Source organism: Nicotiana tabacum, chromosome 10 (assembly GCF_000715075.1).
Source record: "Nicotiana tabacum cultivar K326 chromosome 10, ASM71507v2, whole genome shotgun sequence".
Classification (NCBI taxonomy): domain Eukaryota; kingdom Viridiplantae; phylum Streptophyta; class Magnoliopsida; order Solanales; family Solanaceae; genus Nicotiana; species Nicotiana tabacum.
In genome coordinates, this window is record NC_134089.1 from 72,569,119 (window position 1) to 72,641,207 (window position 72,089).

Below are 72,089 nucleotides of genomic sequence, written 5' to 3' on the forward strand. Positions count from 1 at the left end.
GTCCGCTCGGGTAAGCCAGGTCTAGAAAAAACACCCAGGTTCTGAACCTAGTATAACAAAGCCACTTGCCGGATCCCTAGTAGGAACGCTTATCTGCATCATGTGCATTTTTGACTTAGGGGACTCAACACAGGGGTTGGGTCCATCTAGGAATAGCAACCTGAAACAGAAAAGACCATCCTGATGCATCTTACTCAATGTTGTGCATTTACTTGTTTTGAATTTGCATGACGACCGGCTCCAAATACATAAAAAGAAAATAAAAAATAAAAAATAAAAGAAATTTTTTTTGAGTACTAGCAGTGTATAGGGTTAATCTTCTGTTTAAAAAGAAAATAACAATGTCCCAATAGCGTCAAAACTCTGATAAAATTTTGAGAAAAAATATTTTACTTTTAATGTAGTTTGTTTTATTCAAAAAAAAAAGAGTCTCTCCTTTTTAGTTTGTCTGGTCTGCAGAAATGGAAAATGAAAAGATAATTTGTGCTGTTATGAGGAAAGTGTCTTGATTTTTGTTTTAGCTTATTTGCCAACAAAATCAAAAATAGTTTTTTTATATAGTTGTTTAAATTGGGCGAACTACGCCTTTTTGATTCTCACCGGGTGTGAGATATGTAGACAACCCTCATCGGGTCCAACCTCCCCTTTTGCTAAAAATAACCAAAACATATCAAATGTTAATTTCATCAGATCAAGTCAGGCCGTTTTGCCATATATAGCCAAGTATTCCGGAAAGGGACGCCGGAAGGCTGAATTTGCACAAACGGCCATTTTTGTGATTTTTGAACGGTCTACTCGCGCAGCCTTAAAATCTTCGTCCCTGAAGTGTTGAAAGGCCGTATTTGAAAAACCGAGTCCTTCATCTTCAAAATTCAGAAAAATCAAATATAGATAGTTCTGTTTTGAGTCTAATAAAAGTTTTTCTTTAATTACCTTAATAAATGTGCAGGATGAGCACAAATCAAAATGAACCGTTCTCAGCCTTTAGCGAGGTCCCTCTACAACTCCACATGTGGTGGAATGATCTGGAAGCCGATAGTAAAGAGATAGTGGGAAGAGTATTGGGAGGTTTTGTCAATCTGCTGAGTATCAAGCCAAGGACAGATATCCTCGAAGCTCTAATACCATTCTGGGACCCAACCCGCAACGTATTCCGTTTTGTTGACTTTGAACTTTCACCTACACTAGAGGAAATCGCCGGATATGCAGGGTTGAATGGGAAACTAAGAGTGCAGTATTTACTCTCACCAAGACCAGTATCTCCGCACGCGTTTTTGGATTTACTAAGCATTAGTCGGAAGGTACAGAATGATGATTTGTCGAGAGGATGTTGTGCTCTCGAATTCTTGTATCAACGGTACAGAACTCCTCAGGGTTTTGAAGAACCAAACCTCGAATTAACTCATGGTAGGAACAGAAACAAGTGGGAAGCAAGACGTACTTTGGCGTTTATCACAACATTCCTGGGAGTCGTGGTCTGTCCCCGCAAAGATAAGAAAGTAGAGATAGGCCTTGTAGGGAAGTCCGATGTTGCAATCAAAAGAACCGACAGTACTGTGGTTCCTTTGATTTTGTCCAAAATCTACCGAGCTTTAACTATATGCCGAGAAGGAGGCAAGTTCTTCCAGGGATGCAATCTGTTACTTCAGCTATGGATGCAAGAACACCTCCATCACCGAGCAGGGTACATGAATCACGGGTTGACTGAGAGAAACTATATCAGCGGCTTTGAGAAACGAATGACAGGCGTCAGATTTCCCGAAGGTGTCGAAGCATGGTTTACACGATTAAGGTCAATAACAGCCGACCAAATTGAATGGGCATTCGGGTGGCTGACCGATACTGAGGTAATATACATGGCAGCTGAGGAATGTCATATTCTTTTGATGGGACTGCGCATCATCCAACCATATGCTCCTCATCTGGTATTGCGCCAGCTAGGAAGATTTCAAGTAATTCCCACTGATGAAGATCTAAGCAAGCACGCCATTGAGTTGAGACTGGGAGTCGTATTTCCTGAAGGAAAGATTAGAAAGCTGTGGCACGAATGTAGATTCTTGGAACCCAAGACTATGGTTCGAGAACTGGATAAGGGTGAGGTAGACCCAAAGTACGATGTTTGGTTCGAGAGAAGGTTCCAGATTTGTCAGAGACCTGCTAAAAGAGCTCACGTCCAGCAATTTACGGATGATTCACAGGAGCAGTGGGGCTGGTTAAGGAGGGAGGAAGGCTACTGGGCTGAAATCGCGAAGCTAAAGAGACAAATCGAAAGGCTTACATTTGAGAACAATGTGCAAGTCGCCTCTGAGCAGGGTGAAAAGAAAAAGTTAGCCAAAGAGAACCAGACACTGAAAGCCCGCATTCGCCAAGTCAGTAAGAGCAACAGCGACCGACAGAAACGTCGCTCCGACGAAAGATTGATATCAGAGTTGAGAAATCAGGTCAGCAAAAGCCGAGAAGAATTAGAGAGATCGGAAGCTTGCATAGCAAGAATAAAGGTCAGATGGGCAAAAGATACAATGGCCCGGAGGTAGCATCTGCAACAAGTCATAAGGGATTATGAAATGAGCATCGGGATATTAAGGAAAACAAACTCCACTCTTCAGGAGCGGATCTTCAAACAAGCACGAGATGCCCAAGCTGACAGAAGACGATGTTACAATGCAATGATCAGAATGTAAAGACAAATGGAGAAGTTCCAGGATCGACTCGCCGACAATGCTCAAGCACTAGGATTAAAGAACCGGCGCATAGAGCAATTGTTCATTGAAAGGGACAACATTCGAGGAAGGATTGATGAGATTGGGCACTACATCTATATGAGATGCCTAGCATGTGAGCAAATACCTCGGGATACCCTCCTTGCTTCCATCATGGGTTACGTCCACCGGATCATGAATGGGTTGAAGAGCTTGCAGAAAGTCCTTACGCCAAAGTCTGCGGAAAGGCCGAACGATGCCTCGCGGGCCCCTAAGTTGGAATTTTAATCCCTTGTTCGAGTCTTGTTTAATTGGCTTTGTTGTCTTCCCATATGTTGCTTTCTTTTTCTTTTCATCAAGTCAGGTTAAGAACTTTGGAATCTGTACTATTGTTATTCCCTGTTTGAAGTAATTTGTAATAGCAAATTTTGGTGATGAATTGAATGATTCCAAAAGAATTTTTGTGTGTCTTTACTTTGTGGCAGAACTACGCCCGGTCTGATTCATGCGGGGACGTGATACGTAGGCAATCCACATAAGATTTGACCGCCATTAAAAATATATAAAAATAAAAATACAGGGGCTCCCAAAGTACTTTAAAGGGGCAAATAAGCAAGCCGGGATGACGCATGTGTTTGAAGCAAAGCATGTTAGAAATGGTTTACTGCCTAGGAGCATTGCATCCCCAATGTGCTATTATCAAATCTGTTAAACTCTAACGCTAACAAGTTTGTTGTTTTCCACAAATCTCAGACAGTTAGTTTGTTAAAGCGTACTGGCACCGTACCATTATTAAACAAGATCAAAAGGGCCCATACCAGAAAGCATGACTGGTTCAGACAACAGTGTTGAGTCGGAAAAGACGGCAAATCAGCTAAAGGAAGCCATGGAAAAAATGGAAAAGATGAGGCTAGAAATGAATGAAATACAGACAGCCTTAGCTAGAGCCCAAAAGGGGCAAGAACTACCTATTACTCCTACTCTCCAACCAGGACACACGTCAGAATATCCCTTTCCCGGTCCTTCAACGAGTTTCCCGAGCCATCACTACTATCAGGGAAGAGAGGCCTGTGATTCCCAAGCTCCACCACCCAGTCAAAACCCTCCTCCACCAAATGTTCCCGTCTTTGGGGCGCCTCCCCCATCCCCATTGCATAGATCATCCAGTGAGCCGCTGTTTCAGGCTTAGGACACACAATATTACCCCTCTGAACTCACATTCAAAGCACCCAAACCACATACCTATAATCCCCATTTTGAGGTACCGGCAGAGATTGAAAAGCCGGTTAAGGTCCCGGAACAAGATGAGGTAATGAGGAAGTTCAAAAGCCTGGAGCAATACTTCAGGATTCTACACGAATTGGGCAACCAGGTCAGCGTGGCCTACAAGGATCTATGCCCTTTCCCGGACGTCCAACTCCTGGCTGGGTTCAAGATGCCTAAGTTTGATTTATATGAAGGGCACGGTGATCCCATGGCACATTTGCGGGGCTTTTGTAGTAAAATGAGGGGAGCAGGGGAAAGGATGAGCTACTGATAGCTTACTTTGGCCAGAGTTTGAGCGGGTCGGCATTGGAGTGGTATACAAGACAAGATCCAAGCAGGTGGTACACCTGGGATGACTTGGCACAGGCTTTCGCAGGACACTTCCATTACAACCTTGAGATAGTCCCAGACCGTCTCACATTGCTAAAGCTTGAGAAGAAACCCGAAGAGAGCTTCAGGGAATTTGGGTTCAGATGGAGAGAATAGGCAGCCCGAGTCGATCCTCCAATGAGAGAGGGAGAAATGGTAGATTACTTTCTACAAACTCTAGAGCCGACTTACTTCGGTCACTTGGTGACGTCAGTTGGCACGTCCTTCAATGAAGTGGTGAAAATGGGGGGTATGATAGAAGAGGGACTTAAGTCCAATAAGATCCTGAGTTACTCGGCAATTAAGGCAACAACTCAGGTCATTCAGAGTTGCACGGGAGGTGCGCTCGGAAAGAAAAGGAGAGAGGAGGTCACAACAATAGAGGCAGGCAATTGGTCCAGATCTAAAGGTCCTTCCCCTCATTACCAACCCAGACCCCATCATCTAAATTACCCACACAATCCATACAACCCTACTACCCACCACAAGAACAACATTTTTCCGTCCATCACGCCCAAACTTACACCCAGCCTCCGGTTCGTCCGCAATGGCGTGTACCGGCTCTCCAACATACATATCCACCTCCACAAAACACATATTCACCTTCACAAAACACATATCCGCCACCGAGGGCCTACAGGAATCCTTCAGGACCAAGCTTCCGCGGAAATCAGGCTTTCAGGAACGAAAGGATGCAGAAGCCAAGAACATTCACTCCGTTAGGAGAAGCCTATACTACTCTGTTCCACAAGTTGAAGCAGATAGGCCTACTAAGTTCCGTTGAAACCAAATTGTCAAATCCCCTTCCCAAAAATCTGGACCATTCAGTAAACTGTGAATATTGTTCGGGTGCTCCCGGGCACGATACTGAGAAATGTTGGAAGTTGAAGATTGCCATACAAGATCTTATTGACACAAATAGGATCGAGGTTCAGACACCAGGGGCACCCAACATCAATGAAAATCTATTACCGGTGCACCATGAAGCTCACATGATCGAATTAGTGCACGAGGGAGGGAAACCAAAAACACCCTCACAAACGGTAATGATGATTCGCGCCAGTACTAATAAAGAGTCGACCAATGGAAAGGTAATGGTACAGTCGGGAGAGGTATATGACAAGCCCTTTGTGATAGGAGAGAAAGGGTCATCTATTACTGCGAAGAGGCCAGAGTCAGTTAGAGCAATGTTGCAGGGAGTAGAAAACAAACCAAGGTTGGTAGTAAAAGGGGTCCATGTGGGACCAGTTGTTATCAAGCCAGTCACATAGTTGCCGATAACAAGTGAGAAGGCTGTGCCGTGGAACTACAGTCAACTGACGGTGACGCATAAGGGGAAGGAGGTTGTGGAAGACGTATGCGAAGCACAAGGGTTAACTCGATCGGGAAGGTGTTTTTCTCCCGCAGAGTTGAGAAGGGTCAATCCTGAAACAATAAAGAAACTTGTAACAGAGGAAGAAGCAGAGGAATTTTTGAAGAAGATGAAGGCACAGATTTACTCAATTATAGAGCAATTGAGAAAGACCCCAACCCAGATTTCGTTGTTATCCTTGTTAATCCATTCAAACGATCACTGTCAGGCCTTAATGAAGATTCTGAACGAGGCCTATGTCCCGGACAAGCTCTCAGTGAACCATTTGGAGAAAGTAGCGCACAAGATCTTTGAAGCAAACCGAGTGACATTCTCTGACGATGAGTTACCAGTAGAGGGTACTGAACACAACAGAGCACTCTATCTGACGGTAAAGTGCGAAGAATCGGTGGTCACTCGAGCATTAATTGATAACGGGTCAAGTGCCAATATCTGTCCTTTGGCCACTCTCAACAAGCTAAAGGTTGCTGATGACAGGATCCACCAGAACAGTGTCTGCGTCCGAGGTTTTGATGGGGGCGGTATTAACACAGTAGGTGATATCGTACTGGAACTAACCATTGGCCCAGTCGAGTTCACCATGGAATTTCAAGTAATAAATGTGGCAATGTCTTACAATCTTTTGTTGGGGAGACCATGATCCATGCAGCTAAGGAAGTGCCTTCTACGCTACATCAAGTGGTCAAATTTGAATGGGATAGACAAGAGATTGTGGTACACGGGGATGACGGCACACATGCCGCCAGTGATACTATTGTGCCCTTCATAGAAACAGACAATGATAAGGTCCCATGGGTTTATCAAGTTTTGGATGCAGTCTCGGTAGACAAAATTCCTGAGGGCGAGGGCCTTCCACTTCCCAAAATCACAGCGGCAACCATCATGATAGCATCAGAAATATTGAATAACGGGTTTGTACCAGGGAAATGTCTGGGGGTTGATCTGCAGGGAATGATCCAGCCAGTTTCGTTGCCCAAGAACCTAGAAACTTTTGGGTTGGGATTCAAGCCCACCGCAGCGGATGTGAAGCGAGCCCGCAAATTGAAGACAAGAGTTTGGGTCCTTCCTAAACCAGTTCCACGCCTGTCCAGATCATTTGTCAAAGAAGGGTGCAGAAAGCTGTTGGTCCCAGAAGTTCTTGGACCTCTGATGGGGCCAAATGGAGATTTGAATGAGAGCTTTGGAAGAGTATTTGCCGACGTCAACATGATAGAAGCTGGAGAGGACTCCAGTAAGGCAGACATACAATTTGTGGGTCCTAAGGTCAAGGTCAACAATTGGATAGCTACTCCTCTTCCTACTTGGAGGGAGTCTTGGTAGTTGACTCTGATTTTCCTTTTCTGTTTTCTGGAATATTCCAGGGTTGTAATCTAGATTTTTTTAATTATGTCGAATACAGTGTGAAACCTTGTTATCCCGTAATTCAATAAAATGAAGAGTTTCTTCTTTATTTCTTATCTTCTTTTTTTTATTATTATTATTTTAATTTTGTTTCTTTCGTTTCTTTCTCTGAACAGTTCTTTTCATACTGGTTCTAATGACATGGAATGCACAACGGATCTTCAACCTAGTCTAAAAGATCAATCTGATTCCGAGCTAAACATACAAGAGGTCGATTATGATAATGAATTGGAATACGATGAGGATGAAGCATTCGAGGAGATAAACAGGGAGTTGAGCCAGTTTGAAGAAAAATACAAACCCAACTTAAATGACACAGAAGCCATCAATTTAGGGGATGCCGGCGATATCAAAGAAACTAAAATAAGCATCCACATTGCACCAAATATCAGGGAGGAATTGATCAAAACACTTATTGAGTTCAAAGATGTTTTTGCATGGTCGTATGATGACATGCCGAGGTTAAGCACAGATTTAGTGGTTCATAAATTGCCCACTAACCCGGCATGCCCTCCCGTCAAGCAAAAATTGAGGAAATTCAAAACGGATATGAGTGTGAAGATTAAAGAAGAAGTAACCAAGCAGCTGCAAGCAAAGGTTATTCGTGTCACTCGATATCCTGATTGGTTGGTTAATGTGGTGCCGGTACCAAAGAAAGATGGAAAGATCAGGGTGTGCGTTGACTACCGCAATCTGAACAGGGCAAGCCCTAAAGACAACTTTCCTTTACCCAACATTCATATCTTGATCGACAATTGTGCCAGGCGTGAGATCGGATCTTTTGTGGATTGCTATGCTGGGTATCATCAGATTCTGATGGATGAGGAAGATGCGGAAAAGACAGCCTTCATTACATCGTGGGGAACTTATTGCTACTGGGTAATGCCATTTGGTTTGAAGAATGCTGGGGCAACGTACATGAGAGCAATAACCACTGTGTTTCATGACATAATACACAAAGAAATTGAAGTGTATGTAGACGATGTAATCATAAAGTCCAAGCATCAGGAAGACCATGTAGCAGACCTAAGGAAGTTCTTTCAAAGACTTCGAAGGTATGATATTAAGCTCAACCCGGCCAAATGCGCATTTGGTGTTCCATCTGGGAATCTTTTGGGATTCATTGTCAGTCGGCGAGGTATTGAACTGGATCCATCAAAAATCAAATCTACCAAGAGTTTCCACCGCCGAAGAACAAGACAGAAGTAATGAGTCTGTTGGGAAGGTTGAATTACATCAGCAGATTTATTGCTCAACTCACAGCAACCTGTGAACCCATTTTTCAGCTGTTGAAGAAGGATGCTGCAATAGGATGGACGGCGGAATGCCAGAGGGCATTCGACCAGATCAAAGAATATTTATCAAATCCACCTGTATTGGTTCCCCCTGAGCCGGGAAGACCGTTAATTCTTTATCTGACGGTCTTGGAGAATTCTTTTGGTTGCGTGTTGGGGCAACACGACATTATGGGAAGAAAAGAGCAAGCCATCTATTATCTCAGCAAGAAGTTTACAGTATATGAGGTTAAGTACACTCAACTCGAGAAGACATGTTGCACCCTAACCTGGGTGGCCCAGAAGTTGAAACATTATTTATCCTCATATACTACTTATCTCATTTCCCGTTTGGATCCGTTAAAGTATATTTTCCAAAAAACCTATGCCCACAGGAAGGTTAGCAAAATGGCAAATATTACTCACGAAGTTCGATATCGTCTATGTGACGAGGACAGCCATGAAGGCCCAAGCGTTGGCAGATCACTTGGCTGAGAATCCTGTTGACGAGGAATACGAGCCGTTGAGGACGTATTTTCCCGACGAGGAAGTAATGCAGATAGATGAGTTGGAGTTACCTGAGGAACCCGGTTGGAAGCTCTTCTTTGATGGAGCCACAAATGCAAAGGGAGTTGTAATAGGAGCAGTGCTTATTTCTGAAACAGGACATCATTACCTTGTTACAGCTCAACTGCGTTTCTATTGTACAAACAACATGGCTGAGTATGAGGCATGCATTTTGGGTTTGCGATTAGCGGCAGACATGGATATCTAGGACGTCTTGGTCTTGGGAGACTCGTACCTCCTGGTGCATCAAATTCAGGGTGAATGGGAAACACGGGATTTGAAGCTCATACCATATCGACAATGTTTGCACAATCTGAGCAAGCGATTTTGATCAGTAGAGTTCAGACACATCCCGAGAGTTCACAATGAGGTTGCCGATGCATTGGCCACTTTAGCATCCATGTTGCACCACCCAGACAAAATTCATGTTGACCATTGCACATCCAGGTTCACGATCAGCATGCCTATTGCAACATGATAGAGGAAGAAGTGGATGGCGAGCCATGGTTTTATGACGTCAAAGAGTATCTCAGGATGGGGATATACCCGGAGCAGGCCACCAGAGACCAAAAAAGAGCCATTCGGTGATTGTCTAGTGGTTTCTTCCTCAGTGGAGGAGTGTTATACAAGAGAACCCCAGATTTGGAATTGCTGAGATGTATAGACGCCAGTCAAGCCACGACGGTTATGACAGAGGTACATGCTGGAGTTTGTGGGCCCCATATGAGCGGATATGTATTGGCGAAGAAGATTCTTCGAGCAGGGTATTATTGGCTCACCATGGAGCATGATTGTATCAAATTCGTGCGGAAATGCCATCAGTGTCAGATACACGGCGATCTGATTCATTCTCCACCAACGGAATTGCACACAATGTCAGCACCGTGGCCATTTGTGGCATGGGGGATGTACATCATTGGGCCTATTGAGCCGGCAGCTTCAAACGGTCACAGGTTCATTCTGGTGGCCATCGATTATTTTACTAAGTGGGTTGAAGCCAAAACTTTCAAGTCAGTAACCAAGAAGGCAGTGGTGGATTTTGTCCATTCCCATATCATCTGTAGATTTGGGATCCCGAAAGTGATAATCACGGACAATGGTGCTAATCTTAACAGCAGTTTGATGAGAGAAGTATGCAAATAGTTTAAGATTATACACCGTAATTCCACACCATATCGTCCCAAGGCAAATGGAGCTGTTGAAGCAGCCAACAAGAACATCAAGAAGATACTGAGGAAGATGGTAGAAGGATCCAGACAATGGCATGAAAAATTACCATTTGCATTGTTGGGTTATCGCACTACCGTCCGGACTTCAGTAGGTGCAACCCCTTATTTGTTGGTGTATGGAACTGAAGCAGTGATACCGGCGGAAGTGGAAATTCCATCCCTTTGGATTGTCGCCGAGGCTGAGATTGATGATGATGAGTGGGTCAAAACCCGTTTGGAACAGTTGAGCTTGATTGATGAAAAGAGATTGGCAGTTGTGTGTCATGGCCAGTTATATCAAAGGAGAATGGCAAGAGCCTACAACAAGAGGGTGCGCCCCAGAAAATTTGAAGTGGGGCAACAAGTGTTGAAACGAATCCTGCCACACCAAACGGAAGCAAAGGGCAAGTTCGCCCCGAATTGGCAAGGACCATTCATTGTAACCAGAGTATTGTCCAATGGCGCTCTATGTTTAACGGATATCGAAGGAAAATGTGTCGACATGGCTATCAATTCCGACGCAGTAAGAGATATTATGTGTGATCCCTTTTGATTGTAATTGACATTTGTTTGTGGATTCGCATTTATCGGAGAATGAAATGACGGAGGCAATTCTTTCTTCTATCAAAACACTTTAACCTTGCTTACCCTTTTGAGCCTCATTTATTCTTTCATATCCCTCTTTTGGAATCAGTAATTAAAATAAACGATAAAAAGAGAGAAAAACAATGATAAAGACAAAAGAAAAATCACAAGGAAAAAAAACAAAGAACGTGAGAACTACGTTTGACCTGATTCCTCAAAGAAGGATACGTAGGCACCTCACGGCTCGGTCATAGTGTAACAAAAATAAGAATCCCCAAGCAAGAAAACTAGGGCAGAATTTGTGTTTATAATTTTGGGAAAGAAAGTTTGATTCCAAGAGCTGTAATGTTTTACCCGTCAAAATTATTTTGAGCCTTTTGATACCCCTTTTCCCTTTTTTTAGCCATACACAAAAAACCCATATTGATGTCCAAAAAAGATCTCCCGATCAGTATTCGAGAAGTGCCAAGTTCATGCACGTGGAAGTCGGGAACAACACTCTGATCCCCAGCAGAGAAGAGGATCATAAACTGGAAACGAATTGATAGCCGAAAGAATCCCCAACAAAGAGCGTCGTATTGACACGCTCCAATCCCCAACTGAAAAATAAAATAAAATGAGAGAGTCTTATTGGTGAAAACCTTCACAGGCACCATGAGGCGATGGGAGTTGAGAGAAATTAGAGAGTCTTATTAGTGAAAACCCCTCGAAGGGCACTATGAGGCGACACGGAGAAATTGGCGGAAAGGGTCCGCCTTTGGCAAAAGTTGAATATTCATTTATCCCCAACGAGATGAGGCCATCCGAAAGATTGATTGATACAAATAGACTGGGTTGATCGATCCGGAATGCACGACATGATCGTTGGGATTGGTTATATCATTCAGATAAGTTCTTTTCTTTTCTTTTTCCCCAGCGTTTGTTTAGAAAGGCTTCTTTTTCTATCTGTAAAATTATCACTCTTTCATTTCTTGGTTTAAAGGATTTTATTTCCCCCAACAGTTTATTTTTGAAAAGGATTTTCAGAGTTTACTACCAATTGCCAAAATGGTGCAAGACGAAATACGAAAAGGACAAGCCAAAGATAAGGCGACAAAACGAAAAGAAGTTTGTCGCAAGACCAAATGATGAATGGGTCTAGATCCTAAGAGGCCCAAATTTCCAAGGGAAGTTATGGATCAAATTCCAAGATGATCCGCAGTAGATTTGCGAGATACAGGGACAACTCTGACAGATTCTCGATTAAGCTCCACAATGGTCGGACGACACGGAGTGGGGAAGGAAGAGAAACGACAACCATCCCCAGCAGGAATATCAGCCCCAGCAATCAATATTCTCCCCAGCAAGTTTTATAGCAATGCAAGGAAAAGAAAAGGGAAAAACCATCCTCAGCAGAAGTGGCACGACTACTCGCCCCATGTTAAACTAACAAATTTTTCTTTGATTTGAAACAGGGAAAAGAAATATTATTGACCGCAGGAAGACAAAGTCACAAAGCAGATTATCAAACTGGGGCAGAAAATTTTCTCTCATTACGAAAATTTTCTCTCAATAAGATGTTGTTGAAATCAGGAGCCCGCCTGGAGAATGGAGGTGATTAAATTTAAGAAGTTGAAGAAGTCAGGAGCCCGCTTGGAGAATGGAGGTGATAAAATTTAAAGAAGTTGAAGAATTCAGGAGCCCGTATGGAGAATGGAGGTGATAAATATTTGGAAAAAAAAGTTGTTGAAGTCAGGAGCCCGCCTGGAGAATGGAGGCTGATTTATTTTAAGAAGTTTTCGAAGTCAGGAGCCCGCCTGGAGAACGGAGGCTAAATTATTTTTAGGAAAGTTGTAGAAGTCAGGAGCCCGCATGGAGAACGGAGGCTAAATTATTTTGAGAAAAGTTGCTGAAGTCAGGAACCCGCCTGGAGAATAGAGGCTGATTTATTTTAAGAAGTTGCTGAAGTCAGGAGCCCACCTGGAGAACGGAGGCTAAATTATTTTTAGGAAAGTTGTAGAAGTCAGGAGCCCACCTGGAGAACGGAGGCTGAATTAAATTTTAAGAAGTTGTTGAAGTCAGGAGCCCGCTTGGAGAATGGAGGCTGAATTAAATTTTAAGAAGTTGAAGAAGTCAGGAGCCCGCTTGTAGAACGGAGGTTCTTATATGTTCAAGATGAAGAAGTCAGGAGCCCGCCTGTAGAACGGAGGTTGTTGTATGTCGAAGATGAAGAAGTCAGGAGCCCGCCTGTAGAATGGAGGTTGTTATATGTTGAAAAATGAAGAAGTCAGGAGCCCGCCTGTAGAACGGAGGTTGTTATATGTTGAAGATTGATGAAATCAGGAGCCCGCCTGTAGAACGGAGGTTGTTGTATGTCGAAGATGAAGAAGTCAGGAGCCCGCCTGTAGAACGGAGGTTGTTGTATGTCGAAGATGAAGAAGTCAGGAGCCCGCCTGTAGAACGGAGGTTGTTATATGTTGAAAAATGAAGAAGTCAGGAGCCCGCCTGTAGAACGGAGGTGGTTATATGTTGAAGACTGATGAAGTCTGGAGCCCGCCTGTAGAACGGAGGTTGTTATATGTTCAAGATGATGAAGTTAGGAGCCCGCCTGTAGAACAGAGGGTGCTATATGTTGAAGATTGATGAAGTCCGGAGCCCGCCTGTAGAACGGAGGTTGTTATATGTCAAAAATTGATGAAGTCAGGAACCCGCCTGTAGAACGGAGGTTGTCATATGTTGAAGTTGAAGAAGTCAGGAGCCCGCCTGTAGAACGGAGGTTGTTATATGTTGAAGATTGATGAAGTCAGGAGCCCGCCTGTATAATGGAGGTTGTTATATGTTCAAGATGATGAAGTCAGGAGCCCGCCTGTAGAATGGAGGTTGTTATATGTCGAAGATTGATGAAGTCAGGAACCCGCCTGTAGAACGGAGGTTGTCATATGTTGAAGTTGAAGAAGTCAGGAGCCCGCCTATAGAACGGAGGTCGTCAAATTCAAGATAGAAGAAGTCGGGAGCCCGCCTGTAGAACGGAGGTTGTTAAATTCAAGATGATGAAGTCAGGAGCCCGCCTGTAGAACGGAAGTTGCTATGTGTTGAAGAATGAAGAAGTCAGGAGCCCGCCTGTAGAATAGAGGAATATCTTTTAAGATCAAGCAGTAACCCACCGGAAGGCAGAAGGTTACAACAAAAATCCCCAGCAGAATGAAGAAAGTCGCATCCTCAGCGGACAGAACAAAATGATGAATACTGGTATTCGGAAAAGCAAAGGGCCAGTGTCATCACCAGCAATTGTCAGAAAAGAGAAGCACCGGAAGAAACACCTGCCGACAAGAAAGCAAGACAACAAGAACAAGTTTGAAGATAGATAAGATCTTGTGATCCGTAGTCTAGTCTAGCATCTTGTTTTCTTTTTAGCACGATGTAATAAGGAGACCGGTAGAGCAGTAGTAACAACATACAACAGCAGTAACAGCAAACATTACAGTCACATGGTAGTCCCAGCTACCAAAACTTCCCGAAATACATTAACCTGATTCCCTTTTAGCCAGGGATATGTAGGAGACCTTTGAAGCAAAAACAAAACCTGATTCCCTTTTAACAGGGCAAAAATCACTCGTTTCTGCTCACTTCATCTTTGCGTGAAAGCTCTTTGTGCTTTCGGACAAAGAGGGGCAGCTGTGAGCACGTGATTTTTGCTTCACGGAAATTACTCCAAAAGAAATCAAAAAATAAAACAAAATCCATCTGTGTACGATTTTTAGAATTTACGTGACATTTTGGTAATTATTTGGTCCGTAAATGCTTGCCGTTGTTCGTGACATTTTGGTAATTATTTGGTCCGTAAATGCTTGCCGTTGTTGTGATTGATATATATATATATGTATAAATACATGTTGCATGCGCATTCAAGATTTAATTGTGCATTTTGGAGTCAATTAAACCATGTTTTATTTTAAAAGAAAGAAAATCACAAAAATAGGCATAGGCGTCTTTCATTGTATGATTTTATTTTTAATTTGAGGGTTAATTGTTATGGGTGTCAGAAATGTGTGTGTAATTTTATTTATGATTTTTATAATTTATTTAGGATTTTGTTTTACTTTTGGTAATCAAAGAAAAGGGAAAAGGGGATGAAATACCAGGAAATTCGGTTTGGGCCAAGCAAGAATTAAACAAACCAGGCCCAAACCCATTGCACTGACCCAGCCCAAGCCAGTCTCACAGAGACGCCTCCAAATGACGTCGTATTGGCGTCTCCAATCTGAGCCATTGATCGATTCAAATGAACGGCCCAGATCAGGCCATTCACTTACCCAAACGACGCCGTTTCAGGCATGTTGATCTGAGCCGTCCATCTCCATTTATCCAACGGCTCCAAGCTCTCCCCTAGACCCGTTGACCTGACCCGATCCATTCCCATACCCGGTCTCACCCACCACTACGCCCAAACGACGTCGTCCCTTTTCAGTGAATAGATCCTGGCCATCGATCTCACCTGATCCAACGGCCAGGATCTAACCCCTAAGTCGTATATAAGCCTAACCCTGTTACCCCGCCCCCTATCCAAACACCCCCCTGTTTCATCGTCTCTCTCAGAGACGATCCTAAAGCCCCCCCCCCAAAACCCTAACAGCCGCCATAGCTCCCCTTTAACGTAAACCCGGCGGCAACAACTCCACCGGCCACCATAGCTACATCACTGAACCTACAAACCACCCTGAACACGAATCCTTGGTTACTTAACTTCGAATCATCTCCAGGGTTCTCGAATCTTCGATCAAAGATTCGAGCCAAAACCCTAAATCACCTAATGAGTCCCAAATTCACACCAGCCACTCCCCTGACATCCCTCATACCCTAATCAACGTTGGTTTCGTTCGAATCTCCCTCATACCCTAATGAGTCCTGTTCAGGCCTAGGTCGTTTTTGATGCTTAAGATTACGAGGTAATTTTCTTTTCTTTCTCTTCTATTCAGTGTTAAGTGTATGTTATGAGATATCTATTCGCTTCGACTAATGTCGTCGAGTAGTTAAGTTTCGTAAGCTCCCTGCTAAGTGTCCCGAAAATTGAAATAATTTGGTGGCCTGTTTAGTCTATGTTGTTTGTCGATTGGTTGTTACATGTAATAGTTCGTATAGTCGATTTGAGTAACGTCGTCAAATAATTAAGTTTCATAAGTTCCATGTTTTGTCCGAAAACACATGAATCACCTGTGTGTTATGTTTTAGCCTGCTTTTGTTGTCGACTGATTAGTATACGTTATAACTCGCAAAGTCGATTCGATACATATTGTCGTTTGTTTTTACAGTCTTGAAAGGCAACAACTTGATTCATACTATCTGATTCTGATTAAATAGTTGTCTAAATCCAGTGGTAAACTAATTATAGGTTGTAGTTTGTTAGTTGGTGAGGTTCGAATTAGGATTAAAATGGTTATAGCTGACAGACTCAACGATGTGAAGGGGGTGGGGTAAGGCAGTAATGATCAGCGGCTTTAGGGTTAATTTGGGGTGTCAAATACTGACAAATGCTTAGGATTAGTGGACTGTCAGTTGATAAATGAAAAATACTATTAATCTAGTATTAGTGGGGTGCACAACACAAGAACATGGGTTTAAAATAAATAATCTAATAAAGCCTATGACTCTTGAATGAATCAATATGACAATCATGCTATAGTGGGGAACCAAATGACTTGCATCAAGAAGATACTTAGGCATGGGAAGTTGAAGGGTATGGGGAGGAGAGTCTGGATACGAGGCAGTCCTGTAAAGGTCTTTTGGGCCTATAAATGAGCTCTTTTTTTTTACTGATAAGGACGGGCAATTGAGAGAAAAAAGTTGATAGTCTTACAAGGCAAAAAGAGGGGGCTGGTCAGTTGTTTGGTTTGATATGGTTGGGTTTTTCAAGATGTTTTGCTAAGTCTGATTGTTTGATTGTCAAGCTATTTTCTGTCAGGTCTGTTATCTAGTTCGGTTGTTACTATTTCAGTGGGGTATTCTGGTTTCTCTATTGGGTTACTACTGTATTCTGGGTTTCTGTATGCTGCTGGACTGCTTCTGGTTTATTGCTATTAAAGTTGTTATTGGTTGTTCATTGAGCTACTGTTATTGTGGAACTGCTGTTGCTGTTTTGTTACTGCTGTGTTACTGCTGTCCGTTTGCTTGTTGCTGTTGTTATTATTGCCTTATTGCTGCCCAGCTGCTGTTGCTGATCTTCTTCCTCTTCTTGTTCTTGTTTCCAATCTCAGGTACACAACTGATACACTGTCAATGTAGGCTGAAAATTGAAACCTGAGTATAGAAATAAAGAGTTGAAGTGCCTCTTTCGAATTTGCTTTAGTTGTATATTGAATGTTAAGCTGTGTATAATAGTTCATGTATTCCATTAGAACCATGTCTGGGTTTGTTTGGATTTTGTTTCAATGGGTAATTGTCTGGCCATCGCTTTCAATATAATTAGAGTTTGTTTGACTCAACATTTTGTCTAAAAGGCAAAAATCCGAAATAATGTAGATCTCATGTTGATTTCAGTTTCAAGTTGAAAGTATGTCTCCATAGCTTTAGTATTGCAATAGTTAGTTGACAAAGTCATTGACGGTTTGCTTCGAGTGTCATATAATCAGATAGGAACATAGTATTAATTCACGCCCTTAAATTTATAGAATCCGTAGGCTTGACATACTTGTGGCGCGATTCAAGAAATGTAGAAAGGATAAGAACCTTAACCCAATAGGTTATTCAAGTTAACAAGCAAGTTAAGTAACTTTCGTAACCATTAGTAATTAAGGTTGGCTTAGCTTCAAGTAGTTGAAAACAATTAGTCCCAACGGTTCATTTCGTCTAACAATGTGGGTTTAAATTAGTTATAAGATACTTTGTCCCTTTTGAATGCGTATTGCCTGTCAATTCCGTATTTGGTTATAATTTCAGCTTTAGTAGTATCGGCTTATAGAATGAGGCATGAAACAACTTCCTTTCGCGCAAAGTTTGATTGCAATTTTCTGGCTGCATTTGCTTGAATCCGTGAAATAAATGATGGTCTTTTCAAGCATGTAAATAAAGTAGGACCTTTTCTTCTTCCATTTAGAGACGGAAGAAAAAAAATATAAAAAATATATATATAGCTGCTTTAGTATATCCTTCTAGAATAACGAATGAGATGAGCCTCGCTAAACAAAACACATAAATTGTGGGGCCCTCGTTAAATGTATATATTAAAGTAATTAGTTTTCGGGACGGGCCATTTAGCAAATTTCACGGCCTTCCCAGAATAATAACATGATAGTCTCTTTAGGCGCGTGTTTAATAATTTACTCTCTTAAACTTGGGTGTGCATTTCATGCGACCCAAATCCAAATCCCAAAACATTGAATAAAAATGTGTTCCGGATTGCGGGTGCATTTCATGTGACGTAATCCAAATACGTGTTTTAAACAATGTTCATATTCTTTTGAAATAATAATAATAAAGTGGTAAAAGTTAAAATTGGCACATAGGTTTATAGTCGTATAAAATCAGATAAACAAACTGAATATGACAGTTGAGCGACCATGCTAGAACCACGGAACTCGGGAATGCCTAACACCTTCTCCCGGGTTAACAGGATTCCTTATCCGAATTTCTGGTACGCAGACTGTAATAAAGAGTCATTCTTTTCCTCGATTTGGGATTAAATTGGTGGCTTGGGACACCCCAAATCTCCCAAGTGGCGACTCTGAAAATAAATAAACAAATCCCGTTCGATTGTCCTTTAATTGGAAAAACTCCCTCAGCACCCCGAAAGGGCGTGGGCCGAAAGGAGGTGTTACAATATCCAGAGGGAAGGAAAGGTAGAATCGGATGCACTGGCTAACCTTGGTTCATCAATGAAAATGGGGGGTCGGATTCTGGGACGGTAGTACAACTACTGCACTCGGTCCGTGACACAGATAGCTACTATGAAGTAAATACGACTAATTTGATGGGATTGGAGGAATAAGATCATTGATTATCTCTAGCACGGTAAGTTTCTCGAAGACTCCAAGGCTTCCCAGCCGTTGTGCGCTAAAGCAACACGATATAGCTTCAAAGGAGGCCAACTGTACAGGAAATCTTTTGTCACTACCCAAACCGATGGGCCGCGACGAGCACCCGGTACCTTACTCAACCGAGTACCAATATGATGTATCTTTTCGTATCATGCTATCATAGGTGAATGAGATGGAAAGGCTGCTATAGGATAACTAGAATAAAATGTGTAATACCATCTTATACATAAGACATACAGGCCTATTAGACCAAAATGACCACTCATACACTGAACATAGGCCGACAAGGCAATACAATCTTTTACGTACATGACATATGTCTACAAGCCTCAAAGAGTAGATAAATACCATAAAGGTCGGGACAGGGCCCCGCCGTACTAAACAATACATGTCAAAATCATACTAACCAAATAAGCAACTACAGAGCAAATAGAGCGCACCAACATCTTTCGTTGAGCTAATAGCCTACTTGGAGGACTCTCGACCTGTCTATCGAGACCTGTGGGCATAAAATGCAGCATCCCCAAGCAAAAAAGATATCAGTACAAATAATATACCGAGTATGTAAGGAATAAAAAATAGTAAATAATAGACAGGAGAGAAACATGGAGTAAAAGACTCGACAGGTAAGTCTGAATAGCCTTTGAATCATTTAATACTTATAATGTCATGCATATGCGTATAAATGTCAAACCATGCATGGGTATATGCGTTCATAACATCATCAAGCCTCTGAGGGTATCCCATCATATCATCTCGGCCATTGTGGGCAAATCATCAACGTATACTAGTTGATCATGTGGTGGCACGTATATAGCACCATAACCTTTTCCCATATCCCAGATACATACATACATATATACATATACATATATACATATACATATATACATATACATATATACATATACATATATACATATATATATATATATATATATATATATATATATATATATATATATGCACGTATATAACGTCGTCTGGTCATGGGTCAATGTACATGCATAAATGAATGCAATGCATGAGAAGTACGTCAATAAAATTTCTCGAAACGTCATAAGACCATTATACCTCTGATTAATATCATGAAACAAACTTTATCAACTTACGTATTTTCAGAGACCCAAGAACAGACGATAGAATAATAAGACATATGGGAGTTCAAAAACATAGGCATTTCTAATACTTCTATGAATAGAGTCATTTATGGAAGTTGTGCATTTGCTCATTTCGTTCGTGTCATATGGATCATGCCAAAAAGAAATAAGGGATAGCCTTAACATACCTGAACCGATTCTCTTTTGCAAAAACATGTAATGGCGGATCGAAATAGGGAAAAATCCGTATGATATTCTTGAGAAAGAATGTATCAGGCTTTCTTTGAATTAGCATTTCACGTTGGACCTTGTAGGGATTCATACGAATACCTTCATAGAATTCCATCATCCAGATATAGAAAGATGGTTTAATGATGTTTGACCTTGTAGCATTTCAGAGAATTTCACGTTGGACATTGTCATTTCTCTTTTAATGATGCATGAATGCTATTTTGCTTAATTTTAGAAAAGTCCTATACCTTATCAATAAAGAGACCAAGCATTCTTACGTGTAAATAAGGTATCATTATGTCTTATGACTCATTTTGTATATTTTGCCACTTTGGCTTAGCTTATGCAATGTGGCAGCCCCAAAAAGACCCTTATCCACTTAATACCATAATTATCTCCACAATTATTCAATTATCCATATAATTAAGAATTTTCTCAAATTACTTAAAATACTACTTACTTTTAACACACTTTATACATCCTACAATCACGGTCATGTGGTACCTTGTATGACACTAGTCCATAAATACGGGGTATTATAGCTTGGACCGTATTTTATCCCAAATTAACAAACTTCGACGAAACTTATTTTCTTCGATATGCTTACCCTCTCACCTTCACGAATTTACGTATCCCTTGTTTGAAATTGCATAATACTTATAATCCCAAAATAATCTCGTTCCGAGCTTGCGTCGATTAACTTACGACGAAACTTTAACATATAAAAATGCAGGATGTAACATCTCATTTCCGAGCACTCATTAATTTATTTATGGCGTACTTTCACGTACGAAAATATGGGGTGTAACATCTGCCCCCGCCTCTGGCTCGATGCTTGGAGCATTCGAAGCTAACTATGTTATGCGAGAGGTCCATGAAGGGATATATGGAAATCATTCTGACAAAGATTCCTTAGTATTGAAACTGGTAAGGGCAGGGTATTGCTGGCCCCGAATGGAACAAGACGCTAAAGCCTTCAAAATTGTGATAAGTTCCAACGTTACGCACCATGGTACATAAACCAGAAGAAACCATTACATTCATTTCTATCTCTGTGGTTGTTCACGAAGTGGGGAATGAATATCGTCGGACCACTGCTGCCTGCCCCTGGTAAGATAAGGTTCCTTTTGATTTTAACTGACTATTTTTCTAAATGGGTTAAAGTAGGTCCTTATCAGAAGCTCGGCGAGCGTGAAGTGGTTGATTTCTTGTGGGAAAATATAATTTACAGATTTGGAATACCAAAACAAATAGACTGCGATAACTGGCCATAATTTATAGGGGCAAAGATCACAAAGTTCCTTGAAGATTTTAAAATCAAGAGAATCAAATCTTTACCCTATTATCTGAGCACAAATGGCCAGGCGGAATCAACGAACAAAAGGATTATACAAAATCTGAAGAAAAAGTTGGAAGCGACTAAAGGTAAATGGCTTGAGGAGCTACCTATAGTGTTATGGGCCTACCAAACAATGGCCAAATCGAACATAGGAGAAACTCCTTTTTTCCTAGTGTCCGGAGTAGAAGCTCTAATTCCCGTGGAAGTAGGAGAACCTATCTTGAGATATTTTAAGGTGATTGAAGAGAAGAACAATGAAGCTATGTTAGTCAGCTTGGAGCTATTCGATGAGTGCAGGGACTTAGCACATATAAGAATGGCAGCCCAGAAGTAGAGAATGGAAATATATTATAATCGAAGAGCCAACCTCTATTATCTTAAAGTGGGAGACTTGGTTCAACCTGGGAAGTCCCCTACCGGTTTCAGCTGTAACTGGGAAAGGTTTATGCAAGTTGGTGAATCAGGATGGAGAAAAATTGCCAAGCAACTGGAATGTGGCACAACTCAAGAGATATTATTACTGACAAGCATCACATGTACTAAAAGTATGTGCTGCACTCCTTTTCCCTTCGTCCAGTTTTGTCCCAATTGGGTTTTTCTGGAAAGTTTTTTAATGAGGCAACAACAGAAAGCATACTACGAAGAAAGTTTCAACAATAGTAATAAGATCTTTAATAGCAAGGCACACAAGCGAAGAACCACTCCAGAGCGGTTAGATAATCTTTGGCTCGATAGAAAAATTCCCACTAGGAAAGTTAGTTTGCTATCGAGTAAAGGTTACCGGTCGTTCATGAGTGCAAACCACTAGAGGATTGTTAGATATCGACCTTTGCTCGATAGCATAAATTCCTAAGGGAAAGCAGAGTTTGTTACCGAGCTGAGAATTGTCTAGCAGTTCATTAGTGGGGTCCTCGAAGGTGCAAAACTTGTAGTTTTCCAATTCGCATTCTTCGCATTTGAAAACTGGGGGGGATGATATGAGGAAATGGAAACAATGACTGCCACGACGATCGGAGCACAAAAATCAAAAACATAATTGTATCATCGGGACAGGGACTATGCGGTTAGCCCCATAGAAATGAGTTGTACAAGTTAGCCACAAGAAAGGGCAATTTCATTTTAGCATAACGAATGCTCATGTACTTTTTGAAAAAGGAAGTAATAAAGTAAAGTCCTTTTATCTTTCATCTTGTTTCTTGTCTAACCGATAAATTGATTTTATCATTTGAAAGTTAAACAAGTACTTCATATGATAGTGACGTAATGAATAGGAGACGTCCTATTCAATAGCACCGTAAATATAAAAGGAACCTCTCTTATAGAAACCATTTAGATAAGGGGTTGGTTTTGGAAGAGATTGTGCCTGAAATCCAAATGCTTTTGGGAAAAAATACACCCAAGACTTTATATAATAAGATGAAAACAGTAAAACTTGCGCAAAACTTTTAAGCAAAAAGAAAAATGGAATGCAAAGATTAAAACTTGCATAAATGTTCGAATGAAAGAAAAACTCAAACAATACTTGAGCAAAAGGATGTCTTTATTTACAATAACGTGCCAATACGACACAGATACAAAAGTTGAAAAAAGAAAAGAAAAGCTAAATGGCTATATCTCCAGAGCCCAGAGGAAGAGAAGTGTTCGCGCCCCTAGGGGAATTAGGTAGATTCGCTGATGACTCAACATTTTCGCCCTCATCAATTTGGACTTCAACATCTTCGCCATCTGTTTCAGTTCCCGAAGTTTTAGAACTAGAACTGGAAGAACCGGAAGCATCAGGCTCTGCCATGAGACCACTTTTAGCAGCTAACTCAAGCTCACGGTCCTTAGCGATTTCGGCATCAATGTCAATAATACCTATTTTAGCCTCTTCCAAGATTTTTCTCCTTATGTTGTACATAGTGTAAGTTTTCTCAATAACGAGGGAAGCCGCTCGACGCTTAAGTTCTTATTTGAGTTGGATTACCTCAGCAGAATGGTTTTCCTGGGCTGGATCTAACGGATCTGAGGCTAACATCAAGGTCACAGACAGTTGAGCTAAAGTGCCTATTATGGTCGATAGTTTTCCTATACTTTTTCTCCAATAAGGTATGACCCCGCGGCAGCAAGCTTTTCAGTTTTGGAGTTCAAGACCACTTTTAAGCTAGTTAATCTTTCAGTGGAGGCACCCTAGCGATTGGTTGCAGCAAGAATGGTAGTATGGACTTCAGACCATTTGGCCTTGGCCTCTTCAAATTGAACCATCATTGGGTCAGTCTCCTAGCTAAGGGTTTCCACTTCTTACTCGCTTTGCTGCAAACGAGTATCCAACACAACGGCCTTAGCAGCTTTGGCTTCCCATTCTGAGAGGCGAGCAGCACTTTGCACCCGCTCGGCCAAAAGTTGATAACATTCAGAGGTAAGTTCTTCTTTTTCCCGAATAAACCTCTGGAGGCCCTCGAAAGCAAGGAAGTTGCCTACAAAATAAGAAGGACAAACTCAGGATATTTTCTGTCAAAAATAGAAGAAATGACAAAAGTATTGCATTGTGCATAGCATTATTCAACAACTACTCTCCCGAGAGAGCCTATATCTTTTCCAATGTTTTTTTCTAAGCCAAAGGCTTCAGATAGTTATCCAGTTCCACCGACTGGATAGCAAATTACATCCAGTAGAAACTGAGAGAGTAACTTTCCTCCTCCTTTGTAGATCTTCTAAGGAAAACATAGTTTTTCCCCAAATTCCCATGAATTGGGGACTCGGTGAGAGGAATACCCTCTTCTCCGGCAGATGCGGTTGGTGGAAATGATGTAGCAGTTGTTGGTGTAAGAGTTGGTGAAAGTGGAGATGATGTAGCAGTTGCTGGTGCTGGTGAAGATGGAGATGAAGATGATGGTGATGGAGGGTGAGTAGCAGTTGTGACAAACGCAGTGCTAGTTGTTGGTTGCTCGTCAACTGAAGACAGAAAGGACCCGGTACTCAGCCCCAAAATACCGGGAGTAGCGATTGGGATCCAAAAGCGGGAGTCGGCATTTTTTGCCATTTCATACTCCCCCTAGAGCACCGAGACATCATCCTCTGTTGGTATAACTAACTCAACAGATGGAGCGGTCTATTGAGTTGAGGAAGATCGTCGTTTTCTATGAAGAGAAGCTTCATCCTCGCTAGTTTCTTCATCATCGTCAATTATCACGGTATCAATGGTCGGCCCGGGCGGAGGGCTCATCACCACAACTTCTCGAGATGACTCAGGGGAAGCTTTCTTCGCCCTCTTATTCTTTCCCCCAATCACGAAAAAATGCCTTCTTTTTGGCTACTTATTCTCTGGCCGGGGACTCCGAGAAGAAGCACTTACACCAGAAGCAGGCCCGGAGACGCCTGTGTGAGAAAAGCTTTTTGGAGCAACCTCGCAGCATCAGCAGGATCAACTAAAATGTCCTCCTTGGGGAAGACAATCGAGCCTTCTCATAAGGAAAGGTAATGACATGATGAGTTAAACTTACAATGATTTTTCGCCTTCCACCCATACTTCAGGGACAGCTCTTTCCATGAGTGGGTTTCAGGCATAGTAAAGTCCAAAATTTTCTGAACCCATCGGTCCAAGTCCTTAACCCCAGAAGGAAACCACCGAGTCACTGAGGCACGTAAGAAAACAAAAGTTAATAATGACGAGGAAATAATATTTGACAAGGAAAGAAATAGATTGTATGCTTACGAATACAGTTCCACAGTTCCGAGAATGAAGGTACCGAGGTCAAGATGATGTCACTGGCGGCAATTGAAATAAACCATTACATCCACCCATGGTCATTATCATCATCCATGCTAGATAGAAATGCATGGTGTCCCTGCTTGCTAAAGTTGATCATCCCCCCACCCCCCCTTTCCCCCGAAGATATTGGGGGAATAAAAGTTCATCACATGAGCTAAAGTTAGCTCCTCTCCCATTTTCGGGCACAAACGTTGAAGACAAGCAATTGTCCTCTACACGGAGAGACTCGCCTGTGCTAAACACACTTGATAGTGGAGGAAAAACTCCGTAATAATGGATTCAAGCTCTCCACTCTGAGAAAAAGTCCCCAATGTGAAGGGATACATATAAAAGTACGTAAAACCCTTATTGGGTAAGGTTACTCGCTCCGCCAGATCAGGAGCAATAATGTCTAAATCCCGGCAATAACAATCTTTCTTCAGAGCAGGAATGCTAGAAGGGCGGATAGAAGAAGGATATCTGCTAACGGCCCTTGTATGAGAGCTAATAGAAGGAAATTTCTCTTCGAAGTCTTTGGACGTGACAAGACTTCTAGGGATGATGGTGCTCACGATTGGAGGTGTGGTGTTTTTGGATTTGTTTTTGTTCTTGGAAGAACTGGTATTTTTTTAAGAAGAAGCCATTGTATGTTATGGAAGAAGGAAAAGTTTTTTTTTCATTTGAAGAGAGTTAAAGAAAAGTTGAATGAAGGGAGTTTGAGAGAGTTTTGAGAATTATAGAGTATGAATGAAGGAGGTTGATACGTATAAGTAAAGGTTTAGGTGGCTAAGTTCGTGGCCACAATTATCTCGATAACCGGCAAATGTTATGCTGAATCGTGGGATGACGTATGTTCGGGGCATTAAATGCGGAGAGTGGTACATCTAATCAACCGTCCAAAGCTTTTCAGAGGTCATCAAAGTAATTCCCGCCAAAAAGAATGTTTATAACAATTCCTGGTGACACAAGTTATGTCACCAAAAAGCAGGGGGACTATCTGTATAGGGTAAAATATGCTATACCAAGTGGTCGTATAAGAGAGTTACACGTGAAGCTAAAAGCAGAGGATAGGTAGAACCGAAGGCAACAGTTTTGCTTGCCACCGGAATAAATAACACTCATGAAGATGCAATAAATATCCTCCGTCCGGTAGCATTCAATAGAGAATATTTCATAGCATTTAGTGCACTTTTCGTTACAGAGAATTTGTCATTTATGCTCACCGTTACACCTTCTTCAATGGCCCTCATAATTAACATTAAAGAAGGGCATGATCCTAGGACCTTGTTCCCTATGTGCAGCTATAAATAGTGAGTGATATTGTCATTGTAAGGACACGAATTTTCTGGTAAACTTATGCTATAATCAATCCAAAGCTTTATATATTTTTACCTTCTTATTCCTTGATTTCATCGTTGTTGTGTTCGGAAGACTTGCTCCTGGAATCATCGTTTATGCTATTTTATCATCATTTGAAGGCTAAGTATTGCATATTTTTTCAATTATTTTATTATTTCAGGATGAATTTAATTCACTTGTTTAGAAACCACTTATAAATTCAACTATACTATTTTATAGGTAAACATATACCTAGTATACTTTAATTTCGATAAAGCATTAGGGGAAACTAAATTTTTTTAAATGAAATTAAAATAAATCATCTTTATGTCTATTTCAATGGTTAATTTAAGAAGAAGACAAGTCCAACCTTTTATCTTTTTAATTCTCAGTCGTATAATTAAGAATTCTAAAAGAGATAATATATAATCACCCCCTTGGGATTTTTTCACTTTACCAGTTAAACCTTCATACTTTGCGAGGATATTATGATCCCTGGTATTGTTTGAGGTGGAATAAATAACCCATTTGAGCCCACATGGCATGCATTGTATTTGCACGAAAATTAGGCACGTCAGAAGTCCAAAATCAATATATTTGACCATTTTTCTTCATTATTGTTTTCAATGTTTTTATTTTCTTTTTCTTTTCTTTTTTATCTTTCTTCTTGTTTTCTTCTCTATGCCAGAGAACTCATCAGTCATTTTCCCATCTCCCCCGGTTCATCACACCTTCTCCCCACTTCTAGCACCTCTATTCGATTTTCTTTTCTTTCTCTTTCTTCCTTTTCTTTTTCTGTTCATTCTTTTCCACTCACATCCTCAACCACTTCTTATTACCTAAAATATTAAGATTTTAAATGTTTGTTGGTGACGATTTAGAGGAGACGTGATTGATTTAGATGTCTTTATCGTGGTAGTTTAAGGTTGTTTCTCTTATTTTTTTGGTCTGATTGTGTTTAACTAGTGGTGTTAATGAATGAAAAGGATGATTTTTTGGTTGAGGGTTCGCCGAAGATTTTAGGAGAGGGATAGTCAATGACTTTCTGCTCATTTTCGACGGTTTTCCTCTTTGCGCTATAGAAACCCCGCCAAATTTCATTTAAAGGTGGATTGTTTTGGAGTGGGTTGATTTTTGGTGGCTTTCTTTCTTGGAGATGATGGCTTTTCTTTTCTTAAGTGATATTGTCACAACCCTAAAACTGACCGTTCGTGATGGCGCCTATCGTGAAACTAGACCAGCCGACAAAATTTTCAAATCAAATCATTATTCTATAAAAGTTATGTTTAAGCCATTAATTAAGAAGAAATCTTATAATATGAGTCTAAATAACCAGTGCGGAAACATAACACAAGCCCAACATCAGGGTGTCACAAGTCATGAGCTGTGATGACCCAAAGGGTCATCTTATGAATTAAGACTCTATTCCGGGCTCGTTAGCCGTAAACATATTTTTTTATTTATCTCGATTTTTGTACGCAGTCCGGGCGTGAATCCCGAAATCCTTTATGTGAAAATATGTGAAATAATAATTTTTGAGAGTTAAAATTAATTTTTAGTTGACTTTGGTCGACGTTTTGAGTAAACGGACTCAGACCCGTGTTCCGTCGGTCTCGGGAGGTCCGTAGTAAAATTTGGACTAATTGGGAGTTTATTTTTGGATTTGAGTGGCCCAGCAAGACAAAGACTCATTCTTCTCAACACATTAGTCCACTCTCCACTTAAATGCAAGATTTAATCTTAGCCGTTGATTCCCCTCCAATCTAATGGCCCATGTCAATTCTTACACCCATATTTAAACCCAATTATAACCAAACCCTAACCTACCTTTTAACTCCTAATGACTAAAAGGCTAGAACGGCGCCCTCCCCCTTTCAGAGGATGAATGATCCATCTCTTTTCTCGGAAAAAAATGAAAAGACACACATAGAAATAGCCAGCTTCCGCCGCATCACCCCACCCTAAGAAGATTCATCATCGACCATTAATTTCCTCCACAAATAATATCCAAAAATCTTGGAAAGTTTTCGTTGATTCTGAGAATCTCTTCCTACTAGAGGCAAACCCACCAGCTGAAATCACAGAGCAAATAGTTTCTACAGCAGAAAAACACAGAAACCTTCAGACTGTCTTCCTCAAATAAGATCTCGTGTGCTACCATATTACGCGATTGAGTTTGCAGTGACTTTTTCGGATCCAAATTGAAGTACTTTTTTTCTTCGGGTCAGTGTTTGTTGTCGCATTAATTAGTATGGGTATAAGCACATTTTCTGAATAAAGTTCTTCATATTTCTTGTATGTTATTTCTGTGTTACATATGACTATGCCAAGCCATTAATTGAATTTATATTCGAGCATTAGTTTAAAAAGCTTCGCCACTCTTTGTACATTGTTGTTTAGTAGGTGCAAATAAGAATACATATGGTTTCTAGCATGAAGTTGATTGGAGTGATAGAAGGAAACATCCAAATCCATAACATCAGTATAACGGTGTAAGGTGCACACAAGATCATAGAATGGAATATACATTCTCATCTTTTAAATTTTTAGAAAAACGTAATTTTCTTTTACATTGACGATTACAGAACATGCATATTAGAAAAGTATGGACGACACTGCTTTTCCAGCTCGCTGTTCTTGTTAAATATAATTCAACTGTGAATGGGTAAACGGATTTTGGTTCAAACCCCGAGTTTGGACCAAGCGGGCCTGGGTCGATTTTGACTTTTTAAGGAAAATGATAGAAAATCTATAAATGAGCATTGGGTATGAATTCTTTAGCATTTATTGATGTTGTTAAATTAATTTGGACTAAATACAAGCAATTCAAAGACGAATTCTAAAGGAAAAGCGGTGTTTGAGGCTTGAGTTGGCTGTGGAAGTTCGAGGTAAGTGTTTAGCCTAACCTTAGCTTGAGGGAATAGGTATTGTGATTTAATTGCTATGTGCTAGAGTAGTGTATGATGTATAGGTGTGGTGACGAGTATCTATATGTCGTTGTCAAGCATGCCAGTGAGTCTTAAATTGTAATCGTTGTGTTCTTAATAAATACTACAAAATGCCTAAGTTGTTTTCGTGTTGGGCAAGAATTGTGATTATTCTCGTGGTAGTTGTTTATTGTTGAGTATTGGTTCTAGTTGAGGTTTCATTTGTGAAGTTAAATATTGGTACAAGTTTGGTTATAGTTGATTCCCTTGTCGGGATGTATTTAATTCTTGTTGTTGGTTCCCTTGCCGGGACGTATTTAATTCTTGATGTTGGTTCCCTTGCTGAGATATGTTTATTCTCATTGTTGATTCCCTTGTCGGGATATTGTTGTTTCCTTATTGATCCCTTACCGGGACTCTTTTGTGATTGGTGTTGAATTGTATATTTGGATCGGGTTGCACGCCGCAACAATATTATATGGGATCGGGTTGCACGCCGCAACATGGAGTAATAAGGGAGGACAAGAGGGGTCGGGTTGCACGTCGTAATAGTGATATATGATTGGATCGGGTTGCACGCTGCAACAGTATTTTATGATTTGGATCAGGTTGCGCGCCGCAACAGTATTTTATGATTTGGATCAGGTTGCGCGCCGCAACAATAAAGGATAAAAGTGGATATTGATTTGTTACTGTTTTCTTATTCTTTCTGCTGCAAATTTTAAATTGTTCTTTATGCTTTTCTCCTGAGTTACTGTTGGTAAATGATATTCCCCCACAGCATGTCCCCCTTCCCATCTTTAACTGCTAGTTTCCTTTATTATTACTTGTTATTTATATATATGCTTTAACTATACAAGTTTAGTTGGTAGTCTTATCCTAGCTTCGTCACCACTTTGCCGAGGTTAGGCTGTACACTTACTAGCACATGGGGTCGATTGTGCTGATACTACACTCTATACTGTGTGTAGATCACGGTACTGAAGCATACGGACCGTAGAGAGAGATTGCTACCTTCATTCCATCAGGAGACCCGAGGTAGTCCTGCAGGCGTCTATAGGCCCTTGCGTCCCCTTTTATCTTTATATTCTGTTTTCATTTATTTTAGAGACAGATTGTATCTTTCTTTCCAGAAAACTGTTTGCAGTATTCGTAGATTGTCCATGTTATTGTAACACCAGTTCTGAATAGATATGTACTTTGTATTTTTCGTACTTGTATTTGGCTAAGTTATCAGATTTCGTCTTCTGCATGTCTTTAATTATTATTAATATTCTATTATTGATCGCATGTTGTTTTAAACTGTTAAAAAGGCTAAGTAAAAGGGTTAGTGAATCTATAATACTCAGCTTGCCTAGCTTTCACGAGTAGGCGCCATCACAACTCCCGAGGGTGGGAAATCCGGGTCGTGACAAGTTGGTATCAGAGCTCTAGGTTGCTTAGGTCTCACAATTCACAGATAAGCTTGGTAGAGTCTGAGAGATTGGTATGAGACATATGTGCTTATCCCTAAAAGCTGCTAAGTTAGGAACATTTTCACTTCTATTCATCTCTGTCGTGCGATTTGGTTTCTCAATGCTAATTGTATTTCTACTCTGTTCTTTCGCACATGGCGAGAACACACACTTCTTCATCCACTGACCAGTAGCCCCGAGCCCCCAGCAGCAACTCCCATGAGGGGTAGAAGGCGAGGATGAGGCCGTGATAGAGGCCGAGGTAGGGGCAAAGCTCAGCCTAGAGCACCAGCAACAACGGTGGAGACTCAAGTTGAGTTTGATGATGAGGTTCAGGCCCAGACAGTTTTGGTGGGCCCAGCTCAGGTCCTAGAGGGGTTCATTGCTACCCTAGTACTTCAGGATGCTCTGGTCCGTCTAGTGGGTCTTATGGAGAGTGTCACCCGGGAAGGCTCACTTCCTGTAGCACCAGCCATCTCTCGGGCCGGGGGAGGAGCACAGACTCCCGCTACCCGCACTCCAGAGCAGATGGCTCCCCAGTTTTAGACTCCAGCAACTCAGCCAGTTGGAGCAGTCCAGTCAGGTGTGGTAGCTCAGACCGGTGATGGAGCAGTTATGTCTGCCGATGCTTTGTGGAGGTTGTACAGGTTCACCAAGCTATTCACTACTACTTATGGTGGTACATCTTCAGAGGATCCCTAGGATTACTTAGATAGATGTCATGAGGTTCTTCGGAACATGAGGATAGTGGAGACCAATGGGGTCAAATTTGTTGCTTTTCGCCTATCATGTTATGCCAAGACTTGGTGGAGGGATTATTGTTTGGCTAGGCCAGCTGGGTCGCCTGCCTTGACTTGGTATAAGTTCTCTCAGCTATTTCTGGAGAAGTTTCTTCCTATCACTCAGAGGGAGGACTATCAGAGACAGTTTGAGCATCCCCAGCAGGATTCTATGGACGTTACTCAGTACGAGACCAGATTCATTGATTTGGCCCGTCATGCTCTTATCATACTTCCCACCAAGAGAGAAAGGGTGAGGAGGTTCATTGAGGGACTTGCTCAGCCGATTCGATTGCAGATGGCTAAGGAGACTGGGAGCGAGATTTCTTTTCAGGATGTGACCAATGTGGCCAGAAGAGTTGAGATGGTTCTATCACAAGGTAGTGGTCAGGGTTCTGACAAGAGGCCCTATCATTCAGGCAAGTTCAGTGGTGCCTCATCTGGAGGCAGGGATTCTTTTGGTAGGGGCCATCCTCCCAGGACATTTCATTCAGCACTCCAGACTTCTTATGGTGCTTCAGGTGGCCGTGGTTCTCATATGCAGTACTCTGATCAGCAGTCCTATCGTGCACCATCAGCTCCTATCAGGGCATCTTCTATTCAGAGCTATTCTCATGGTCAGCTGGCCCCCCAGGATCAGTCTCAGTTCCCTCAGCCGCATTAGTCAGGTGGATGTTTTGAGTACGGTGAGTATGGTCATATCCGGAGGGCTTGTCCGAGATTAGTGGGTTTTCAGTCGCAACAGCAGGGTTCCCATGCTATGGTTCAGGCACCAGGTGTTCTACCGCCCACTCATCCAGCTAAGAGTAGGGGTAGAGGTGCTAAAGGTGGAGGTAGAGGTATTAGAGGTGGAGGTCAGGCCGCTAGAGGTAGAGGCCAGCCAGCAGGAGGCCGTCCTAGGGACGTAGCTTAGAGTGGTAGGGCCCAGCACCGATGTTATGCTCTTCCAGTTATGCCCGAGGTTGAGGCCTCCGATGCAGTTATCACAGATATTGTTCTGGCTTGTAGTAGAGATGTTTCAGTTCTATTTGATCCAGGATCTACATATTCCTATGTGTCATCTTATTTTGCCTCGTATCTGGTCATGCCTAGTGATTCTTTGAGTGCTCCTATATATGTACCTACACCGGTGGGTGATTCTATTGTGGTGGATCGTGTCATCGTTCATGTATAGTTGTGATTGGGGGTTTTGAGACCCGAGTAGATCTATTAATTCTGGATATGGTTGATTTTGATGTCATATTAGAGATGGACTGGTTATCACCTTACCACGCTATCTTGGACTATTATGCCAAGACTATGACCTTAGCCTTAACGAGTTTACCTTGTGTAGATTGGAGAGGAACTCCTGGTTATTCCACCCGTATGGTTATCTCATATATGAAGGCTCGGCGTATGGTTGAGAAGGGATATTTGGCCTAATTAGCGTATGTTCGTGATTCTAGTGCCAAGGTTCCTTCTATGGATTTGTGCCTATTATTCGTGAGTTTTCATAGGTATTTCCTACAAACCTGCCAGGCATGCCACCCGACTGGGATATTGACTTTTTCATTGATTTGACTCACGGCACTCAGCCCATTTCTATTCCGCCGTATCGCATGGCCCCGCCAGAGTTGAAAGAATTGAAAGAACAGTTGTAAGACTTGTTTGATAAGGGTTTTATTAGACCTAGTGTCTTACCTTGGGGTGCACCGGTGTTGTTTGTTAAGAAGAAGGACGGATCGATGAGGATGCGTATAGATTACTAACAGTTGAACAAGGTCACTATCAAGAATATGTATCCGTTCCGAGGATTGATGATATGTTTAATCAGCTTCAGGGTGGCAAGGTGTTTTCAAAGATTGACTTGAGATCTGGATACCATCAGTCGAGGATTAGGGCATCCAATGTCCCTAAGACAGCTTTCCGCACTCGGTACGTGCATTATGAGTTCTTGGTGATGTCATTTGGGTTGACAAATGCCCCAATAACTTTTATGGATTTGATAAATGTGAGCCTTACTTGTATTCATTCGTGATAGTCTTCATTGATGATATTTTGATCTATTTCTGCAGTTGGGAGGAGCACGAGCAACATCTTCGAGTCGTTCTTCAGACTCTGAGGGATAGTTAGTTGTATGCCAAGTTTTCAAAGTGTGAGTTTTGGTTGAGTTCGATTGCATTCTTGGGCCATGTTATATCAGCAGAGGGTATTTAGGTGGATCCTAAGAAGATTGTGGCAGTCAAGGACTGGCCTAGACCCACATCAGCTACAGAGATCAGGAGTTTCTTGGGTTTGGCGGGTTATTACTGTCGGTTTCTGGAGGGATTTTCTTCTATTGCAGCCCCGATGACAAGGTTGACCCAGAAGGGTGCCCAGTTCAGGTGATCGGATGAGTGTGAGGCGAGCTTTCAGAAGCTCAAGACAGCTTTGACTACGGCGCCAGTGTTGGTTTTGCCTACAGGTTTAGGGCCATATACAGTGTATTGTGATGCATCACGTATTGGACTTGGTGCGGTGTTGATGCAGAATGGCAAGGTTATTGCATATGCTTCGCGACAGTTGCAAATCCACGAGAAGAATTATCCAGTTCATGATTTGGAGTTAGTAGCCATTGTGCACGCGCTGAAGATTTGGAGGCATTATTTGTATGGCGTGTCATGTGAGATGTTCCCGGATCACAAGAGTTTGCAGTACTTGTTCAAACAAAAGGATTTAAATTTGAGACAGAGGAGGTGGTTGGAGCTGTTGAAAGACTATGATATAACCATCTTGTATCATTTGGGAAAGGTCAATGTGGTGGCCGATGCATTGAGTAAGAAGTCAACCAGTACGGGTAGCCTTGCGTATATTCCAGTCGATGAGAGACCACTTGCTTTGGATGTTCAGGCTTTGGCCAATCAGTTCGTAAGGTTGGATGTTTCTGAGCCCAGCCGTGTGCTAGCTTGCACAGTCGCTCGTTCTTTATATTGGAGCATATCCGAGATCGGCAGTATGATGATCCTCATTTGCTTGTCCTTAAAAACACAGTGTGGCAAGGAGGTGCCAAGTAGGTTACATTCAGAGATGATGGAGTTCAGAGGATGCAGGGTCGTATTTGTGTGCCTAATGTGGATGGACTTCGTGAGTTGATTCTAGAGGAGGCCCATAGTTCTCGGTATTCTATTCACCCGGGCGCCGCTAAGATGTATTAGGACTTGCGGCAACATTACTGGTGGAGGCGGATTAAGAATGATATTGTTGCATATGTGGCTCGGTGTTTGAATTGTCAGCAAGTAAAGTACGAGCATCAGAGACCTGGTGGTTTGTTTCACAGGATTGAGCTTCATGAGTGGAAGTGGGAGCGTATCACTATGGATTTCGTTGTTGGACTCCTGCGGACTCAGAAGAAGTTCGATGTAGTATAGGTTATTGTGGATAGGCTGACCAAGTCAGTGCATTTCACTCCTATGGCGGTTTTCTATTCTTCAGAGCGGTTGGTTGAGATCTATATCCGGGAGATTGTTCGTGTTCATGGTGTGCCCGTGTCCATCATTTCTGACCGAGGTACGCAATTTACCTCACATTTCTGGAGGGCAGTACAGCGTGAGTTGGGTACGCAGGTCGAGTAGAGCACAACATTTCATCCTCAAACGGACGGACAATCTGAGCGTACTATTTAGATTTTGGAGAATATGCTTCGCGCCTGTGTTATTGACTTTGGAGGTTCTTGGGATCAGTTTTTGCCGTTAGCAAAGTTTGCCTACAACAATAGCTACCAGTTGAGCATCCAGATGGCCCCCTATGAGGCATTATATGGTAGACAGTATCGATCGCCATTTGGATGGTTTGAGCCATGGGAGGCTCGGTTGTTGGGTACAGATTTAGTATAGGATGCCTTGGACAAGGTCAAGATTATACAGGATCGACTTCGTACATCTCATTCCAGGCAAAAGAGTTATGCCGACCGTAAAGTTCGTAATGTGGCATTCATGGTCGGAGAGAGGGTATTACTTCGGGTATCGCCCATGAAGGGTATTATGAGATTTGAAAATAAGGGCAAGTTGAACCCTAGGTATATCGGGCCATTTGAGATCCTCGAGAGAGTGGGGGAGGTATCTTATAGACTTGCATTGCCTCCAGGGTTATCCTCAGTTCATCCGGTGTTCCATGTGTTTATGCTCCGGAAATATCATGCTGACCCATCACACGTGTTAGATTTCAGCTCTATCTAATTGGACAAGGATTTGACTTATGAGGAGGAGCCGATAGCCATTCTAGACCGGCAGGTTCGTCAGTTGAGGTCAAAGAGTTACCCTTCAGTTAGAGTGCAGTGGAGAGGTCAGCCTGTTAAGGCAGCTACTTGGGAGTCCGAGTCGGATATGCGAAGTAGATATCCACACTTGTTTTCCAGTTCAGGTACTTTTCTATGTCTGTTCGAGGACGGACGTTTATTTTAGAGGTGGAGATTGTGAAGACTCAAAGGGTCATCTTATGAATTAAGACTCTATTCCAGGCTCGTTAGCCTCGATTTATATGCGCAGTCCGGGCGTGAATCCCGAAAGCCTTTATGTGAAAATATGTAAAATAATAATTTTTTAGAGTTAAAATTAATTTTTAGTTGACTTTGGTTGACGTTCTGAGTAAACGTACTCGGACCCGTGTTTCGACGGTCCCGGAAGGTCCGTAGTAAAATTTGGACTAATTGAGAGTTTATTTTCGGATTTTAGTGGCCCAGCAAGACAAAGACCCATTCTTCTCAACCCATTAGCCTGCTCTCCACTTAAATGCAAGATTTAATCTTAGTCATTAATTCCTCTCCAATCTAATGGCCCATATCAATTCTTACACCTATATTTAAACTCAGTTATAACCAAACCCTAACCTACCTTTTAACTCCTAATTACTGAAAGGCTAGAACGGCGCCCTCCCCCTTTTAGAGGATGAATGATCCATCTCTTTTCTCAAAAAAAAAAAATGAAAACACACACATAGAAATAGCCAGCTTCTGCCGCATCACCCCACCTTAAGAAGATTCATCATCGACCATTAATTTCCTCGACAAATGTTTCCGCTGATTTTGAGAATTTCTTCCTACTAGAGGCAAACCCACAAGCTGAAATCACAGAGGAAATAGTTTCTACAACTGAAAAACACAGAACCTTCAGACCGTCTTCCTCAAATAAGATCTCGTGTGCCACCATATTACTGCGCTTGAGTTTGTAGTGACTTTTTCGGATCCAAATTTAAGTACTTTTTTTCTTCGGGTTAGTGCTTGTTGTCGCATTAATTAGTATGGGTATAAGCACATGTTCTGAATAAAGTTCTTCATATTTCTTGTATGTTATTTCTGTGTTGCATATGACTATGCCAAACCATTAATTTTATTTATATTCGAGCATTAGTTTAAAAAGCTTTGTCACTCTTTGTACACTATTGTTTAGTAGGTGCAAATAAGAATACATATGGTTTCTAGCATGAAATTGATTGGAGTGATAGAAGGAAACATCCAAATCCATAACATTTGTATAATGGTGCAAGGTGCACATAAGATCATAGAATGGAATATACATTCTCATCTTTTAAATTTTTAGAAAAATGTAATTATTTTTGACATTGACGATTACAAAACATGCATATTAGAAAAGTATGGATGACACTGCTTTTCCAGCTCGCTATTCTTGTTAAATATAATTCAACTATGAATGGGTAAACGAATTTTGGTCAGAACCCCGAGTTTGGACCAAGTGGGCCCGGGGTCGATTTTGAGTTTTTGGGGAAAATGATAGAAAACCTATAATTAAGCATTGGGCATGAATTCTTTAGAATTTATTGATGTTGTTAAATTAATTTGGACTAGATACAAGTAATTTAGAGACGAATTCTAAAGGAAAAGTGGTGTTTGAGGCTTGAGTTGGCCGTGGAAGTTCGAGGTAAGTGTTTGGCCTAACCTTAGCTTGAGGGAATAGGTATTGCGCTTTAATTGCTATGTGCTAGTGTAGTGTACGACGTATAGGTGTGGTGACGAGTATCTATACATCGTTGTCAAGCATGCCCGTGAGTCTTAAATTGTAATCGTTGTGTTCTTGATAAATACTACAAAATGCCTAAGTTGTTTTCGTGTTGGGCAAGAATTGTGATTATTCTCGTGGTAATTGTTTATTGGTAAGTATTGGTTCCAGTTGAGGTTTCATTTGTGAAGTTAAATATTGGTACAAGTTTGGTTATAGCCGATTCCCTTGCCGGGACGTATTTAATTCTTGTTGTTGGTTCCCTTGCCGGGATATGTTTATTCTCATTGCTGATTCCCTTGTCGGGATATTGTTGTTTCCTTATTGATCCCTTACCGGGACTCTTTTGTGATTGGTGTTGAATTGTATATTTGGATCGGGTTGCACACCGCAATAATATTATATGGGATCGGGTTGCATGCCATAACATGGAGTAATAAGGGAGGACAAGAGGGGTCGGGTTGCACGCCGCAACAGTGATATATGATTGGATCGGGTTGCACGCCATAACAGTGATATATGATATGGATCGGGTTGCACGTCGCAGCAGCGTTTTATGATTTGGATCGGGTTACGCGCCACAACAATAAATGATAAAAGTGGATATTGATTTGTTACCGTTTTCTCATTCTTTCTGTTGCGAATTTTAAATTGTTCTTTATGCTTTTCTACTGAGTTACTATTGATAAATGATATTCCCCCACAGCATGTCCCTCTTCCCATCTTTAACTGCTAGTTTCCTTTATGATTACTTGCTATATATATGCTTTAACTGCACAAGTTTAGTTGGTAGTCTTGTCCTAGCCTCGTCACTACTTCGCCGAGGTTAGGCTCGACACTTACCAGCACATGGGGTCGGTTGTGCTGATACTACACTTTGCACTATGTGCAGATCACGGTACTGGAGCATACGGACCGTAGAGAGAGATTGCTGCCTTCAGTCCATCAGGAGACCTGAAGTAGTCCTGTAGGCGTCCGCAGGCCCTGGCGCCCCCTTCTATCTTTATATTCTGTTATTATTTATTTTAGAGACAGATTGTATCTTTCTTTCCAAACATTAGTTTGTAGTATTCGTAGATGGTCTGTGATATTATGACACCAGTTCTGGGTAAAGATGTACTTTGTATTTTTCGTACTTTTATTTGGCTAAGTTATCAGATTTCATCTTCCGCATATCTTTAATTATTATTAATATTTCACTGTTGATCGCAGTTGTTTTAAACTGTTAAAGAGGCTAAGTAAAAGGGTTAGTGAATCTATAATACTCGGCTTGTCTAGCTTTCACGAGTAGGCACCATCACAACTCCCGAAGGTAGGAAATTCGGGTCGTGACATGATCATCTACTACAACTGTCTCACAACTTCAAGACCAACATGGTCGAAAAAATCACAGAATACACTAAGGAAGAATAAGAAGGCAGAAAAGCAGGGCTGCGATCGCCAAGCAGCTACCTTGTTAACTCCGATGAACCTGCCACCGAGCTCAGAAATACCGGAATCTGCACACAAGGTGCAGGGAGTAATGTGAGTACGCCAACTCAGTAAGTAATAAAACTAAATAAGGACTGATCAGTAGGAAACGATAAATCCACATCATGATTAACTCAGTAAGCAAAACAAGCTTTCAAATCAGAATACGAGTCAATCGTCTCATTTAAAATCCAGTTTTTGGTATAAATAATTTGAAGATGCTTTCCAACAGTTTCAATAGAGGTTCAATGTAGTTTATAGTAAAAGTGATGAAAATCATAATCGGCCCCTCGGGCAAAACATACTTCGTATACAGCCCCTCAGGCAAACATAAATCATATAGATCTAATAACATAAAAATCTCAGTGAAAATAATGAAGCCAAATCAGTGATTAAATTCCAAACATCTCGTAAAAACTCCAGTTTCAATGAAAGTTGTTTAAAAATATTTGTTCAATATATTCAACAGAGGCTCGGTATAAAGAGGAGTGAAAATAGTAATTTCATAAAATTAAGTCCCTCGGGCAAAGCATCACTCATATATATATATAGAGAGAGAGCCCCTCGGGCAAGCCTCTCGGTCACTCGAAACTGAACTCTCATCAATCAATGCTCACACTCAATAGGTACCTTAATAACCGTTGCGGCGTGCAGCCTGATCCATAAATATATATAGTCGACTGCGCTCACTGGGGTGTGCAGGCTCCGGAGGGGCTCCTACAACCCAAACGCTATATTGCTGCGGCGTGCAGCCCGATCCATATATCACTGTGGCGTGCAATATATATATATATATATATATATATATATATATATATATATATATATATATATATATATATATATATATATATATATATATATATATATATATATATATATATATATATATATATATATATATATATATATATATATATATATATATATATATATATATATATATATATATATATATTCATTAACCTCACAATCAGTCATTGGCTTCTCTTAGTCACCAACCTCACAATCAGGCCCTCGGCCTCTCTCAGCCATCAACCTCACAAGCCACTCGGACTATCAGTAAAACAGGGCGTTCATCCCAATAAATAAGGCTGAGTTATGAAATCAGTAAAACACAGCATAACTGAGTACAAATATTAAGTCAAAACAGTGAGGAATAGTATTAAAAAAACTCTAAGGGTCCAAACAGTTGGCACGAGGCCCAATATGGCATTCAGCTCAAAACATAATAATATTTTCCAAAACACAATAGTATCAAATAGTTTTCAATCAAATACGCGACTTAATAGTCGTACGGGATAGACCAAGTCACAATCCCCAATGGTGCACGCCCCCACGCTCGTCATCTAGCGTGTGCGTCACCTCAAAGTAGTGAAATGATGTTAAATCAAGGGTTTCATACCCTCAGGACAACATTTACAATCATCACTTACCTCAAATCGGTCCAACCTCTAGCTCGCGATGTCCTTGCCTCTAACTCGGCCTCCAAATGCGCCAATCTAACCAAAATTATTATATTATCATCAATATACACTAAAGGAACAAAGCCCAAGAGAAAATAATCAAATTAACTCAAAAATCCCGAAATTAGCTCAAATCCGGCCTCGGCCCCACGTCTCGGAAGCTGATAAAAATCACAAAACTGGAAAACTCATTCACTCACTAGTATACCCATATCAAATTCACCAAAATCCGATATCAAATGGCCATCCAAATCCCCAAAATCAACTCTCAAACTTTTCTTCTATTTTTCCCAATTTTCACCCCAAATTCCCAAATTAAATGATAAGAATCAAGACATAATCATGGGATTTAACCAAATTTGAGTGAAGAACACTTACCCCAGTCAATCCTCTGAAAATCCCTTCGAAAATTGCCTCAATCCGAGCTCCATAGATCCTAAATACAAAAATGGCCGAAACCCTCAAAATAGAGTACTTTATAATCTGCCCAGGCATTTACCCTATGCTATCACGGAAAAACTAATGAGATAGTGAAGCACAAAATATTTCAGCCCTTCTTTTACCCTATGCGATCGCGACCATTCCCCGGCGATCACGTAGAACAAAATTTTCCAACAGCCTTCTCCAACTCTTCTGGATAGCCTCTAGTTTAATGGCTATAACGTATTGTACAAAACTCCAAATTACAATTAGTTTAGCTTTCTTAAAAGTAGACATCAAAGGCTACAACTTTTAATTTTGGATCATCTTCATATTCCTTGTAGATTGTGAGATATAAACTTCCAAAATTGGGTCAGTGCAACAGAGATTTTACTCTATGTGATCGCGGGAACACTTACGCAATCACATAGCATAGCTCCATTTTTCCAAATTTTCTCTATGCTAACGCGGCCAGATATATGCTAACGCACGGTATACCCTTGAAGCCAAAAACCATTAACTAGAAACGGCCTAGAAATGGTTCGAAACCACCCCGAAACTCATCCGACCCCCTCGAGATCCCTCCCAAACATACCAACAAGTATCAAAACATATCACGGACTTAGTGGAGGCCTCAATCACATCAAACAACGCTAAAAACACGAATCATACCTCAATTCAAAATCAATGAACTTTGAAACTTTAACTTCCACAACCGATGTTGAAACCTATCAAATCACGTCCGATTGACCTCAAATTTTGCAAACAAGTCACATTTAATATTACGGACCTGCTCCAACTTTTAGAATTAGAATCCAACCCCGATATCAAAATGTCCACTCCTGGAAAAACTTTTCAAAATTTCCACTTTCGCTATGTCAAGCCAAATTCTACTACGGACCTCCAAATCACAATCCGGACGTGCTCCTAAGTCGAAAATCATCTAACAGAGCTAATCAAATCATAAAAATTCCAATCCGAGATCGAATACTAAAAAGTCAAAACTTGGTCAAACCTTTCAAATCTAAAGCTTCAAACTGAGAATTGTTCTTCCAAATCTAATCTGATTATCCTGAAAACCAAAATCGATGATTTACATAAGTCATAATACATCGCACAGGGCTAGTCATGCCCAAGAACTGGCGAGCGAAGTGCAAATACTAGAAACAATCGGTCGGGTCGTTACATCCTCCCCCACTTAAACATACGTTTGTCCTTGGACATGTCCAGAGTTGTTCCGAAAACCATTAACTCGCTGTGTAACCTTACCATGCACATACCCAGGGGTGACCCCATGTCACCCTATCCCATATAGGTCTGATAACAGATCATAACTGAAATTTCACAATCCAACCAAGCCCATGAATCTTAGAACCAAATTTCCAGTTCCGAACTTATATATAATATCATAATCTCTCATCTATACGCTGGATAAGTCCGAACAAGATATAACAAACCATATCTATAACCCTAGATGCAATTACATAATATACCACGTAACTCATCACTCGTAGCGATAACTTCAACTAGCGGCAATTGTACACAACAACCGAATATCGATAATAAACCTCTTATCAAATAAAGTCACATTTCGGCCCTTTCGTATACTACCAATGATGAAAGAAACACGCAAAAAGTCATAACCATTCCTTAGATCAACCATTCATGAATCTCCCTCACCTTTGGCAAGGACCATAGTAAATTTCTAAGCTGAATCCCGATATTATCCTTCCAACATGCTGAAATCGAATCCAATAGTATTCATTCTAGATCCCAATGACATCATCTCATCCAACACGACCACTCTAGCGACATGACACATCGATACAATCTAAATCCACATCCCGTACGACCTGCGCACCAATAAGCAACAGTTCAAATGTACTCAAATCATGGAAAAAATGACTCAAATGAGAGAGTAGTACCGCAAGCTTACCGGTACCACCACCACACAATGCTGAGAGCCCATCACACATCGTAGAACCAGAACACACGAATATAACCCGAAGGATCATACCTCCACATAACTTTGTTGCAATACGCGACCCTATCCAAATGCTGGTCCACATGAAACCCCTTAAGTCACTATGCTCAAAATCAACAACCACGCGCAATTTGATGTCTAGTACCAAGAGTGAATCACTATAACCACGGAGAGGCAAATGACGCAATGCCACACCAGTCTGAAAGAACATACCCAATGCGCAACCAATCATGCAACACCCAGATACCCATCTCACTCGAATTCCGCTATAAAGCTCAAATAGAACCATATCATTTGTGCATATAATCAACAAATCAAAATCCCGCGTAGCATACAAGAGTAACTCACAAATAATCTCGAAACATGAATAAGCTTAACAACAACCGAATGGCACCTCTCTCAACAATAGCAGCTCAAAGTCGACATATCCAACTCGATGTAAAACACATATCCATATTGGCCTACCACTGAACCCCAAATCAACTCTGATCACCCACAATAGATAAATAACTCTCTGAAAGTTCACAATGATTAAATCATAGCACATACAATAATCTGACTAGCGTGCCTGCATCTTCACAGTCCACAACCACAACATAACCTGTTTATGAGAACTCCCAGTCTCCAAATCCATAAAGCACATGAATCACTATATCTGATCCCAACTCCACCGCCCGAATATATAACACACCCCTAATACTCGATCATCCAATGAGGGGTACTTTTAAAATTCTTCTGTGCCACCAAGCAAACCTTGAATATCAGCAGTCGATCAGACAAGATAGTACCGCAATACTAATGAAGTATCCATAACTGAAACACATTGCCCTTTCTAAAATGTATACCCTCATCAAGCCACACCAATCAGTGGTCTCATTTATCTAGTCATCTGAAGATGTCCATGCTGCCTAAAAATTTATGACCTTCCTTTCAAAACTAAACCGTGACCTTACAAATGCAAATCTCAACCCCACACAACATACTGCATATACCATACCATCCTATGATAAATATGAGAACTTCATAATCCACTCTGAGCTACAAGCAACTACATACTCAACCAGCCAAGAACTTTTCCATTTGATCTCATCTAGGAGAAAATCACTATACATCCCATGCTCCTCATGCCAGTAGAAAATATACATCTCTAACCATGGTAGAAATCATCAAGAACTCTACGAATCCCCTTTGCACAAAACCGAACCATCAGGACTGACTCCTTCTAACTCAACCAAGCTACACAAGCCATCAAAACCTAAGAGCATTGCCATGAAACACCTATAGAAACCCACCGCTTCATAAGCACCCAAGAACCGATCATATCCATTACTATGCCGATCCAGCCTACTACCAAGTTGTCCTAATTCTCTGAGTTCCGTCCAAATTACCTTCAAATAGATATATTTCCTTGCTAGTACACCAATATCCTTAATTAAAACTTGCCCCGCGAACTTTAGCATAAGACCACACCGTTCTAAAGCTCATAAACCGTTGTATTCTTATGAAGCACCCTCAAAAGTACAACATCCGAAATACCCGCTCTGAAGAGACCCTCTGCGAGTCTAAAGTCATTACCTTCGCCTTCCTGATACTAGTATGTAGAATCCATAATGATGCAGAAATGCCACAAGTCTTGTCATCCTCCAATGTAAACCTCACTTTCTAGCCAAATACACAACCTGAAAATCTCTAATTATTACATGTAAAATCTTGAACCCATTAGAACCATTCTCGAGAGTCATCCACTCTACTCAAACCTCAATTAGACTGATCAAACAGACCGGACAATCTGTGCTCCATTAGCACTCCAACAACGCAGAAAGTAACCCCACCTTAATGCAACCAAATAAATTCCTGCTCCATGTACATTACATCCTTCACCAATAACAACTCAAGTCATTCCATAAATTCTTATACGTAGATAAAGCATAACGCAACCCTTATCCAAAATTTCTTTTATCCTGGTCATCCTCGATCTCAACCTCTGTAAGCCATAATTGATTCACCAGTATACCACAAACTGGAACCAACATAGCACATAACCGTGCAATCAACTAATCAACAGCAGACTCCCCCGCTTGGCTCAAAGCCATAGGTCAAGACACACAATAACTCATAATGCATATACTCTATTATTGTCATAATACCATAGTGAGATTAAACTCAATCTTTCATAAGCTCGTGCAACACAGACCATCTAGTACTTCAAATCTTCTACAAATCTCGCATTCACCCTCGTAACAGTCAAGCCTACTCTCTTAAGCGACCCAAATTCAAATTGCAACACGTATATTTCACTAGTAAAAGAGGTCTTCCAACAAAAAACATAAGGATCACACAAACTTCAAAACACTTCGCAGGAGATAACCCACCTACTTCGCCTCAAACTAACATCTCTTTATACCCTTCCACCATCATAAACATCATGCAGTCACTTAATCTTCCTGAGTCTGAACTCATATCACAACATAAAATCTACTTTGCTTCCCAGCTAGGCAACATGAAAAGATCCTTCAACACACCTATAACTCTGGGCTATACATCAAATCACAATGGAAATCAAGCACCAGATAGTTCTTGCTACCCCCAAGCAGACCCTTCTCATCTTATTCAATTCATATGAACACATCTCGCAGACATATCATACTCATCATGTAGCTATCCAGTCATCACTTCCCTTAATAGGGACACTATCAAACATATAAATCCAGATATACGTGTTCACATAATTAGCACCTCAGTGCTCAAGATACAGGCAAAACCTGGCCTCAAGTCCTCCAGACTGGCCTAATATCAACACACAAAAGTCACATATCGCCCCTTGATCAGGGAATCACAAGCTGTCGATGCACAGCTGATACCGAGTGCTCATGCGCGCATACGAACGTGTGGAAAGAATTTCAAGGGTTATATTTCAAGCTAAATCAATGTCCCACGATGAGAATTCAAAAATGTAGGATTTCCTAAAGGTTCTGCAGCCTTTAGAAGATAAGTACAGACATCTTTGTACCGATCCGCGAGACTCTACTAAACCTGCTCATGATTCGTGAGACCTATGTAACCTAGGCTCTGATACCAACTTGTCACGACCCTAAAACTGACTCGGTCATGATGGCACCTATCGTGAAACTAGGGCAGCCGATACAATTCCGAAATAAAACTATTATTCTATAAAAATCAGTTTTAAGCCATTAATTAACAAGAAATCTCATAATATGAGTCTAAATAACTAGTGCAGAAACATAACACAAGCCCGACATCGGGGTGTCACAAGTCATGAGCATCTACTACAACTGTTTGACAACCTCAAGACCAATAAGGTCGAAAAAATCACAGAATACACTAAGGGAGAATAAGAAGGGAGAAAAGTAGGGTTGCAATCACCAAACAACTACCTTGCTAACTCCGATGAACCTGCCTCCGAGCTCAGAAATACCTGAATCTACACACAAGGTGCAGGGAGTAATGTGAGTACGCCAACTCAGTAAGTAATAAAAGTAAATAAGGACTGAGTAGTAGGAAATGATAAATCCACATCATGATAAACTCAATAAGCACAACAAGTTTTCGAAGCAGAATACGAGTCAATCATCTCATTTAAAATCCAGCTTTTGGTAAAAAATATTTGAAGATGCTTTCCAACAGTTTCAATAGACGTTCAATACAGTTTATAGTAAAAGTGATGAAAATCATAACCGGCCCCTCGGGCAAAACATAGTTCGTATACAGCCCCTCGGGCAAACATAAATCATATACATCTCATAACATAAAAATCTCAGTGAAAATAACGAAGTCAAATCAGTGATTAAATTCTGAACATCTCGTAAAAACTCCAGTTTCAATGAAAGTTGTTTAAAAATATTTGTTCAACATTTTCAACAGAGGCTCAGTATAAAGAGGAGTGAAAATAGTAATTTCATAAAAACAAGCCCCTCGGGCAAAACATCACTCAGGCAAAGCATCACTCATGTACATGTATGTCTATAGCCCCTCGAGCAAGCCTCTCAGTCACTCGAGACTCAACTCTCATCAATCAATGCTCTCACTCAATAGGTACCTTATAATAACCGTTGTGGCGTGCAGCCCGATCCATAAATATATATAGTCGACTGCGCTCACTAGGGGTGTGCAGGCTCCGGAGGGGCTCTTACAACCCAAGCGATATATCGCTGCGGCGTGCAGCCTGATCCAATATATTGTTGCGGCGTACAACCTGATCCATATATCGCTTCGATGTGCAGCCCGATCCATATATATATATATATATATATATATATATATATATATATATATATATATATATATATATATCGTTGCGGCTTGCGGCCCGATCCATAAATATATAATCCTCACAACCAGGCCATCGGCCTCTCTCAGTCATAAATCTCACAATCAGGCCATCGGCCTCTCTCAGTCATCAACCTCACAATCAGGCCCTTGGCCTCTCTCAACCATCAACCTCACAAGCCACTCGGACTATCAGTAAAATAGGGCGTTCAGACCAAAATATCATTTATAGCATCAAAACTGGGTAAATAAGGCTGAGTTATGAAATCAGTAAAACACAGCATGACTGAGTACAAATATTAAGTCAAAACAGTGAGGAATAGTAGTAAAAAGTCCCTAAGGGTCCAAACAGTTGCATGAGGTCCAATATGGCATTCAACTCAAAACATAATAATACTTTCCAAAACACAATAGTATCAAATAGTTTTCAATTAAATACGCGACTTAATAGTCGTACAGGACAGACCAAGTCACAATCCACAATGGTGCACGCCCCCGCACTCGTTATCTAGCGTGTGTGTTACCTCAAAGTAGTGAAACGATGTAAAATCCAGGGTTTCATACCCTCGGGAGAATATTTACAATCATTACTTACTCAAACTGGTCCAACCTCTAGCCCGCGATGCCCTTGCCTCTCGACTCGGCCTCCAAATGCGCCAAATCTTACCAAAATCATTATATTATCATCAATATATGCTAAAAGAACAAAGCTCAAGCGAAAATAATCAAATTAACTCAAAAATCCCAAAATTAGCTCAAATCTGGCTCCCGAGCCCACGTCTCGAAAGCCTATAAAAATTACAAAACTAGAAAACACAATCTCTCACGAGTCTACCCATATCAAATTCACCAAAATCCGAAATCAAATGGCAATCCAAATCCCCAAAATTAACTCTCCAAATTTTCTTCCATTTTTCTCAATTTTTACCCCAAATTCCCAAATTAAATGATAAGAATCAAGATATAATCATGAGATTTAACCAAATTTGAGTGAAGAACACTTACCCCAATCAATCCTCTGAAAATCCATTCAAAAATCGCCTCAATCTGAGCTCCATAGCTCCAAATATCCAAAAATGGCTGAAACCCTCGAAATAGAGTACTTCATAATCTGCCCAGGCATTTACCCTATGCTATCACGGACAAACTAATGCGATAGCAAAGCACAAAATTTTCCAGCCCTTCTTTTACCCTATGCGATCGCGGCCATTCCCTAGCAATCGCGTAGAACAAATTTTTCCAACAACCTTCTCCAACTCTTCCGGACAGCCTCTAGTATAATGGCCATAACATTTTGTACAAAACTCCAAATTATAATTGATTTAGCTTTCTGAAAAGTAGACATCAAGTGCAACAACTTTTATTTTTGGATTATCTTCAAATTTCTTATAGATTGTGAGATATAAGCTTCCAAAATTAGGTCAGTGCAGCAGAGATTTTACTCTATGCGATCGCGGGAAGACTTATGCAATCGCATAGCACAACTCTTTTATTTTCAAATTTTCTCTATGCTAACGTGGCCAGATCTATGCTTTCGCACTGTATACCCCTGAAGCCAAAAACCAGCAACTAGAAATGGCTTAGAAATGGTCAAAACCATCCTGAAACTCACCTGAGCCCCTCGAGACCCCGCCCGAACATACCAACAAGTCTCAAAATATATCACGTACTTAGTGGAGGCCTCAAATTACATCAAACAATACTAAAAACATGAATCATACCTCAATTTAAAATCAATGAACTTTGAAACTTTAACTTCCACAACTGATGTCGAAACCTATCAAATCACGTCCTATTGACCTCAAATTTTGCACATAAGTCACATTTGACATTACGGACCTGCTCTAACTTCTAGAATCGGAATCTGACCCCGATATCAAAAAGTCCACTCCGGGTCAAACTTTTCAAATTTTCTAATTTCGCTATTTTAAGCCAAATTCTACTACGGACCTCCAAATCACAATCCGGACGCGCTCCTAAGTCCAAAATCATCCAACGGAGCTAACCAAATTATAAAAATTCAAATCCGAGATTGAATACTAAATAGTCAAAACTTGGTCGAACCTTTTAAATTTAAAGCTTCAAATTGAGAAATGTTCTTCCAAATCTATTCTGATTATCCTAAAAACCAAAACCGACGATTTACATAAGTCATAATACATCACACGAGGCTAGTCATGCCCGAGAACTGACAAGCGAAGTGCAAATGCTCAAAACGATCGGTCGGGTCGTTACAGATATTTTCTTTTAAATCTCTGGATTTCTCATTTTTATAGGTGAAAGATGGGATATTAGTCGGGAAAAAAGAAAAAAAAGTGAACAAGAATGGAAAAATAAAAAAAATTAATAAAAAAACAATTATAAAAACTAAAAACAAAAATAAATAGTATTTAAAAAGAAAAATTATGTGCCAAAAGATGATTGGTACTGCATTACACTACCTCTTCTAAGACTGGCATTAGTGTCGAAAGGTGGAACTTATACCACTTCAAACAAATATAAAGGATTGTTGGACCTCTGCAACCACTTCAAACAAATATAAGGGATTGTAGGACCTCCGCAAAGTATGATGGTGCAACTGGTACAATAAAACAAAGCCAAAGAAATAATTATGTATTATGTCAATTCTTAAGCATAAAACTACCCATTCAAGTACTAAATTCTCTTCAAATAGGCTTTAAAAGGAGAAGAAAGATTGAAATGTCTAGATATTCTATTGAATTTATGTGATACTCTCCATTTTGAAAATTAAAATTCCCTAACTCTATTCTTTTCTTTCTTTATATATATTCTGAACTTTATGAGTGATATAATATATCATGCTCTTTTACAATTTTAAAATTAAAAAAAAAAATTTTTTAGATCTTTTATGTGTGAAGAGTCCATTACTAGGTAATCACTCAACTATTGAGAATTATGGAGCAAAATCACTTTTATTTCGTTTATAACAAGAAAGTCACTCAACTATCCCTATTATACACTGATGCTTTTTTAATATTTCCTATGAAAAAAATTGACTTGGCAGTTCACATGGATTTTTTATAATTTTTGCCCCATAAAATAATTATCACCAAAACAAAAATAAACCCAACCTGATCATTAAAGGTAAACACGCCCGAAATAAACGTTTACTCCTAAAGGCATCTCTCTTTCAAAAACACTTAGACCCATTATTATTTTATATACTGCTCTTATTCTCTCAGGCAGATGAACTTATTATGATTTCTCTAGTCCAAAATTAAACCTATCAGCATCGAAAATATTTATTTAATAAGAGCAGTTATTTAGCTATCTGGTACACCATAGTCTAATCAATGTCTTTCAGAAAGTAAGACTATCAAGTTTTCTTGACTCATTTGATTCTCTCATTATTGTTTTGATTCCATCATTGTGTCTCTTATTCTCTTTAACATAATAATAATAATAATAATAATAATAATAATAATAATAATAATAATGGGTACGAGGGAGAACAACATGGATTCTTCTATATAAAAGGAGTGACATAAAATTTCTTTAAAAAAAAATAGGATGGGATTACAATAAATGAACTATAATATAAGATGAAACAAACGAAAACGTAAAGAAAAAACAGTAACTGGTTTTATTAGGATGTGTTACAAAGTCTGATGGTTTAAACGAAGAAGATAAGAATTATATAAGATAATATTGGGTCCAAGAATTTTTGGAAGAGACAGCGTTTAGGAATAAAAGTTTATTTCGGATGGGTTTACCTTTAGCAGGGCGGGTTGGATTTATCGGTGAGTTTCTATGTTTTGCTTGGGTGTTAATTATTTTATGTGATCCAAAAATATAAAATGTCTTCGTGGACTGTTAAGTCAGCTTTTACCATGGAAAATATTAAGAAATTCGGCTGGTGATTATTTGAATGCAATAAAAATAGTTGGGTAATTTTCTTGTTACAAATAAAAAGAAGATTTCTTATGTACAAAAATAAATTTTTTATGCGTAAAAAGAAAAAGTAGAGCAACAAAATTAAAAACAAGTTAGGTAAAGAGCTACCTAATATTGACCCATATGGTCTATCACAATGAAGTCTAAAGGATAGTGCAAGATGTAAAACCGACAACACTTTTATTAATTCACATGTGAGAGCCAAATATTTCGAAGCAGACAATTGTTGACTGCTTGGAGTGAGTCTTAGCTGACCTGTTTGGGGACGGCTAATAGCAAAACCTCAATTCTGTGGATTAGAAATTCATCACAATTTACGTTAGAGCGAATAGGGAAAAGTTAGGCAAAGGCAAAGGGTAGGTGGAAGGAACATCGTGGCAAGGAAAATTATTTAATTGACCATTTTAGAATGGTTGGTTGCTTGAAAAAGCTATTCATATTCATTATCACTCCAGATTACTCTGATGGTAAACAAGCTTCATTTTTAATCAACAGGTTGTGAGTTTGAGTTTCCCCAAGAGCAAGGTGGAAAGTTTTTGGAGGGAAGAATGTCGAGGGTCTATTTGAAAACAGCCTCTCTACCTCAGGTAGGAATAAAGTCTGCGTACACACTATCCTTCTCACACTTCACTAAATAAGATTATAATGGATTGTTGTTGTTGTATTCATTATCATTGATTATATAACATTCAAATTTTGATTTATCTTCTCCGTTTTTCTCTTACCTTCTTTTCTTAATAGTATTTTCTCATCGAAGGGTTATGGTTTTACATGGATTGAAAATACGAATAACATTTTTTTAAAAGAAAAAAAAGAAGAAGGGTGAGGGGTGGGGTGGGGGTAGAAATTAAACTTAGAAAAACGAGGAATATAACACAAAATATCATGTATGACCAACTAACCAAAGACCTTTTCCTTTTTGACATAAAAATATATTACTACATTCTTTTCCACGGGTACATCACAGAAATTATGAGTTTCGTTTCTCTATTATTCTTCTCCTCTGTCTTGTTTCTTTTACCTGGAGCGGCAGGGGTGTACATAGGTCGGGTTGATTCGGATTTTATAATTACCAAATCAAACCAATTGTGTCGGATTATTAAATTTAAAGACCAAATTAAACCAATAAAACTCGGGTTTTTCACTCTCGGGTTTTCTCGTTATTCGGGTTTTTTCCGATAAAATCTTCGTAGAACAAAACATATAAATTATGCTCAAAATATTTCTTTAGTCCTAGTAGGATACAACTATATAAAGTATTTTCCAAGAAAATAATACAAAATATGAGATATGTCATGGCATTATCCTAAAGTATTCAACAATAAAATTATGTAATATAAATATTGCTAATTAAAAAGTCATAATAAAAATAAACATAATCTAAGAGTACTAAGTCATGCTAAAATAAGTAGACTAATGAGGGAGTATTAAATACATGACTAAACGCTAAAGAAAAAATAAAAATAGGTTATGCATTTTATCTAAATTATTGCAAAACAAGAAATAGATATTCAATACATTCCCGTTTGTATTATTGAATTAAATTTCTTTTGTTAGCATTAGTATTAATTTGATTTTGGTTTGGGTTTTTGTCAGCACTATTTAATTTACTAATGTTAATGGCTATAAAACTTATTGGAACATTTAAAAGTTCTAAGTCCAACCTTGAAATAATACCTCAAAAAATAAAATTATGAAATCTTTTAAGAAATATTTATAAATTACATCACAATAAGTATATTTATATTTTAAATATATCTAAAATTTCTATATATGTAATGTCGGGTTAGTTTGGTTTCGGTTTGACTTTCTTTAGTTAAAACCAAACCAATTATAGTCGGGGTTTTTTTTTTCCAACACCAAACTAAATAAAACTAACTCATAATCGGGTTTTTTTTTTCTCGGTTTGACTCGAATTATCGAGTTGGTGCAGTTTATCGGTTTCCTTTGTACACCCCTATGGAGCGTAAACACGAATTTGTTTTTATTTTCAGGCAAATAAGCTATCAAAAACAGATCGATTTAATTTTGACAGCTGAACTAATTTAATTTTAATTTTGATAGCTAGGGACCGTCGTGCAATATTCACCACTTGGTCGGCAGTATTATTGAAGTGTTGACACTACAACCCCCCACAACTCCCCGGCCCCCCCCTCCCTTCACAAATTTCATTGTCATCATAGTTAGGCTGTTAACATATCCACTACCACATATTGGACTTTTCCTTTATGCAAAAGAAAAGAAAAACTTGAAAAATATTGTTTTGAAAAAAGACCTGGGAAGTAGAGAGAACGTACTACTGCAGCGGATTCTGGTGAATTAAACAAAAATAAAAAGGATAAAGAATTTCAAACTAATTAGCATCTTTTACTTGATGATTCTATGTGTAATTTTTTTTTTTTTTGTGAAAAATCGTCCAACAAATTTTACATGATGATATTTAGGGGTGTTAATTACGAACTGAACCAAAAAATCGGGTCAAACCGAAAAGTCAAAACACACATTAAATAAGAGAATTTGAGCTATAAATAGGAGAATTTGTATTAAGTGTAGGACACGAAAAAATGATCTGTACACAAAAGCCAAAATCTCGCACCTCCGGTACATACATAATCCGGTAGGAGCTTCGTACTGTCTTCTTATGAGGTTGGTATTTCTTCTATTGGGCTTCCTTGTAGAGCCATTATAGATTATGGTAGTTGTGTTATTTCTCTTGAACATCTGATATTAAGAGTGATTCTGTAATGTTTTCAAGCACAACTTCTATAATTCTTCTAGGTCCAATAATCAGACTCTTGATTTACTTGGGTGATGTAATTTCTTTAGTTTCCTTTTCCTTCTGATCAGCCTTTATGTAGGCTTAAACTATCCTCCGATCTATGGCTCATGGTATCAGTTATTACCTTAGCGTTTCCGGGGTGTTATGGGATATCCATGATACAATCTTCTAACAATTCAGTCCTTTGTTTATGCCTAGGGTTCAATTCTTTCTTTTAACTTATATTGGAGTCTTCTATGGCTGTATGATTGTCAACAAATATGCTGCCTGGATAATGCTCCAAAATCTTGAGAGTGTCCATAACGTACTAACTCTGGATCATTAATCAAATAATTCTTTTGTTTGCTCTTATTCTACTTTACAACTTTCTCTCCTTTTGTTCTTCATATTTCTTTTATTATTGCCACCGGAGAACCTACGCTTTCAGGCTTGTACTTTTTCATATTTATTTAATTAATTTATTTCTGTTCTTAGCTATTTTATATTCTTGAATCAAAATAATTCACGTGTCTATAAGTCACGTTACAAATTCAACTGTACCGTTTTACGGGTAAACACGTACATCAACGAAAAATTATTATTAGACGACTAGAAAAATAACTATCATGTATTATTAAGAAAATTTTACCATAAAAATATTTTAATAGATCATATGTTTGTCAGTTTTTTAAAATTTTTACTAAACATATATTTATTTGTCAAAACTTTATCAAAATGAGATTAAAATAATATTTGTGTAACAAAACCGAAAAACCAGAGAAAACTTAACCAATTTTCAAACCGATATAATTATTTTGGTTTGGTTTTGTTTAAAAACGAACCAATGACATCCCTAATGGCATTGCTATCAATACGTTACACACACATATATATTCTGACCAGTCGCTAATCTATTCCATTCATTAAGAATGAACAATTTGGGTAATATTTTTACGTGTGTGTATTTATTTGTTAACTTATTAACTTATCCACATGAAATGACATGCCAAACAATTTCAATGGTTTCCACGATTCTTTAATTCCTTACACAAGGAGAGTCTACGTACAATGATAAAAGTTGCCGATGTATAATTAGAAGATCACATATTTAAGTCGTAAATTTTTTCCCCTCAAAATTATAAAGGAAATTATATAAAATGTAGATGTTATGTGGTCTAATATAATACACAACAAAATAAAAATAAAAATAAAATGTTCAGTAGAGAACTAAATACGAATTAATAGTATAACTCTTTTGCGTATTTTAAATTTTTTTGGTTTTTTATTAGGTGTTTGCTTTAATGATCGACTAGCAAATTCGTGCAGGAAAATCTCGTTTTTAGTGGGTAAATCGCTTTCTTATTAAATGTGATGTTACTATCAAGGCTCGAATCTGAAATCTTTAATTAAGTACGCAGGAGTATTCCAAGTGCTGCATATCCTAAGTTATTAACTCTGCATCTTTGTTTTCCTATCGCTTTTCCATACTCAGACCTAGGGGTGTTCATAAAAACCCGAAAAATTGAACGAAACTGAAAATCAAACCAAATCGATACTTTTTTGTTTGATTTGGTTTTGGTTTTGAATTTTAAAAACCGATCAAATTTGATTTGGTTTTGGTTTTAATCAGAAAAAATCGAACCAAACCGATTATAGGATTGGTCGCTTCGATGGCAACCACTTCGGGAGCAACCACCTCGGGAGCAGCCATCTCGAGGACAACCACTTCGAGAACAACTGCCTCAGTACCTATTGTCACACCTCCTTTTTGCGCGCCCCGCCCCGAAGGGTTAGATGCGCGGGTGGAGTTTTTCCAATTTAAGTGACAATATTCGAAAATGGGATTATTTATTTAGTTCAGAGTCGCCACTTGGGAAAGGTTTGGCTTTTGGTGTCCCAAGTCACCGGTTTATCTTGAATCCCAAATCGAGGAGATTTTCGACTTTTCCAAATGAAGTCTGCGAACCAGAAATTCTAAGTAAGGAATTCTGTTGACCCGAGGGAAGGTGTTAGGCACCCTCGAATCCCGTGGTTCTAGCACGGTCGCTTAAATTGTTATAATGGCTAAATATCTGATTTAAATACATATTATGACTTACGTGCTTTTATTAAGTTTAGAACCGCTTTTATTATTATCACTTATTTTTATAGAATTGCAACGTCGTGAAAACGCATCTCGAACCACGTCACAATCAATGCACCCGTGATCGTCGACACATTTGGACTTTGTTGAGATTCGGATTTGGGTCACATCAATGTGCACCCGAATTTAAGAATGTGATTTAATTAAGCCGCGCCTACAGAGTCTAACGCGTTATTATCTTTGTATAAGGCCATGAAATTTATTAAATGGCCTATCTTGAATTCTAAATAATTATCATGATTATTTATTGAGAGCCCCGCAATTTTGCATCTTTATTTGGCGAGGCTCATCTCTATTTAGAAAAGGATATCCTAAAATAGCTACATTTCTAACGCATTTGTCTCTAAAACTAGAAGAAAAGGTACATGCTGATTCAATTAAGGTTTTTGTCTAATCCGGATTTTTGTCAGTTTCTGATTAACTACTTATAAAGTAAAAAACGTCATGCCTCGCGAGGATGTTTCAGTCGAACAAAAAAAACTACATATGAGATTGATGAAATGCAATACCTAATCCGAATATTTCTTGAATTGAACTCAACTAAGCTTATGTGGACTAGTCTTAACTAAACAAAACTAGTGAAACCAGAACAATATTGTATAAGGTCGAAATATACATGCCCACAAACAACTACAGAGTTAAAATACAACAGGGCAAACTCAGTCAGATATCAATACATACTTTCAAACTGCTGGATTATAAACTAATCAATTTTCACAAGCCCGTTAATGTACTATGAATATTACAGCAAATGCTTGAACTTCTTCAACCTTTTTCATTTCATGCTTTCAAACTGTTTCAATTACATCAATATGGGCTTGAAATGTGTACCTGAAAATGCTGAATGTGCAAAGGAGAAAAAGAAGAAGATGTTGAAATCAGCAGCAAAAGAAACAGGACTAGCAATAGCAGCAGGACAGGGCAGCAGCAAAACAAAACGAACAGCAGAAAGGGCTCAAGTGCAGAAATGCAACTATGGCCAATAGAAAGAAATAGCCAAACGAGAGCACAACCCAGTGGAATAGAATCAATAACTCCAAGCAGACCAAACCAATAGTGAACCAATGGAAAACACTTGACTAAATAGACACAGCTGGAACTTCAAACAATCAGAATTGATTTCAACGAGTTAAACAACTGAAAACCCAAATAACAAATAGGAAGAAACAATTTCTGATTGTAGATTGTATAATTTCTGTATCTCTTTGTATGTCTTTCAAGCTTTCTCTTTCAACACTCCTCACAGTGTGTTCCCCTTTCCTTTATTTTCTGATCTCCTCTCCCCTCTAATTCTGTCTATTTCTATCTCCTAATTCTGTCCCTCTCTATATCCCTGTGTGTGTCCTCCCAGATGGTCTCCTATCCCCCTTTTTATAAGCCTCAAACTCAACCTTTTAACAGCCTGTTTTCAGAATATCACCATGCCCCTCCCATGTGCATTTTCATTTCAGATTCCCATTAGTTATTTAAGTATTAACCTCCATCAACATTCCCTGGCAGATTTAGCTTTTAAAGGGTTTAATACTTTTTTAAACTTAAAGCAAGGTATGGGCAGTAGAATCTATCTGACAACATATGCTGTCAACACATTTTAAAATTAAAAGCCCCTTTTATGAAGGAAACAGGCTGTGCACAATGCACATGCTGTGCACAAGTGCACATGCCATCAACTCAGATTTCAATTAACAGACCAAGCCTTAGGTTTCTGAAATCATATTAACAGCTATAAGTAACTGGACTTGGTTCTTAATTGTTTCAAGCAAATGTTCATCAGAAGCAAATTGATTTAACTTTGTTCGGATAGCTGAAACTAATTGACGACATATGTCGACTCGACTATATTATCATTAACATACACAATCGGAGCCAAAAAATCAGACATTTAAACAGTATCGACATATGATTTGAATTGTACTGGATAAACAAAATGGTGCTCGGGAAGCCATTTGATCAGTTCAATGTAGAGAATCAGCTAATTGCACACCACTTAACATACACATTATCAGGGCAAATAGAAAGACTCATTCAAACAAACAGAAGTTCAGGCAAAGTGGACAAACAGAAGTTTAAAACAAATATGAACAAACTTTTAAAGACCAATCACACGGACTAAAAAAAATAAGGAAAAGAAAACAAGACTCACCTCAAATCTTTGAAAAATCAAAACCTTGACTCGGATTTGGACAGACCTTCCTTAAGGCTGAATGGATTTTAATCGAAGTGTTTCTCAGATGAGAAACACTTTGATTAAAGTCCATTAGACCTTAACCTCTTCGGTTGAACCGGTATAAACCAGTGACGAAGAAATATAAAAATTTCCAAAATTCAGATCCGGGATTCAGGCTTCCCTGGTCAGATTCGGACCAAACCAAGTATGGTTTGGTCACGAGGGGGGTCTGGGGAGTGTCTGGTGTGAAGCTGGGGTTGGTTGGTGTAAACCGAGTTTTAACTCGAATCTTCAAATGAAGATTCGAGGACCTAGGGGATGATTCGAACTGCATGGTTAACAGATCCATGTTTAGGATGGCAAGGGGGTTCTAGGGTGTTCAGGTGGAGGTCACCGGCGTTCAAGGCCGCCGGGTTTCTGGTGAAAGTGTGCAGGGGCGGCTAGGGTTTGAAGGGGATGGGTTTGGGTGAAGACGACGAGGCCGGGGTATTGGATAGGGGGGTAGGGTAAGGATTTGGGCTTATATAGTTAGTGGGTGGGTTGATCTCAACCGTTAGATCAATCTAGATCTACGGTTTGGATCTGATGGTCTTAGGTGAAACGGTGTCGTTTCAAGTGTTGAGGGTTTGGGTTTGGTCCGGGTGTAAACGGGTCGGGTTTGTTGATGGGTTATGGGGATTGATCTTGGCCGTTGATCACTCTGAGATCAACGGCCCAGATCAGGCACGACTCAAACGACGTCGTTTGGACGTCCTGGGCATCAGGTGACCTGGGCCGGGCAGGCCTGGGTCTTGGGCTGTTTGTTTGGGCCAATTTTAACAAAATTGGCCCAAGTCCGGAAGGGGTCTTTTTATTATTTTTTTTTTATTATTTTTTTTTCTTCTTTTTTTATTTATTTTAAAACAAAGCTAAGCCAAAAAATCAAATTAAAATTAAATACACACTCAAATACAATTATTTGCACACATACTAAAATATTTCAAAACCGGTAAAGTCAAACCAAATAAAATCACGGACGAAAATGCCTATTCACGATTTTCTATTTAACGACCGAATTACGGTTTGAATTACGCAGGACACATATATTTTTTTTGAATTTTATTTTAATAAAGTAAATAAATAAGAATGGGCCAAAGTCACAAATAAATCCACAAGGTGCCGTACAGAAATCCGAAATTGTACAGCGGGGCCAATTATATATTTTTTTATTTCTTTTTGGAGCGATTGTCGTGTGAAGCAAAAATCACGTGCTCACAGCTGCCCCTCTTTGTTCGGAAACACGAAGGGTTTTCGTGCAAAGATCAAGTGAGCGTGTATGAGCGATTTTTGCCTATAGACCACTCCGTATGAAGCATTTTTTTTTTGAAAGATCTGACCGAATCTTGCTTCAAAGATTTCCTACATATCCTGGGCTAAACAGGAATCAGGTCAATGTAGTTCGAGAAGTTTTGGTAGCTGGGGCTACCATGGGACTGCAATGCTTGCTGCTACTGCTGCTGCTGTTGTCACTGCTACGTCACTGACCGCCTTATTACAACCAAACGAAAATTGGAAACTGAACTAACTACTTATATGCATGTCAACTGCTAGTTACAAGATTCCTATCTATGATTCTTTTACGACTTGATCTTGGGTCTTAGCTGATTCTGCTTGTAGACTCTGATCTGAAATCTTGATGCTTGCGAGTTGCGGCGACTTGTTTTTTTAATCTCCGGGATACCGGATAAAATGTGACCGGCAGAGGTCAGGACCTTAGTCAAATGTTGGAGTCGATTTGCTTTCCCTTTACTCTGATATCTCGGGATATCTCTTTTTTGTCTTTTTCTTCTTTGATTCCGAACTGGGATTTATCTCGTGGGTCATTTCGATCCATGTGGCTCGAGGTCAGACCTGCGGGAGAAAAGAAACAAACAAACGAAATTTTCTGCCCCAGTTTCACTAGGAAAATTTCGTTACTTATTCACCAGGAAGTTCATAAAATTGATAAAAGAGGATATGCGTGCTCAGTTCAGGGTTGGAGCCCTAATATCGACTAGCTGGGGAAATGTTCAGCTTAAGGTTTAAAACCCTAACGCCGAACAAAGGAAGAATTCAGTTTAGGGTTTAAAACCCTAATGCTGACTAAAAGGAAAAAAGTTCAGTTTAGGGGTTTAAAACCCTAATGCTGACTAAAAGGAAAATTCAGTTTAGGGTTTAAAACCCTAATGCTGATTGGCTGGAAAAGCTCAGTTTAGAGTTTAGAACTCTAATGCTGGCTGAAAGGGAAAAGTTCAGTTTAGGGTTTAAAACCCTAATGCTGACTAAAAGGAAAATTCAGTTTAGGGTTTAAAACCCTAATGCTGATTGCATGGAAAAGCTCAGTTTAGAGTTTAAAACTCTAATGCTGGCTAAAAGGAAAAAGTACAGTTTAGGGTTTAAAACCCTAATGCTGACTAAAAGGAAAATTCAGTTTAGGGTTTAAAACCCTAATGCTGATTGCATGGAAAAGCTCAGTTTAGAGTTTAAAACTCTAATGCTGGCTAAAAGGAAAAAGTTCAGTTTAGGGTTTAAAAACCTAATGCTGACTAAAGAGAATTCAGTTTAGGGTTTAAAACCCTAATGCTGATTGCATGGAAAAGCTCAGTTTAGAGTTTAAAACTCTAATGCTGGCTAAAAGGAAAAGTTCAGTTTAGGGTTTAAAACCCTAATGCTGACTGAAAGGAAAAAGTTCAGTTTAGGGTTTAAAACCCTAATGCTGACTAAAGGAAAATTCAGTTTAGGGTTTAAAACCCTAATGCTGATTGCATGGAAAAGCTCAGTTTAGAGTTTAAAACTCTAATGCTGGCTAAAAGAAAAAAGTACAGTTTAGGGTTTAAAACCCTAATGCTGACTAAAAGGAAAATTCAGTTTAGGGTTTAAAACCCTAATGCTGATTGCATGGAAAAGCTCAGTTTAGAGTTTAAAACTCTAATGCTGGCTAAAAGGAAAAAGTTCAGTTTAGGGTTTAAAACCCTAATGCTGACTAAAGAGAATTCAGTTTAGGGTTTAAAACCCTAATGCTGATTGCATGGAAAAGCTCAGTTTAGAGTTTAAAACTCTAATGCTGGCTAAAAGGAAAAGTTCAGTTTAGGGTTTAAAACCCTAATGCTGACTGAAAGGAAAAAGTTCAGTTTAGGGTTTAAAACCCTAATGCTGACTAAAGGAAAATTCAGTTTAGGGTTTAAAACCCTAATGCTGATTGCATGGAAAAGCTCAGTTTAGAGTTTAAAACTCTAATGCTGGCTAAAAGAAAAAGTTCAGTTTAGGGTTTAAAACCCTAATGCTGACTGAAAGGAAAAAGTTCAGTTTAGGGTTTAAAACCCTAATGCTGACTAAAGGAAAATTCAGTTTAGGGTTTAAAACCCTAATGCTGATCGCATGGAAAAGCTCAGTTTAGAGTTTAAAACTCTAATGCTGGCTAAAAGAAAAAAAGTTCAGTTTAGGGTTTAAAACCCTAATGCTGACTAAAGGAAAATTCAGTTTAGGGTTTAAAACCCCAATGCTGATTGCATGGAAAAGCTCAGTTTAGAGTTTAAAACTCTAATGCTGGCTAAAAGGAAAAAGTTCAGTTTAGGGTTTAAAACCCTAATGCTGACTAAAGGAAAATTCAGTTTAGGGTTTAAAACCCTAATGCTGACTAAAGGAAAATTCAGTTTAGGGTTTAAAACCCTAATGCTGATCGCATGGAAAAGCTCAGTTTAGAGTTTAAAACTCTAATGCTGGCTAAAAGAAAAAAGTTCAGTTTAGGGTTTAAAACCCTAATGCTGACTAAAGGAAAATTCAGTTTAGGGTTTAAAACCCCAATGCTGATTGCATGGAAAAGCTCAGTTTAGAGTTTAAAACTCTAATGCTGGCTAAAAGGAAAAAGTTCAGTTTAGGGTTTAAAACCCTAATGCTGACTAAAGGAAAATTCAGTTTAGGGTTTAAAACCCTAATGCTGATTGCATGGAAAAGCTCAGTTTAGAGTTTAAAACTCTAATGCTGGCTAAAAGGAAAAAGTTCAGTTTAGGGTTTAAAACCCTAATGCTGACTAAAGGAAAATTCAGTTTAGGGTTTAAAACCCTAATGCTGATTGCATGGAAAAGCTCAGTTTAGAGTTTAAAACTCTAATGCTGGCTAAAAGGAAAAAGTTCAGTTTAGGGTTTAAAACCCTAATGCTGACTGAAAGGAAAAAGTTCAGTTTAGGGTTTAAAACCCTAATGCTGACTAAAGGAAAATTCAGTTTAGGGTTTAAAACCCTAATGCTGATTGCATGGAAAAGCTCAGTTTAGAGTTTAAAACTCTAATGCTGGCTAAAAGAAAAAAGTTCAGTTTAGGGTTTAAAACCCTAATGCTGACTAAAGGAAAATTCAGTTTAGGGTTTAAAACCCCAATGCTGATTGCATGGAAAAGCTCAGTTTAGAGTTTAAAACTCTAATGCTGGCTAAAAGGAAAAAGTTCAGTTTAGGGTTTAAAACCCTAATGCTGATTGGCTAGGGGCAAAGTTCGAGAACACTAAACGACCTCTTTTTTTTTGAACTTTCTTGTTTTAGTAGAAGATACAAGGGAGTTTCGTGGAAACTTACCTTTCGAGTGAATTCCTTATTGCCAAAATATTTCTTGTACCCATGTACCTTCTTCTTTGGGCGACACCTGCTCCTTGCACGGTTGTCTTGGATTATACCTGTTTCAACTTTTCAAACAAAGGACAATTGTTAGTTCGGAAATGACGGTCGGTTTGGTGACCTCGATCGTTCCCGGTTGCTTTGTTGCGTCTTCATTTCTGTTGTGAAGTCCCGCCATTGATTTGATTCATATGCCGAAACCCTTTAGACCGCTCAGGCTTGTATTTCCAGATTCTGTGATGATTTGCCTCGTAAGGCTCTCTTTTTTTTGTGTCCCGTTTTGCTTGGAGGTTCTCAACGGGGATTTTATTGGAGGTATTTTGTGGGGATTTGTACAAAAGGGAAGCTTTGTGGGGAATATTTACAAAGTGGATTCTTCGTGTGGATTTTTGTACAATGGGCATGCTGGGGATTTATTTCAAAGTGGGATTTCTAGGATTTGTTGGGGTAAGCTTGTTGGGGAATATTTACAAAAGGACTTGCTAGGATGTGCTGAGGAGATTCCATTTTTTTTTTTAGATATTGAGGAGATTCTGTGGGAGATTGTACAAGACTCTGTTGGGATTTGTACAGGGGGAGACTCTGTGGGGATTTGTCCGAAGGTGGACTTGCTGGGGAAGATTTCAAGATTTCTCTCTTTTTCCTTTACTCCGGCACACCATCAAACGTCATGATCCATCATGCTTGGGTAATCATATCAACGAGATGAGGTGCTTTCCTTCATGAGACGGGATTCCGTGCAAACAAACCATGCCACCTACTCTTTCCGGTGTGTCCTGAACTCTGGGTTAAAATGCAAAAAGGGATTCGAAAAGAAACAAAGCAGGGGAAAACAAATCAGAAAAGGAATACCCTTTTCGGGACGAGAAAGACTTATCTGAGGAAGATAACGCTGGCTTTAAATGACATGACATGCCTTTTGGACTGGACGTCTGACCTTCTAAGAGCTTGCGTTTTCCTGAACCAGAACGGACCTGTGATTCCAAACTGGTGGCACTCTGCCGAGACTTTCTTGGGGTGGCGTCATTCTTTTCGGCCAACAGCGCCCTTTGCGGGTTTTCGCTGGCTGACCTCTCTCATTTCTCTTCCTGTCGTCGCTTGATAGCACTCTTTGCGAGTTTTTACTAAACAAGCTCTCTCATTTTGGTTTCTCTTCTCCCGTCGCCTCGTGGTGCCCGAAGGTTTTCACCGCCGAGACTCTCTCATTTTATTTCTCTCAACTCAGGGTGTGCTGGTTTCCTTTTGTGATGCTTATTGGTTTCCCACCATCTTTGGTAATTGATTTGAAGGCTTGTACCTGGTAAAGAGAGGTAGCTGATACTAAACTTCTCAAGTGTCTGACATGCCCCGGTTTTCAATTTCAGGGTGAATGGGATTTTGTTGTTGGTGTGACTGAACCTCAGGGAGAGGCTGCCTACGTATCCTTTCGGAATCAAGTCAAACGTAGTTCAGGCGTCAATCTACGTTTTTTTTTTTTTTTTTTTTTTTTTTTGGCTCAAAAGGTGGTAGCGAGAATTGGGTAGTGTTTGGGGAGTAGTGGGGAATAAACACCTTCGCCCTTTCAACGTGTCAGGACCACTTGGAGTATGATCTAAGACGTAGTACCTCTTGACTGCATCTGCATTCACCGCTGTGTCAGGGTCATTTCCTTCGATATCACCTAAATACAATGCTCCTCTTGGCAATATTTTCCTTACGATGTATGGGCCTTTCCAATTTGGGGCAAACTTTCCTTTTGCTTCTTCATGATGCGGCAGAATACGCCTCAGTACCAATTGTCCTACTTCGAAATTCCGAGGTCGGACTTTCTTGTTGTAAGCACGGGCCATCCTTCGTTGGTATAACTGTCCATGACAAACTGCAGCCATCCGCTTTTCATCAGTCAACGTCAATTGCTCCAGTCGAGTCTTAACCCACTCGCTGTCCTCGATTTCTGCTTCGACAATGATTCGAAGTGAAGGAATCTCCACCTCTGCCGGTATTACGGCCTCGGTTCCATAAACCAAAAGATAAGGAGTCGCTCCCACCGATGTGCGCACCGTAGTGCGATACCCCAATAACGCAAAAGGTAACTGCTCATGCCACTGTCGGGAACTTTGTATTGTTTTCCTCAAAATCTTCTTGATGTTTTTATTCGCAGCTTCTACAGCACCATTGGCTTTTGGCCGATAAGGAGTGGAATTCCTGTGTGTTATCTTGAATTGCTCGCACACATCTCCCATCAAGTGACTGTTCAAGTTTGCTGCATTATCTGTAATGATAGTCGCAGGAATACCGAAGCGACAGATAAGATTTGAGTGTACAAAATCCACTACAGCTTTCTTGGTGACCGACTTGAGAGTGACAGCCTCTACCCACTTTGTGAAGTAATCGATGGCAACCAGTATAAACCTATGTCCATTCGAAGCCTTTGGTTCAATTGGTCCAATGACGTCCATGCCCCAAGCGACAAATGGCCAAGGTGCGGACATAGGATGCAGTTCCGTGGGAGGTGCATGAATCAAATTACCGTGCACCTGACACTGATGACACTTCTGGACAAAACTAAAGCAATCCTTTTCCATGGTCATCCAGTAATAACCTGCTCGAAGGATTTTCTTTGCCAAGACATACCCGTTCATGTGAGGTCCACACACACCTGCGTGTACTTCATGCATGATCTTTCTCGCTTCCTCGATATCGATACATCTTAAGAGATTGAGGTCCGGAGTCCTCTTGTATAACATTTCACTGCTCAAAAAGAAACCACTTGCATGTCGCCTAATGGTCCTCTTTTGATCTCCAGTTGCATGCTCGGGGTATTCTTGTGTCTTCAGGAATTTCTTGATGTCATGGTACCAAGGCTGCGTATTTGATCCCGCCTCGATTACACTGCAGTAACCGTGTCTTTCCTTGATTTGGATTTCCAAAGGATCGACGTGGGCGTCGCCCGGGTAGGGTAGCATAGAAGCCAGAGTAGCAAGTGCATCTGCCAGTTCATTGTGAAACCTCGGAATATACCTGAATTCTATTGAGTTAAAGCGCTTGCTGAGGTCCTCCACATGTTGTCGGTATGGGATAAGTTTGACATCCCGAGTTTCCCATTCGCCTTGAACTTGCCGGATGATCAGGTCAGAGTCTCCCATAATCAGTAAGTTTTTGACATCCTGATCGATTGCCATATGTATGCCCATAATGCAGGCTTCATATTCAGCTGTATTATTTGTGCAGAAGAAACGAAGTCTAGCTGTGGCGGGATAATGCTGACCGGCAGGTGAGATCAAAATTGCCCCAATCCCTATACCCTTGGCATTCACGGCTCCGTCAAAGAACATCTTCCAAACATGAGCTTCCTCTGAGATCACTTCTACGGTGTTTACCTCTTCATCTGGAAAGTAGGTATCCAATGGCTGGTATTCCTCATCGACCGGGTTTTCGGCCAAATGATCTGCTAACGCCTGAGCTTTCATTGCCGTGCGAGTGACATAAACTATGTCGAACTCCGTAAGCAAGATTTGCCATTTAGCCAGTCTCCCAGTAGGCATTGGTTTCTGAAATATATATTTCAAGGGATCCAACCTGCTTATGAGGAATGTAGTGTGGGCTTGGAGATAATGCCTCAGCTTTTGAGCAACCCATGTGAGAGCGCAGCATGTCTTCTCCAACAGAGTGTATTTGGCCTCGTAGCTGGTGAATTTCTTGCTCAGGTAGTAGATCGCCTGTTCCCTTTTCCCGGTCACATCGTGTTGCCCCAGGACGCCGCCAAAGGAGTTCTCCAAGACTGTCAGATACAAGAAAAGTGGCCTCTCTGGTTCGGGAGGGACCAAGACTGGGGGATTCGAAAGGTACTCTTTGACTTTATCAAAGGCTTCTTGACACTCCGTTGTCCACTTAATCGCCGCATCTTTTCTTAACAACTTGAATATGGGCTCACACGTGCTTGTCAGCTGGGCAATAAACCGACTGATGTAGTTCAGCCTGCCCAAAAGACTCATCACGTCTTTCTTCGTTCTTGGGGGGGTAGATCTCTGATAGATTTTATCTTAGTCGGATCTAGCTCGATACCTCTCCTGCTTACGATGAAACCCAAAAGTTTACCCGACGGAACTCCGAAAGCGCATTTGGCTGGATTTAGCTTCAAGTCATACTTCCTTAGCCTCTCGAAGAATTTCCTCAAGTCTTGGATGTGATTATCCTGTGTCCTAGACTTGACTATTACATCGTCCACGTACACCTCTATTTCCTGATGCATCATGTCATGGAAAATGGCGGTCATGGCCCTCATGTAAGTAGCCCCAGCATTCTTTAAACCAAACGGCATGACCCGATAACAGTAGGTGCCCCAAGGCGTGGTGAAGGCAGTTTTCTCGGCATCCTCTTCATCCATCAATACCTGATGATACCCAGCGTAACAATCTACGAAAGACTGTATCTCGTGCTTGGCGCAATTGTCAACGAGGATGTGGATGTTGGGCAGCGGGAAATTATCTTTAGGACTTGCTCTGTTCAGATCTCGGTAATCTACACATACCCGAGTTTTCCCGTCCTTTTTCGGTACTGGAACCACATTCGCCAACCATGTTGTATATTGGACTACCCGGATCACTCCTGTTTTCAGTTGCTTGGTGATCTCCTCTTTAATTTTGTCACTGACCTCGGTTTTGAACTTTCGTTGCTTTTGTTGAACCGGAGGACAATCAGGATGAATCGGCAATTTGTGAACCACTAGATCGACACCTAGTCCCGGCATGTCATCATATGACCAAGCAAACACGTCTTTAAATTCAAGAAGAAGTTGAATTATCGCCTCTCGCGTTTCCTTGTCCGTGTGAATGCTTATCTTGGTCTCCCAGATTTCTTCCGGGGTTCCTAAATTTACCGGTTCAGTGTCATTCAGATTCGGCTTAGGTTTATTCTCGAAATATTCCAACTCTCGGTTTATCTCCCTAAAAGCCTCTTCCGCATCATATTCTGGTTCTGGATTCATTAATTCGCAGTTAAATAGCTCATTGTGACCTGGGCGTGAAGTCCGCAAGCATGTCATATTTAAAGCCGCATTATTAGGACTGAAAAGGAAGATAAGAGGAAAAGTAATAAAATCAGAACGAAAGAAAGAATAGGAAAGCAATGATGATTTTTTTTTTATTTTCTTTTGAAAATTGGAAGACAACAACGTTTACAACTAGGAATTCGGAATAACAAATGAAAAGAAGAAAACGTTCAAGTTATGTCCTGGAGATAACTTGTGATACAGGAAAGGTGGCAGGACAGTTCTACCCGGACTTCCGTCTAGTTGGGAATGGCGTGATCTCCCAGTTTTGGAGCTTGGCGTTTGGCCCCATGTATATCATCTCAGCAGTGCTCGTGCCTTCGCCTGGTTGAACCATGTGGACCTCGTAGAGCATTTCCCTCATTGCCCCACATATTTCCTCGATTTCCTTAACTGTGAAGACCTCATCTTCTTCTTCTTCAGTGTACCCTGGCCTGACAAAAGTCGCATGTAAATCCGGCAGTGGTTGAGGCAACTTCCAGCCCTCATTTCTCCTTTTCTTTGCCCATTTTTCGTCTGCTGGAGTAGGTTTGAAACCTAGTCCAAAAGGCTTCTTGATGACTGGTAAAGTAATGGGTTCCGTCGTTCCCTGAAGATTTCGTCCAAGCCCCTTCCCTGGCCTAAATCCGTGTCGGATCATCTCTTTGGCCACCATAACCGAAGCGTTAGACAAGAAAGGCTGGGGGCAAGGTACTCCCTCTTCGTGCTGCTCTGCCAATACCACCTCGAAAGCTTGATAGACCGTATGCTCACTCCCTTCTCTTGGTTCAAGATACGGGATAGATGGGTCCCGATAAATGGCATGTTCATCTTCTCCATGGACCACGATCTCTTGGTCTTCATACTCGAACTTCACCATCTGGTGAAGAGTAGAAGGCACGGCTCCTGCCGCATGGATCCAAGGCCTGCCAAGGAGGAAATTGTAAGATGTGTCCATGTCGATCACTTGGAAAGTGACTCGAGATTCGACTGGTCCTATGACCAGCAATAGGTCTATTTCTCCCATGGTGTCTCTCTTGATACCATCGAAAGCTCTCACGCAGACGTTGTTGGGTCGGATTCTTCCGGTCTCAATTTCCATTCTTTGCAGCGTGGAGAGCGGGCAGATGTCAACACCTGATCCCCCATCCAGCATCACCCGCTTGACATAGTAGTCCTCACATTTGACTGTTAAATGCAATGCCTTGTTGTGTGCTGCTCCTTCCGGGGGTAGATCGTTCTTGCTGAAGGAGATTTGGTTGACGGCGAAGAATCTTTCTGTCATCCGCTCTAGTTGCTCCACCGAGGTTTCGACCGGTACGTATGCTTCATTCAGGGTTTTCAACAGGATCTTTTGATGCTCGGTTGACCTCATTAATAGTGACAGCATGGACACTTGCTCAGGGTGCTTGCGCAGCTGGTCTATCACTTCGTAATCCGGCATCTTCATCTGCTTGAAGAACACTTCCGCTTCTTCAACACTCACAGGCTCCTTTGGAGGGAAGCGCCTTTGTGTGGCGTTGTTCAGTTCTTGGGTATTTGAGTACCCTCCAACGAAAGTATTTTCTGGAAGTTCTTCCATGACCTCCTTACCTTTATACGTTACCAAAGTCTTTTGATAATTCCACGGCACTGTGGACGGGTTGGTCATTGGCTTTTGTGGCACGCGTCCGATAACCACTGGCTCATTCAGCCGAGGTGGTTGAATCGTCCCCCGGACCACATAGGCCCCTTTGGCACATACATAGGTTTTGTCTTTTTGATCCCGAAGTTCTGCGTCTTCTTGGCTTGACCTCGCGGTATGTAAAGAACTCCACCTTTTGCTGGTACTACTTTCTTCTCCACCTTCTTTTCGGGCTTGCTTTCTGCAGCCTTGGCCTCCTCCCCCCTTTCTGATTTCTGGTCTGTTTCGGGCCTCTTCGCTGTGTCGACAATGGCAATTATGGCTTTCAAAGCAGGGTCGAACTCTTTGTCTTCACAAATCATGCCGATCAGCGGCCCATTATTGTGAGCGGGCAATGGATTGTTAGTTACATTTGGGACCTCTTCGTCCCTTAGCACTATTTTCCCCTGCTCTATCAAATTTTCGACCACTCTTTTCAATGACCAGCAGTCGTTTGTATCATGCCCCTCGGCCCCCGAATGATAGGCGCATCTGACTCCGGCTTTGTAAGAAGGAGATGTCGGGTTTTGCCTTGTTTGAGGGATGGGTTGCAGGAAACCCAACTGAACCAACTTTGGGAACAAAGTTGAGTATGGCTCACCGATGGGCGTGAAAGTCCGCCGTCGAGGTGGCTCTTGGGGGCGGTAGTTATTTTGCGGGGGTTGTGGGTTATAGTGGTTGCGGTAAGGAGGCTGATTTCTGGGAGGTGGAGCTGGGCCTCGGTTGGCTTGTTGTGGTGAATGGTTATAAGGTTGGGCATTCATGACCATATAAGGTTGATGAGCATATGCCGCATTTGAGTGGGGGTAGTAGTGTTGTGAGGCCCTTTCCGGAAAATGGGGCCTGTGATGACGATACTCCCTTGCTTCAGAGGCTGCCATAGCCGTTTCTTCCTTCTTCTTCCCCCTTGTCGTCCCTCCAGACCCGCTTTGGATGGCCTGAGAGGTTGCCCTTAGGGCTGCTTGACTCAGAATCCGACCCGTTTTCAGCCCATTCTCTACCATCTCTCCTATCTTGATTGCTTCCGCGAATGGCTTACCCATGGCCGACATCATGTTTTGGAAATAGTCAGACTCTTGAGCCTGGAGAAAGGTAGTGACCATTTCCACTTCATCCATGGGAGGCTTCACTCTCGACGCCTGTTCACGCCACTTAATAGCATACTCTCTAAAACTTTCCGAAGGCTTCTTCTTCAAATTCGACAGAGAGTTTCGGTCTGGCGCAATGTCGATGTTATACTGGAATTGCTTTACAAAATCTCTGGCGAGATCATCCCATATATGCCATCGGGACATTTCCTGATCCATATACCATTCCGAAGCTATCCCTACTAAGCTTTCCCCAAAATACGCCATTAGCAGTTCTTCCTTTCCGCCGGCTCCCCGCAATTGGTTGCAGTATTTCTTAAGATGTGCAATGGGGTCACCGTGCCCATCGTATTTCTCGAACTTGGGGGTCTTGAAACCCGTCGGCAGGTGCACGTGAGGGAACATGCACAGGTCGGCGTAAGAGACGCTCTTTTGCCCGCTCAAACCTTGCATATTCTTCAAACTTTGTTCAAGGCTTCTCATTCTCTTAGCAATCTCATTTTGTTCTGCAATCCTGGGGTTCTGATCCTGTCCCGGTGCGAGTTCGCACTGAGGCGGTAGAGGATTATTGTTGGTAGCGAACCTGGTTGGTTCCATTGAGAACGATGGTGCTTGGAATGTAAAAGAGGATGAGTCAAAGCTTGGCTTGTATGTGGCAGGCTGTGCCGTAGCTGGGCAAGGCGATGCAGTAAAGATATTCATGCTTGCATCGGTGGCCGACATTCGGGGATGAGGCTCAGAAGGTGATCCGGCGGAGAAAACGGAGTTGGCTGGGTACCCGAATGGGGTAGCAGGGTAATTTATGGGGACATTAGAAGTCCCATCTGACCTGGAGAATAATTCAGGGAATCCGGGGACGACACTTGGCGGCTCTTTCCCATTGTTCCAGTCGTCCAGCATTTCCAACATGCGGAGCCGTAGGATTCTATTTTCTTCCGCAGTTGCGGATTCAGGCGTGAGGACGGCTGAGATTGAGCTCTCCTCAGAGACGGGGACTGTTTGCAATGGAATTTCCGAAGACATTTCCACACTTCCTTTTGACCTGGTGAAGTAGGTGTGAGTACTGTTTCTGGTCCTAACAATAGGTAGTTGAACACCTCTCTTTGACCTCGTGAAGTATGAGTGCGAGGCCAGACTTTCACCAAACCAACCGTCTTTTCAAAAACCCTGGAAACATGCTCAATGACAAGCGCACGGTTAATTTGCAGCAAATAACAGATAGTTAATCTCACGTTGGGCATGATGCACCTATACAGTTAAGTGGATTACTATATGTCTGCTACGAGAGCATGCGTCATTCCGGTATTTTCCTCGTATTTCCCCCTCTTTTTTTCTTTTCTTTTGCTTTCCTTTCATTTTATTTACATTTATTTTTCTTTTATATTTTTTTTTAGCAAAAGAAAAATGCGATCGGATCCGATGAGGATTGCCTACGTATCACGATACTCACGTGAATCAGATCATTACATAGTTCGAAAAAC

The 72,089-nt window shown here is 40.5% G+C and overlaps 2 long non-coding RNA genes across 2 annotated transcripts; both read left to right on the plus strand.

Annotated features, from left to right (window-relative positions):
- Nucleotides 1-27,063: 27,063 nt before the first annotated feature.
- On the plus strand, nucleotides 27,064-30,622 carry LOC107810355 (uncharacterized). The gene is made up of 2 exons (XR_012695552.1): nucleotides 27,064-28,985; nucleotides 30,387-30,622. It is a non-coding gene; the product is annotated as an uncharacterized LOC107810355 (long non-coding RNA).
- Nucleotides 30,623-52,916: 22,294 nt separating this feature from the next.
- LOC142164674 (uncharacterized) lies at nucleotides 52,917-57,388 on the plus strand. Its single transcript, XR_012695553.1, has 2 exons — nucleotides 52,917-53,805; nucleotides 56,915-57,388. It is a non-coding gene; the product is annotated as an uncharacterized LOC142164674 (long non-coding RNA).
- The last annotated feature ends 14,701 nt before the right edge of the window (nucleotides 57,389-72,089 follow it).